Source organism: Meriones unguiculatus, chromosome 9 (genome assembly GCF_030254825.1).
Source record: "Meriones unguiculatus strain TT.TT164.6M chromosome 9, Bangor_MerUng_6.1, whole genome shotgun sequence".
Classification (NCBI taxonomy): domain Eukaryota; kingdom Metazoa; phylum Chordata; class Mammalia; order Rodentia; family Muridae; genus Meriones; species Meriones unguiculatus.
The window spans coordinates 53372640-53423291 of NC_083357.1; the positions used below are offsets into that span (position 1 = coordinate 53372640).

Sequence of the window (50652 nt, forward strand, 5' to 3'; positions counted from 1 at the left end):
CTACAGTTAGAATCACACATTGACGCTCACATAGTTAGAGTTGGTAATTTCAATACCTCCCTCTCACCAATAGACAGAATAGCCAGACAAAAACTAAACCTAGAAACGCTGGAATTACATGACATTCTAGATCAGGTGGACTAGTAGATATTTACAGAAAACTTCACCTAAACACAAAAGAACATACATTCTTAGTACCTCATGGAATATTCTTCATAAATGACCACATACTTGGATGTGCAAGTCTCAACAGATATAAAAACAATTAAAGTAACACCCTCAATTCTAACTGTCCACCATGGGTTAAAGCTGGATACCAGCAACAGAATGTTTACAAACTCATAGAAACGGAGCAACTCACTACTGAATGAAAAATGGGTCAAGGCAGAAATTAAAATCTTTTAGAATTGAATAAAAATAAAAGCACAAACCTATGGGACACAGTAAAAATGGTTCTATGAGGCAAGTTCATACCATTACAAATCTATATTAAAAATGATAATTGGGGAAATTTCATATTAGCAGTTTGTTGTCATACCTGAAATCCCTGGAACAAAAAGAAAAAATTACACCTGAAAAGAGTACTTGGCAAGAAATAATCAAAGTCAGTACTGAAGTCCATAAAATAGAAACAAAACAATAGAAAGAATTAACGAAGTGAAGAGTTAGGTTTTTGAGATTGATAGTCTTACCAAACAAACAAAAGACAGAGAAAATCGATCCAAATTAATAGTTTTAGAGGCAATTAAGAAGCATCATAACAGATACCAAGGAAATCCAAAGAAATATGATGACATACTTTAAAAATCTGTACTCCAAGAAGACAACTCAGCCACTCTTGATCAGACCTAATTGACTAGGATCAGAAGGAAGGAAAAGAAGTCCTCCCCTACCATTGGACTTGGGGAGGAGCATGCAGAGGGTGGAGGGAGAGAGGGATTGAGACGGAAGGAGGGAAAGACCCACATGGGGGATACAAAGTGAATAAAGTGTAGTTAATAAAGAAAAAAAAGCAGAAAAAATAAAATAAAATTTGGGGAAATTGTAAAAAAATTATGTACTCCACTAAACAAGAAAAATTAAATACATAAATACATTTCTTGATCTATATTAGATCTCAAAATCAAGATCAGGTAAACAATTTAAAAAGACCCAGAACCCTGGTTAGATAGAAGCAGTAATTAAAAGTCTCCCAAACAAAAAAAGGCCTATGCCAGATGGATTCAGGTCAGAAATCTACCAGAGTTTCAAAGAATAATTAAATCCAATATTCCCCCAAATATTCTGTATAATAGAAAATTTTCTTTAAAAGCCCATAATTACCCTGATACCTAAACCACCAAAAGGTCCAACAAAAGAAAATTACAAATCAATATCACTTATAAACATAGATGATAAAAAATTTCAATAACATATTTCCAAACCAAATTCAAAAACGCATCAAGAAGATTATCTACTGTGATGAAGTAGGCTTTATCCAACAGGTGCAGGGATAGCACAACATACATAAATCAATAAACATAAGCACATAAACATGGTGGAAGACAAAAACATATGATCATTTCATTAGATGCAGAAATGGCCTATGACAAAATTCAACACCCTTTCATGATAAAAGTCTTAAAGAACCTAGGGGTACAAGGAACATACCTCAACACAAAAAAAAGCAGTTTACAGCAAGCCCATAACCAATATCAAACCAAAGGACAGAAACTCAAAAGCATTTCCACTAAAACCTGAAGCAAGACAATGATGTTCACTCTCTTTGTATCTATTCAACATCATACTTGAATTCTTAGCTGGAGCAACAAGACAACTGAAGGAGGGCAAGGAGATAGAAATAGTATCAAAGAAGATTTCTACGTATCTTTATTGAGAGATTGAAGGGACTCCAGTCAGCCCAAGTATGGGAAACATGGCTCTGGCAGGCCTTGCCCTTCTCTCCTACTCACTCTGCCTTGCTAAAACCCATTAGATTCCATGGGATGGATCTTAGGATTGGGCCTGGCATTGGTTGGACAGTCCCTCAATCTCTGCTCTATCTGTGCTATCTTTGTGCTAGCTGGTCTTGGAGGTATGGTAAGTTTTGGATTGAGGCTTTTGCCAGTGGGTTGGTGATCTCCTCCATCCATTAGGAGACTTGTCTAGATAAAGGGTGTCTCTTCAGTCTTAGGCACTAGGAGTCTTGGCTAGAATACTCTCATATTCTCCCAGAGGCCTCTTCTGATTTAGGTCTGCAGCTTGTCACAGAGATGCCCCCACCTACCATTTTTTTTTCTCTGCAGGTCCTCTGCCCTCCTGCCCCTATTCTCTCCAGGTCTGATCTCTACCCTTATTTCTCTCTGTGCTACCTTTTCTACCTGTTCCACTCTTTAACCACTACTCCTTTCTATTTTATTTTCCTTTTCTGGGTAAGATTTATGCATCCTCCCTTTGGTCCTCCTTGATACTTGTCTCCTTGGGTCTTGTGCATTGTGAAATGTCTATCCTCTAATATAGGAATAAAAGCTGCTTATATGTATACATCTCAGTCATAGGCTTCTCCCTCCTCTCCTCCCAGTCCCACTCCCCTATCCCCCTATTCTTTAGAATAGGAGATCCCCCTACCATGTGTATATACAATGTGTGTCTCTCTGGGTCTGCGTTACCTCACTCAGGATGATCTTTTCTAGTTCCATCCATCTGTACTCAAATTTCATGATTTCCTTATTTTTAATGGTTGAGTAATATTCCATTGTATAAATGTACCACAGTTTCTTTAACCATTCTTTGGTTGAGGGACATCTACGTTGTTTCCAGTTTCTGGCTATTACAAATAAAGCTGTCATGAACATGGCTGAGCAAATGTCTTTGTTATATCTTTCGGATATATGCCCAGGAATGGTTAGTTAGGTCTTGAGATATGGCTATTCCCAGTTTTCTGAGAAAGCACCAGATTGATTTCCAAAGTGGTTATACAAGTTTGCACTCCCACAAGCAATGGAGGAGTGTTCTCCCTTTTCCACATCCTTGTCAGCATGTGAAGCCAACGTCTATTACTATTAACGATACTCTGGTATGCCTGCAGACAGGAGCCTACCAGAGTTGTCTTCTTAGAGCCTCCAACCAGCAATGACTCAAAACAGATACTGAGACTCAGAACCAAACATTGGGCAAAGCATGGGAAGTCTACTGGAAAAGAGAGGCGGGGGAGGGTGGGAGGAGAGATGGTCCTACAGGTGACAAAAGCTCCACAAGAATATCATCAGAGCCAATCAACAGGACCCAGAGGAGCCCATGGAGTCTGAAGCACTAACCAAGGACAGTGCATGGGATGGTCCTAGGTCTTCTATATATAAGCAGCTGATGGGCATCTTAGGCTTCATGTGAACCCACTAGTTAGGAGAGTGGGGAGTATCTCTGACATAGACTATGTTGCCTGATTTTTGATCACTTTCCCCTGATGAGAACACCCTACCAGGCCACAGGGGAGGAAGCTAAACTTAGTCCTCAGGTGAAGAGATGAGCTGGGGTGTCTGGGTAGGGGGAATCTCCTATTCTAAGGAATAGGGGAGGGGGAATATGAGAAGGAGGGTGGGGCTAGAAGGAGAGGAGGTAGGAGCCTATGACTGAGATGTAAGTTGAATTAATTAATAAAAATGAAAAAAGAGCCATTAGATTACTTTCCTAAAGTTAACCACGAAGGTCCATTCCCTTATTTGGCCACTTTCTGCTCCTGAGGCTGATTACCAAGATCCAGCTATTAATGTATTGAAGTCCATCAGTCAAAAGCCTCCTTTGACTCACCTAATTAACATGCCTAATTAAAATGAAACACATCATCCTAACATGGAGTTTTCTCTTTATAAACTGTCATTTGCCTATTGGCCAATTCTATTCTCTCTATCTAGAGACAGTCCTTTGTCCCCTCCCCCACAATCCCTCATCTGTCCTTTCTTTATCTCTTAATCCCTGATCTTTGTCCCTCTGGTGTAAATAAATCTTCTTTGTGTTCTGAACTTAGTCTTGGGGGTCCTTACAGAGATAATATAATTTTATACATAAAAGACCCTAAGAACTCCACAAACAACAACAACAAAAACTTCTACAGGTGATAAACACAAATGGTGCTGGCCAAATGAACGGCTGCATGTAGAAGAATGCAAATAGATCCATACCCATCACCCTGCACAAAACTCAACTCCACATGGATCAAGAACCTCAGAACCAACATAAAACTGCATATGCTGAACATGATAGAAGAGAAAGTCGGAATAGTCTTGAACTCCGTAGCACAGGAAAAAGACTTTCTGAAGAGGGCATTGATAGCACAGGCACTGAGACCAACCATGTTAATAATACATAAATAATATAAAAAATGGGACCTCATGAAACTGAAAAGCTTCTTAGCAGCAAACATCTTAGAAATTCAGACAAAGGAGAGTGCCACAGAATGGGAAAATATCTTTACCAATTACACATATGACAGAGACTTAGTATCTAAAATATATAAAGAACTAAAAAGACTGAACATGGAAGAAAACAAATAATTAAATAAAAAAGCTACAGAACTAAACAGAGTTATCAAGAGATCCTTAAAGAAATGTTCAATAACCTTACCAATCATGGAAATGTAAATTAGAAAAATACTTTGAGGTTTCAACTTAGAACAGTTAGAATGGTCAAGGTCAATAAAACAAATGATAGCAAATGTTGTCAAGCAAACGGGGTATGGGGAACAATCATCCATTGGCGGGGGAGTGCAAACCTTTATGTCTACTACAGAGTCAGTATATTGCTTCCTCTAAAAGCTGGAAACAGATCTTCCTCAAGATCCAGTTATACCACTCTTGATCATATACCCATAGGAATCTACAACTTACTACAGAAACACCTGCTCACCCATGCTCAAGGCTGCTCTATTAGTAATATTCAGAAACTGGAAACAGACTAGATATCCATCAACAGATGTATGGATAATGAAATGTGTTACATTTACACAATGGAATATTCAGCTGTTAACAAAGAACAATGAAATCATAAAATTTGTAAGTAAATGGATGTAGCTAGAAAAATCATCCTGAGTGAGGTAACCTAAATCCTAAATGATAAATGCATGCCTTCTCTTCTATGAGGATGTTAGTTCTTAAGCCTTTGATAGGCATGCTACAATCCACATGACCTCAGCGGTTAGGTACAGGATAAGGGACTAGCAGATAGGGAAAGGTCTGCCAATGAGGAGGAAATAGAATATATAGTTATGGAATATGGGGGTATTGTGGACTAGAGTGGAAGAACTAAATGGGAGGGAGATGAAAGAGAAGGAGAAGGGAGGGAATACAGGTTGGGACAACTAATACTAAGTGTAATTTGAAGAGTTCTATGAAAACCTACTATTGTAAGAGCTTCTTAAAATACATGCTATACAAAAGAAATTGAAATGGAGTCACCAAAAAGGGAGGAGACAAAGCTCCAACTGATGGTTCTTTTTTTCCCTTTAACTAAAACCTCTAATGCTAGGAATGGGTTACATCTAGCTGAACTGTTAAATAAAGAGGCCCCTTGTAAACTCCCAAATACCTCTGACTATTGCCAAGGCAATTGGTTGCTCCACACAAACTGATAGTAAGGTCCTATTGCCAAAGACAACTATCTAAATATCTCATTGAACATGGAAAAAGGCGAGCTGGTGCCTAACTAGAGCTTTCACCTCCGTGGACTATCATTCAGAATACTGGAAGATACATTGGATACTACCAGAAGAAAAGATAGGCCCTATCAAGCAATAAACCCTCTAATCTTCAGTGCCTGCATAATATACTGCCATAATAGTTGCACAAAAATTGTGGAAGTAACCAACTACACTCTGGAATTAAATCCCACTCCATGAGATGGAACTCATGCCTGACACTGCTCGGTCAGTGAACCTTAGTTTGGATAGACCATGGGCCCAGGGGAAAACCAAATACTATTGTTCTGTTAATGGAACATAACAACAAAATGACTCTTAATGACACTTTGCTGTTCTCCTAGATCGGTATCTCACTCAGCTATCACCACAGAAACTTCCTCTTAGAGTAGATAGAAAATAATACGGAAATCCACAACTGAAAAATATATGAGACTGAAAGGTTTTTGGAAGACTTAATCTTAAATGGACCATCTTCATCGAATCGCTCCAGCCAGTTCACAGGGAACCCTGTACAAGAGGAAATGGATAGAGCATAAGAGCCATAGCAGATGGATGACAACAGGGCTTGTTCATGTATGAACTCGGGAGACTGCGGCAGCATGTGCAGGGTCTGCACAGGTTCAGGGCTGAGAGTGGGACGTGGACAAAGGCTGCCATCCCTAACCAAGAAGATACCTCGAATTGACATGTGCTTGCAAAGGAAAAATTAAATTTCTCCAACAGAGTCTCACTGGGTACACAAACCACACTTGGTAATACGCTACACTCCTAGCCAACCCAAAACTAACTCAGTGGTAGTTTTGCAGATTTTTTTTTGTCTCAGATTGCTTTGTTTGGGCATTTAAAAAATATTTTTTGTTCTTTGCTTATATATTACAGTTTCCAAATTTGTGTTTTTATGGTTTTTGTTTTTATTTGTGTTTGTGTGTTTCTCCTTTCTTCTAAAATTTTTATTTTCCTGTTTGTCATCTAAAGACAGAGAGAGATAGCAAGTGTAGTATTTCTTGTGTGGGGAGGTGGGAAGGATCTGGAAGAAAATGGGGGAAGGAAAAACCATAATCAGAAGATTGTATATGAAATGTTTTCAATTAAATTTAAGTGAAAAATATTTCAGCCACACCAGTATGTGTATCACACATTCTCAGAATAATAAAGTATTTCCCCTATAAGTCAAACTCTCCTACTGTGGCTCTTAATTCCCATTGTATATGGGGGACAAGGAGAATAATCGGAATTTCTCCACCTTATGTTTGTTCTGCATTTTAGCTCAGACCTTGCTGTGGCCCAGTATGTTTGTGTGCAGGCTGCAGGTGCCCGGGGAGCACTGTGTGCTCACTGCACAGAGGTAGACAGCAGAGTCACTGGGCTGGGAGTCTCTGATGTGCAGAGAAACATGCAGACTGGCTCTATTGAGGTGAGCTGTGAATCTGCCTTCTTCCTTGTCACCATTGGAGAAGATGGACATCACCGCCTGGGGGCCTTTCCCGGAATGTTGTCTGTACCACCAGAAGGTCTGAGAAGCACTATCACTGAAAGTGCAGTTGAGAGAGGCCATGGCTCCCTCTGGGACACTGAGGAATTCTGGGTTCTGCTGCACCTTCTGCTGGCCGCTCACCCCTGTGCAGAAAGACAAAGGTCAGACAAACAGGACTGGAGGCATAGGGATGCTAACACTCCAGAATGCCTTTCCCTAGGCCTCCTGCCTACTTTTGTTACAGTATGAGAACACCAATATTTCTACTCTCCAGCCTCAAATAGGCAACATCTTCATATATTATATTTTTATGTTCCCATAAGCATAGTCAAACTCACCACTCAGTTGAAGCCAGAGGACCACTAGTGAAACCCTTAAAGGGGACATTATTGTTTCTGCAGAAGATTCTTACTTCAAGCATCACAGAAAAAGTGGCATTCAGGCAGTTTAAATTCTTATGCTCAAAGATGCATAAAAAGAAAAACCTCAGATGGTTCATCCAATTAGAAAGAAGGAGGGCTACATCAAAAGTCCTCTTCCTCCCTCTGAGCCCCACCCAAGTTCCACCAACACCCAAAGAACCACATGACAAATCACCTCTGGGTCTTTGAGAGGAGACTGCCATCCTGTGGATTCACCTTAGTGTCAAAGAAATATTGTAAGCACAGACTCTTCTTACCATCTGAAACCGAGTTGATGGTAGAGGGGAAGAGAGGAAATATTTTCTAGTTTAATCTCTCTGAACACATTAGAATACACTTCAAGGATGGTTATTGAACAAACAGAAAGTTAGTTGCACCAGTCTGTACTTCTAACTACTGTGGTATATTTAGATAAAGATCTAGAAAAAGATCATCCTGAGTGAGGTATCCCAGAGGCAGAAACACACACATGGTATATACTCACTTATAGTGGATATTAGATATATAATATAGGATAAACTACTAAAATCTATACACTTAAAGAAGCTAAGCAAGAAGGAGGACCCTGGGTAAGATGACCAATCCTCCCTCAGAGAGGCAAATGGGATAGACTTCGGGAAAGGGAGAAAACAGGGAACAGGACAGGAGCCTACCACAGAGGGACTCTAAAAGACTCTACCCAAAAAGGTATCAAAGTAGATGCTGAGACTCATAGCCCAACTTTGAGCAGAGTGCAGGGAATTTTATAAAAGAATGAGGAGATAGAAAGACCTGGAGAGGACAGGAGCTCCACAAGAAGAGCAACAGAACCAGGAAATCTGGGCCCAGGGGTCTTTTCTGAGACTTAATGTGTTGGTATAATGTTCTTTTAAAATGTATATACCTTACCCTTATTAATTCAAATGCTTATTTCCCCACCCCCAACTCTCTGGTTTCAATCTGGATATTGCATTGTGATACTCACTATAAGCATCCCGTCTCAACTCTTGTATAAACAGAACACAAATAAAGCAACTAGATACAATGTTGTGCGATGGGAGGAGCCAGAGGACAGGAAAGAGGGGAGGAGCTAGAGAGCAGGAAGGAGTGGGAGGAGGAGGAGTGAGAGAGGATCTTGAGGAGAGCAGAGCAGGAGGAGAGAGCTTCGAGGACTTGAAGCATGAACCAGACTCAAGATTTCACAAAAACCAAGTATAATGTGGGAAATCTAAATGTTAGGAAACTGAGGGCTTGGAGGTTTAGGAGGGAGTAAATATTGCCCAGCATTGTGTTCTAGGTTAACTAAAAACCCAGTCTCTGTGTGGTGATTTGGTTATACAGCTGCAGAGGATTAACAGCAGCATTACAAGAAGATAAAACAATAGAAATATTAATAGTCGCCTACAACACTTGTGCTCCAGCCAAGAACCATTCATGGAGATAACCTAAAACCCCTGCACAAATGTAGCTCAGAGCAGCTCAGTATCCAAGTGGGTACCCTATGAAGGGGAACAGGGACTGTCTCTGACATGAGCTCAGTGGCTGGCTCTTTGATCACCTCCCTCTGATGGGGGAGCAGCCTTACCAGGCCACAGAGGAAGACAATGCAGCCAGTCCTGATTAGATCTGATAGGCTAGGGTCAGAAGGAGGGGAGGAGAACCTCCCGTAGCAGTGGACTTGGAGAGAGGCATGGGAGGAGATGAGGAAGGGAGGGTAAGATTGGGAGGGATTCAGGGAGGGGACTACAGCTGGGATCCAGAGTGAATAAACTGTAGTTAATATAAAAATAAAAATTAAAAAGATAAAGATTGAACTTTGATAATACATGCATTTTTGTTCTTTAAGATGGTCCTCATAGTTGTTGTGGAAAGTAGACAAATAACTCTATTGATTTAAGCCAACAATATGTTGAACTTTGACCTTTTTCATACATCTTAAAATTTGCTTAGACCCTTGTAATTTGCTTACGATTTCCAGTTTCCTTTCTAGTCATTTCTGTTCCATCTTATTTTGTAAAATAACAGTAATAAATGAACAGTCAACAGGCCTAGCTGTGATGATCTTTTCAGGGTAGGCACAGCTGATGTCCAAGTCATTTGGCCTGGAAGATAGTACTATTAACATCAGCTTTATAAGAGATGGTTTAATCTAAACATAATACAACCTGTGTAGATCCTGTCATAGTATGTGGTTTGAGAAGTTCCAAGGTTAACCTTATAGAAAACACAGGACAGGACAGACCACAGTATGCGGAACAATCTACTGTATCAGTGCTTTTGATTTTGAATGTGCAGATAGAAATAGAGCTTTATACCATGAAATCAATAACACTCACAATGCCTATACCCTTCGACTGGTTTGTTGTTGTTGTCCTATTTTCTCCATGTTAGAGAGTTGGAAAACAAGTCTCATTCAGGAAAGAGAGCTTGAGATAACATTTTGAGATAAATATGCTTGTATCTGAAGTGGGAGGGCCAATTTCCATCTTCAGAGCCTACTTCTCAATGAGCTCAAACAGCACAGGACAATTTAATGTCCATGTATAAGGCATCTGTTTCTCTCCAAACTGAACCCAGCAGTTTCTTGTCAAGTATTGAGTTGAGCACTGGGAATAGGAATTGGCAAGTGCAGAAGGTTCTGGGTAGGTGAAAGTGAACACCTGTGACTTTGGAGGATCAAGCCAACAGAAATCTTGCGCGCTCTCTCTCTCTCTCTAACTGATGTCTATTCTTGGATCTTCCCTACCTAGGCTTGTAATGATCAAGTGGGAAGACTGTAATCAATTTGTGCCGCCAAAAGGGGCAGAAAATGTGAAAATCTTAAAATTCTCTGTTTTTCTTTAGGGTAGGCTAATGAAAAGGCTCAAGAACATAGGTGGGTCCGAACTCTTCTTCCCTCTCCTGCATGAAAAGCATCCCAGAGGATATTATGACCATACCCTTTGGCAAAAGAAAATCAGCCACAGATGCCAAGAAAGGCATCACAAGCCCCATTTACTGAGTTTACTGCACCCAGAAAAATGCTTATAGTGATTAGTAACTTATCCATGTTCACAGAGATGATGAGAGAGCCAGATGGAGAATGGAAGCTGGTAGGCTTCAGTCTATTAGCCACCCCCCTTCGCAAATGATTTGAATTAACTCATTATCAGACACAGTTTTGCTCTCTTTAACAATTCACTGATATTATGTGAATATGTTTTTGTTTTACCCCCAAGTGTGGGATATGGGGCTGCTTTCAGTTTGTTCATGCCTGTTAACTATGATTGCCTCTTATGGGCTCAGAGAGGGGGGTGTTCTTTGCCAGCTACAGAGAATTTAATTGTGAAAACTCTGAGAGGGTATAAATGCTAGAGCACTGAGAGAAAATGGAGTCCAAGGAGGAAAAAGGCTGCTGCTGCGTTTGCTGTTTGCTGGCTTGCCAGTTTGCTGAACTGCTGTATACCCTGGCTACGAAGATTGGAGTTGCCATAGGAATTAAGTGTGAAGAGGTCTACATTCCTTTCCCTGCTCATTCTCTCCTACTTAGGGTTGGGGATTGGAAGGAAGGTAGAGGCTTAAGGAACGCAAATAAAATAGTTTAAAAAATAGCACCTACACTGATGGGCAGGGTTGGCCTTCCCTCACAGGTTTGCTTCTGATGCCTAAAATGTTCCCAGCTGGTTCCCAGACGAGTGTTTAAGGGATACAAACTTCACAACTGTGACTTGCTTCTGGGTCTACACTCATCCAACTGAAACAGGTCACAGGACACTTAGATGTTCAGACTCACTCAACAAGGTTCCAGATGCTCTCTAGGCCTGCATTCATACCATTGCTATTTTCTCAGTATTTGCACATTTTTCAGCAAGAACTAGACATTAATATCTACTTTCTTAACTACATCTACAAAGCTGTCTCAGAAAGACTGAATCCTCAATAGGGAGAAACCTGAAGTTACCCCTGGTAAGACAGGGGGGTTCAAATTGAGAATAAAAGGTGCTCATTATCCCAGGATAGAGGGTCCACAGTGGGTCCAGTGGACATCTACAACAATATTCTTGGCTACTAGAATAATAATATCCTCCTGAGATCCCTTAGCCATTGTGATCAGAAGAGGCAGGCTAAGGATGTGCTATCTGACGTGGGAATAGTAGCACTGTGAAGGGTAGGCAGTGACACTAGAAACTGGACCACCTTCTTACCCTTAGAAAATGAAAACCATGCATGGAGAGGACCTAGACCCCCTGCTCAGACGTAGCCCATGGGCAGCTCAGACTCCATGTGTGATTCCCTAGTAAGGGGAAGAGGGGCAGTCTCTGGCATGAACTCTTTGCCTGCTCTTTGATCACCTCTCTCTGGCTAGGTGGCCTTACTAGGCCACAGAGAAAGAGGATCCAAGCAGTCCTGATGAGACCTGATAGGCTAGAGTCAGAGAGTAGGGAACGAGAACCTCCCCTATCAGTGAACCAGGGAAGGGACACAGGGGGGAGAGAACAGGGAGGTAGGAATGGGAGGAAATGTTTGAGGAGGCTACAGGTGGGATACAAAGTGAATAAACCGTAATAATATTTTTTTAAAAAGATTTATCCATCAAAAAGCCAGGCTACTCAAATCTCAACTAAAGCAATGTCTGCTCATAGATGCAGAGACTTTCTACATTCTTGCTTTCTGTATACTCTGATGGGAATCTCCAAGCAGAGTCCACATTTTACCTTCTACTTTTTATTTAAGCAAAACCCAATGTGCAGAAAAATTTCTTGTAAAACATGCCCACTGGATCTGATTGAATTTAAGGAAGATAGAACCATACCTGTAACTCTCAATGAGGTCAAGAACATGTAACGAGGTAGGTCATAGTACCTGGAGAGAATCTAGTAGTATTGCTAAGTAAGTGGACTTGGCCTTTTTGAGGCTTAATGACATGTTGCTCTATCATGTCGGTACAAATCAGTACATCTCAGAACCTCATTAGAGAAGGTTCTCACAGTAGATAGCAATTAACATAGAGATCCACAAGTGGTCAATGTGCAGAAAATAAAAGACTTTGGGGTGCTCAGTCCCAAAAAGAACATCTATATCCTACAGTGTTCCATAAAGGCTCAGGGTTCTACACTGAGAAGGGAATGGAAGGATTGCCAGAGATGGTGTTTTCAGGAAACAGTGTTTTCTGAACAAAGTAAGGCTCATTTGAACTTACAGCAGTCGTGGTAGCATGCATAAAACCTGTGCCAGCTCAATACAGACAAAGATGAGAAGGGGCACTGATTACCATCCCTAGCTGAGAGAAACTAGCATGTCATAGCTGCTGGGAGAGGAGTTATTTTTCTTGACACACACTAAATATTCTAAATTCTATTGTTCCTCTCCTTCTATGAAAAAGCCCCAGTCTCTGAAAGTTATGAATGCATACATCTCCCCTTGAGCTTTTCTTCATGTCTCTAATTGTAACCTAACTGGCAAAGTATCAGAGGCTCATCTAAACCAAAAGCTTAAATGGGTATTCAGAGAACTACGCACAGGAAATTTGTGTTCTTCCTTTGTCCTACAACATACTTCACATCTTTGCACATACTGGTAGCTGAGAGCCAGCATTCTATCAGACCTTTCTACCCAAAAGACATGAAATCAGCATTCACTAAATATTATCTCATCAGACTCTTCCCTTGCCCACTGACAACTGCATAAGGAATAGAATGCATGGGAAAATGCAAACAGATAAATCATGATCTTCAAAGGTACAGTGCACTTGACACAGCATAACAGCTGTTTCTTAGTACATTTGAAAACCAGAGGAGGCATGGCAGGAGCACACGATGGCAGCAACACCTCCTTGGCAAATATTTGGCAGTGAAGAAGAAAGCTTAAAGCAGTATGCTGGCCCAAAGCATGGCTTTGTAGGGCATACTTTCCCAGGTGGGTCTAGAGTCCGCTGAATTGACAACTTTATACTAACCATCAAAGTGCTATTCCATTTCAGCCCAGAAGAACAAAGCAGCTTTTGTAGGGATTATCCTTAAGTAATGGGCACCCTTTTATCTCTTGAAATACCCTGTTTTATCCTTTAGAAAAAAGTTTAAAAATATAGAAACATTTATTGACACTTTCTGATTTGTCAGTGTTCATTCCTCTTCTAAAATTTTATTTTATCTGTTTTTTCATATATTCATAATATATTTAGATCATATCCACACCATGCTTCCTCCATCAAATTTTCTCAGATCTCACTTTTTGATGCTCTTCTGCACTTCTATTCTCTCCTTTTCGTTTTGTTCTTTCTAATACTCTGGAATCAATTATAGCTGCCCTTATATACATGAGTATAGGACCATTGACTGGAGGACAGACAACCTGCCAGGACACACATTCCTGGAGAAAACTGACTCTGTCTCTCCCTGCATTTATCAATGGTCTATATCTTCCAGCTACTATTGGGGTCATATCAGCAGCTCTTTCACCCATCCTACAATGCTTATTGCCTTGATCATGTGTGGGCAAATTTCATGATTTAATTTTTTACTTTAGAAACTATTGAGTGTGTATAGATATTTTGCCTGCATGTGTGTCTGTGGTTCACATCTGTTCAGTGCCCATGGAGGCCAGAGGAGAGCCTCAAATTCTTTAGAGGTGGACTTACAGACACCTTTTTAGCTGACTTTGCAAACAGAACTCCAAGTCATCTGCAAGAGAAGAAACTGTTCTTACCTGCCAAGCCACCACTCTAACCCCAATTTCGTTACTCTTTAGAGCAGAAAAAAATTGCATTATGTACTGTACCACACCATTATCCATTCATCAGTTGGTAATCGCCAAGACTGTTTCCATTTCCGAGTCATTATGATTGAAATGTCAGTGAACTGGAAGAGCAATTATCTCTAACAGGGTGGATATAGAGACTTTTGGGCAAATATCCCTGAGTTGTGTGTCTGTGTAATGTGTTGGATTCATTTTTTAGCTTTCTGGGGATCCTAGATTCTAATTTCTAGTGGCTTCATGTGCCAGTAGGGTTGTTTTGTTTTGTTAAGTCGAAACAAGTTAGAGTTATTTGGAAAGAGGAACCTTAATTTATAAAGTGTGCCCATCAGATTGACATGTCTACTTTCACAACATTGACATGATGATTGCATTACCGTGACTGTAGTATAGCTTAGTGTTAGATATGGTGATCCCTCTTGTCATTATTCTTTTGGTTCAGAACCATTTTGGGTATTGAAGTATGAGTTTCATCTTAAGGAGAAGGACTTAAATCAAGTAAGAAAGTGTCTCAATATGTTTGTGCTAACACTGACCCAGTGGACATCTCTTGCCAGGCCAGTCACTATTGTAGCTCCCAGGGTTGGGGTTGCAGTTAAGTAATATTGATGATTTCTTTTCCACTCCAGTAGGATTAATATCCCCTTCCAGCACTGTGAAAGCTAGCCAGTAGGGATGAAGTTTCCAGGTCAGTGCCATGTTGATTTCTCCATGTTCCATGACTCAAGTTTGGTGTGTTCAGCAGTAGAGATTGATTGCTAAGTTCTGGAGTGAAAACAAAAGCATTGGCAATTGTCTGTACTCTGTTGAGAGTCTTTGGGACCTCAGTGGACAAGAAGTCCAGGATAACTCATTCTTTTTTTAAATTTATTATTATTATTATCATTTATTACAATTTATTCATTTTAGGTTATATCCATACATGGTCCTTGGTTGAATGTCAGTCTCAGAAAAGACCCTGTGCCCAGATATATTTGGTCCTTGTGGAGCTCCTATCCTTTCCCATCAGACTAACTCCCCTTCTTTCTTATGATTCCCTGTACTCTGCCAAAGGTTTGGTCATGAGTCTTTGCTTTGAAAACACTGCTAGAACCTCCACTCAGATGTAGCCTGTGGTAGCTCAGTAACCAATTGGTTTCCCAAAGTGAGGGGAACAAGGACTATTTCTAACAGGAACTCAATGACTGGCTCTTGGGTCTCCCCACCCCCGAAGGGAGGAGCAGTCCTGTTAGGCCACAGAGGAGGGCTTTGGAACCAGTCCTGAAGATACCTGATAAAACAGGATCAGATGAATGGGGAGGAGGTCCCCCCATCAGTGGACTTGGAAAGGGGCACGGTGGAGATGAGGGAAGGAGGGAGGGACTGGGAGGGAATGTGGGATCGGGACACGGCTGGGATACAGAGTTAATAAAATGTAACTGATAAAAAAATAAAGTAATAAACAATTTATTCATTTTGTATCAGGGCTGTGTACCCCTCTTATCTCCTCCCAATCCTACCCTCCCTCCCTCTTCTCACCCTATGCCCTTCCCACAGTCCAGAGGTAGGGGAGGTCTTCCTCCCCTTCTGTTTGACCCTAGCCTATCAGGTCTCATCAGGACTGGTTGAATTGTCTTCCTCTGTGGCCTGGCAAGGCTGTGGGGAGGTGATCAGAGAGCCTGCACTGAGTTCATGCTAGAGAAAACCTCTACTCCCCTTATTAGTGACCCCACTTGGAGACTGAGCCTATGGGCTACTTCTGAGCCAGGATTTTAAGTCCTCTCCATGCATTGTCCTTTGTTGTGGTAACTAGAAAAGGTCATCTTGAGTGAGGGAACCCAGGAGCAGAAAGATACGAATGGTGTATACTGACTCATAAGTGGCTATTACCCATATAATATAGGATAAACATACTAAAATCTATATTCCTAAAGAAGCTAAACAACAAGGAAGACCCTAGGAAAGATGCTCAATCCTCATTCAAAAGGTTAATTGCGATAGACATTGGAAGCAGGAGAAGACAGAGAACAGGACAGGAACCTACCATAGACAACCTCTGAAAGACTCTACTGATTGAGGTGTCAAAGCAGAGGCTGAGACTCTTAGACAAACTTAAAAAGACCTGGAGGGGAAGGAGCTTCAAAAGGAAACCAAGCCCTGGGGACCCTGCAGAGACTGATACCCCAACCAAGGATAAACCATTTTTACCAAGGGTCTTTTAGTTTGTTAGCCTGCACTGCCTAGCAGGGGCATTTCCCCCACTTATATGGTAACTCCATCTTAACTCTTTTTTGGTGTGTGGGTATGCAGATTTTTGGGAAGCTTCTACAGTAGTATATTTCTATGTAACTTCTGGTGAAAAACATTAAAAATTAAACATTTTAAGTGTTACCTATGAATAAATACGCTGAATTTTTATGCAGTTTTTAAGCTTTTCACCTCTAGCTTCAATTCACTTTAAAAAATAGGTTCTTAATTGAAATAAAATTATACGACTTCACTCTCCTTTTCATCTCTCAAGCTTCTCAAATTTGAACTTTCTCAAACCTCTCCTGTGTCCTCCAACTCTCAAATTGACAGCATTTTCTTTTATTATTATTGTTACAAACATGTCGTGTGTGTGCTTTCTATGTGTGCATGTATAAACAAGCATATAGAAATAAAACATGCCAAGTCCATTTTGTTGTTTTTATGTGAGGAATGACCATCCTGCACTTGAAAACCAATAAAGGTTTTGTTCCTGGGAGTGGCTAATTCTCCTCTCCCAGCAATCATTAGTTGCTTGTTTTTCGTTTGAGGTGGGACCATGAGAAAATCTTCCCTGTCTTGAATAACACATCTTTGAGACTGGCATCAGTCAGGTGTTGTTTATGCAGCCATTTCTAGGCAAAACTGTTCCAGAGAAGACTTTCTGGTACTCTGCCTCTTGCAATCTTTCAGCCCCTCTTTGTTCATGTTCCCTAAACTATAGGGAACTGTGATGTAGGTGCATCTATTGGGACTGGACATGCCACAATCCTTTGATCATTGCTTTGTGTTCAGTTGTGGGTTTTGTTTGTTTGTTTGCAATGGTCTCCCTTTTCTGTAAAGAGAGGTTTCTTTGATGAAAAGAAGTAACTACACTTAGCTGTGCATATAAAGATAAGATTTAGATTGTAGTAAGAACTTATGCTCATCTGATAAAGCAGTGGTAGTAAACTATTTTCTAAGGTCTATGTTACCATCAGTCCCAGGAAGCTGGCTAGGTTTCCAGGACTAGGCATGATTTCCCTCAAGAGTGGACCTTAACTTCAAATTAGATAGCAACTGGTTGCCAGTCTCCTGTGAATGCCATTTATTTCATCTTTATGGTTATGTTGCCATACTGGTAATTGTCATGGTTCACAGGTCTTGCACTGGTTAATTAAGTAGGTTTGTCTCTTGCAAGCTTGCATTAGTATTTTCTGAAATCATAAGAGCTAGACCACAGGAAAGGGCTCTTCAGGTCAGATCCAGGAAGAATCTTTCAAGTCCCGAGTACAAAGTATGGGGTGTCTTTAACAATAGCTCATCCTCAACCCTGAGAGTCAACCAAGGCCTACATCAATAATCTATATTGTTTTGGAAGTCACATGAACAAACTCCCCTGGTTAGCCATTCAAACAGAGGCTTCTCATGCCTGATACTGTGGTTTTTGTTAGTCTATGGCTTTTGTGGGGAACACTGTCAACCCAAGTGGCTTAATGTCCTTTAAGATAAGGGTATATTTAGATATAAAGGAATATACATATTAATCCTTTATTGATAAGTATCATTGTATTAATATACATATTATATATTATCTTGTTAAGATATCTATATTATTAAAATAATAATACATATTATATCTTATTAAAATAATAATATATATTATATCTATATTATTAAAATAATAATATAGATATCTTAAGAAGATAACATATTAAGATATACGTATCTAAAATATATGTATATATTATAAATATATAATGCATGTGCATATATTATATATAATTATTTTAGGGAAATTATAATTCCTTGAGCCGTTATCAAACTGTTTTGGTGTTGACATTTCTTATTATTTATTGAGTTCAATTTTCACATCCTGACTATTCCACATTATTTCATTCAGCCACTTATTTGTGTTTTCTTGAATCAATCAAGATTTCATTTATGTCCACCATGAATTTTTTTAGTGTGTTTTTCAGGAATTTGTAGGTTCTTCTGTCATCTTCACAGTTAGTTTTTTATTCAGTGTCTCCAGTTTCACCTAAATTGCTCTGACTGGGGATGACGAGAACAAGTTGATGACTTGGGGAGGCAGCATACTGTGCTGGCTTTTATTACTATTGTGTTTTTCCTATGAGGCCTTCCATCTAGAGATAGGGTGATGGTTGTGTCTTTGATATGAGGTTTTAGCTCACTGAATGCTGTATCTTGAGTTGAAGCTACAAGGTGATGAATCGGAGGGTTCAGAAAGGGTGGAATCACATCAGAGCTGGCTCACTCTTACTGAGGAAGACCGTGGGGACTGATACCTTGAAGACAGAGTTTCTGGGCGGAAAGTGATGGACTTGTGTGGGGTCTGGCTCTCCTATCCCAATCCAATGGACTGGGACCCTGGCAGTAAAGGTCTTGAGATGTGAGCACAAAGCACTGGAAACATTGAACTGAAAGGGGTAAGGCTCTCAAGAGTGGTCTGCCTTGCATGTTCATGAAAGTTAGAAGATATATTCACTTATGGACATTGATTACCACTTCTGTTTACACACGTGAATAAACCTATGATTTACTTCAATAGTATGAACTCCTGTGAAATTAATTAGTCCTGCACATTCAGATGACTAGTGAGTGTAGAAAGAGCCTAATATTCACAGCAGAGACAGAGAGACAGAGAAAAAGAGAGAAGGAAAAGAAGATAGTTTTAATCAGCCCACCTGCCATAAGAGTAATCTTTAACCATATACTTTCAAAATCAAATCCCTTGAGTGAGATTTTCCTGTCATTTGTAAGAGACACAATTTCATATCAACTTTCCTGGTCCTCCAACATCTTTAGTCCTTACACTCCATCTTCCATGTTGTTTCCTGAGCCTTCAGTGAAGGAGTTATGTTGGAAATATATTGATGATGAATGGCCACCTCACTTGTTTTCTGAACCTAAAAAAGACCTGAAGAAGTGCAACACCAATAGACTAGCTAACATGGAAAGAGGAATTCTCACGAAGCCCCAACCATAAACAAACAACTCCAGGAAAGTAAGAAGTGCTGGGAGTAAGAAAAAATCCTCCATGGTATGGAGCCCCTAGTTGGTTACCATCAGCAAATAATCAGCCCTGAATTTATATACCTATACAAGTAACACTTAACAGAACGAGCAGATCTGTATTCATGTAGTTAGGCAAGTGTGTGTGGGTGTGTGGGTGTAATAATAACCTACAAAAAGAAACTATGATTTTGAGAGAGCAAGGGTACATTCACGGGAGGATTTGGAGGAAGGAAAAGGAGGAAGGAAGCAAGGGTACATTCAGGGAGGATTTGGAGGAAGGAAAAGGAAGAAGGAAGCAAGGGTATATTCATGGGAGGATTTGGAGGAAGGAAAAGGAAGAAGGAAGTGATTTAATTATATTCACTTCTTTTTTTTAACTTTTATTAATTACACTTTATTCATTTTGTATCCCTCCATAAGCCCCTCCCTCCTCCCCTCCCGGCCCCACCCCCCCCCCCTTTCTGCATGCATGCCCTTCCCCAAGTCCACCGATAGGGGAGTTCCTCCTCTCCTTCTTTCTGATCTTAGTCTATCAGTTCTCATCAGAAGTGGCTACTATGTCAGGGTTCTAGGTTATCTCCATGAATAGTCCTTGGTTGGAGTATGAGTCTCTGGGAAGTTCCCTGTGTTCAAATTTTCTTGTTCTGTTGCTCTCCTTGTGGAGTTCCTGTCCTCTCCAGCTCTTACTAGTTCCCACTTCTTACATAAAATTCCATTCACTCTGCCTGTCAGTTGGCCATCAGGCTCAGTATCTGCTTTCACAGTCTGCATGGCAGAGGCTTTCAGAGCCCTTCTGTGGCAGGTTCCTAGGTTGTTTCCTGTTTTCTTCTTCTGGCTTTCAGAAGCCCTCTGTAGCAGGTTCCTAGGTTGTTTCCTGTTTTCTTCTTCTTCAGATGTCCATCCTCTTTGCCTTTCAGGATGGGTATTGAACATTTTAGTTAGGGTCCTCTCTTTTGCTTAGTATGTTTAGATGTACAGATTTTAATGGGTTTATTCTATGTTGTATGTTTATATGAGTGAGTATATACCGTGTGTGTGTTTTTGCTTCTGGGACAACTCACTCAGGATGATCCTTTCCAGGTCCCACGATTTACCAGAAAATTTCATGATTTCCTTATTTTTCATTGCTGAGTAATACTCCATTATATAGATGGACCACAGTTTCTGCATCCATTCTTCATTTGAGGGGCATCTGGGTTGTTTCCAGCTTCTGGCTATTACAAATAAAGCTGCTACAAACATGGTTGAGCAAATGTCCTTTTTGTGTACTTAAGCCTCTTTTGGGTATATGCCTAGGAATGGTATGGCTGGATCTTGAGGAAGAACTATTCCTAGTTGTCTGAGAAAGCGCCAGATTGATTTCCAGAGTGGTTGTGCAAGTTTACACTCCCACCAACAGTGCAGAAGGGTTCCCCTTTCTCCACAACCTCTCCAGCATGTGTTGTCACTTGAGTTTTTGATCTTGGCCATTCTGATGGGTTTAAGGTGAAATCTCAGGGTTGTTTTGATTTGCATTTCCCTAATGGCTAATGAGGTTGAACATTTCTTTAAGAGCTTCTCTACCATTCGATATTCCTCTCCCGAGAATTCTCTGTTTAGCTCTTTTCCCCCTTTTTTAAGTGGATTACTTGGTTTGCTGCTTTTCAGCTTCTTTAGTTCTTTATATATACTAGATATAAGTCCTTTGTCAGATAAAGGGTTGGTGATGATTCTTTCCCAATCTATAGGCAGTGGCTTTGTTTTGATGACTGTGTCCTTTGCTTTACAGAAGCTTTTCAATTTCATGAGGTACCATTTATTGATTGTTGCTCTTAGAGCCTGTGCTGTTGGTGTTCTGTTCAGGAAGTTTTCTCCTGTACCAATGAGTTCTAGGGTATTCTCCACTTTTTTTTCTAGCTGGTTTAATGTCTCTGGTTTTATGTTGAGGTCTTTGATCCACTTGGACTTCAGTTTTGTGCAGGGTGATAAGTATGGGTCTATTTTCATTTTTCTACGTGTAGACATCCAGTTGGACCAGCACCATTTGTTGAAGATGCTATCTTTTTTCCATTGTATTGTTTTGGCATCATCGTCAAAAATCAGGTGTCCATAAGTGTGTGGGTTTATTTCTGGGTCTTCTGTTTGGTTCCATTGACCCACCATTCTGTTTCTATGCCAGTACCATGCAGTTTTTAAAACTGTTGCTCTATAGTACAGCTTAAGATCAGGGATGGAGATACCACCAGAAGATCTTTTATTGTAGAGGATTGTTTTAGCAATTCTTGGTTCCTTGTTATTCCATACGAAGTTGAGAATTTTCCTTTCCAGGTCTGTAAAGAATTGTGTTGGCAATTTGATGGGAATTGCATTAAATCTGTAGATTGCTTTTGGTAAGATGGCCATTTTTATTATATTTATCCTGCCAAGCCATGAGCATGGGAGATCTTTCCATCTTCTCATATCTTCTTCTAATTCTTTCTTCAGAGACTTGAATTTTTTTTCATACAAGTCTTTGACTTGTTTGGTTAGGGTTACACCAAGGTACTTTATGTCATTTGTGCCTATTGCGAAGGGTGTTGTTTCTCCAATTTCTTTCTCAGCCCTTTGTCTTTTGTATACAGGAGGGCTACTGATTTTTTTTTTTATTTAATTTTGTATCCAGGCACTTTGCTGAAGGTGTTTCTCAGCTGTAGGAGTTCCCTGGTAGAGTTTCTGGGGTCACTCATATATACTATCATATCATCTGCAAATATTGATAATTTGACTTCTTCCTTTATCCAATTGTATCCCCTCGATCTCCTTCAATTGTCTCATTGCTCTAGCAAGGACTTCGAGAACTATGTTGAAGAGATATGGGGAGAGTGGGCAGCCTTGTCTTGTCCCCGATTTCAGTGGGATTGCTATAAGTTTCTCTCTGTTCAGTTTGATGTTGGCTAGAGGCTTGCTGTATATCACCTATACTATGTTTAGTTATGTGCCTTGTATCCCTGATCTCTCCAAGACTTTAAACATGAATGGATATTGGATTTTGTCAAAGGCTTTTTCAGCATCTAGGGAGATTATCATGTGGTTTTTTTCTTTCAGTTTGTTAATATGGTGGATTACATTGATGGATTTCTGTATACTGAACCACCCCTGCATACCTGGGATGGAGCCTACTTGGTCATAGTGGATAATATCTTTGATGTGTTCTTGTATTCAGTTTGCGAGTATTTTGTTAAGTATTTTTGCATCAATGTTCATAGGGGAGATTGGCCTGAAATTCTCTTTCTTTGTTGAGTCTTTGTGAGGTTTAGGTACCAAGGTGACTGTGGCTTCATAGAATGAGTTTGGTAATGTTCCTTCTGTTTCTATTTTGTGGAATAGTTTGAAGAGAATTGGAGTTAGCTCTTCTTTGAAGGTCTGGTAGAATTCTGCACTGAAGCCATCTGGTCCTGGGCTTTTTTTGGATGGGAGACTTTTGATGACCGCTTCTATTTCTTTGGGGGATATAGGACTATTTAATTGATTTACCTGGTCCTGATTCAGCTTTGGTAAGTCAGATCGATCAATAAAATTGTCCATTTCACTTAGATTTTCAAATTTTGTGGCATATAGACTTTTGAAGTAAGTCCTAATGATTGTTTGGATTTCCTCAGTGTCTGTAGTTATGCCCCCCTTTTCATTTCTGATTTTGTTGATTTGGGTGGTGTCTCTCTGCCTTTTAGTTAGCTTGGCTAAGGGTTTGTCAATCTTGTTGATTTTCTCAAAGAACCAGCTCTTGGTTTCATTGATTCTTTGAATTGTTTTATTTGTTTCTAATTGATTGATTTTAGCCCTGAGTTTGATTATTTCCAGCCATCTACACTTTTTTACTGTGTCTGCTTTTTGGTTTTCTAGGGTTTTTTAAGTGGCCCATTAAGTTGCTTGAATGAGATGTCTCAAATTTCTTCTTGAAGGCACTTAGTGCTATGAACTTTCCTCTTAGCACTGCCTTCATTGTGTCCCACATGTTTGGGTATGTTGTGTCTTCATTTTCATTGAGTTCTAGAAAGACTTTAATTTCTTTCTTTATTTCTTCCCTGACTCAGCTGTCATTTAGTAGCAAGCTGTTCAGTTTCCAGGTATGTGTTGACTTTTTGCTATTTCTGTTGTTATTGAAGTTCAGCTTTATTCCATGGTGATCAGACAAGATACAAGGGCTTATTTCAATCTTCTTGTATCTGTTGAGGCTTGCTTTGTGACCCACTATATGGTCTATTTTGGAGAAGGTTCCATGAGGTGCTGAGAAGAAGGTAAATTCTTTTGTGTTTGGGTATAAGGTTCTGTAAATGTCTGTGAAGTTCATTTGATTCATGACCTCTGCCAGAGATAATGTTTCTTTGTTTAATTTCTGTTTTGTTGACCTGTCCTTTGTTGAGAGTGGGGTGTTGAAGTCTCCCACTATCAATGTGTGGGGATCTATATGTGGTTTAAATTTTATCAATGTTTCTTTTACAAATGTGGGTGCTCTTGTATTTGGGGCATAGATGTTCAGGATTGTGATGTCTTCCTGGTGGAATTTTCCCTTGATGAGTATGAAGTGTCCTTCCCCATCTCTTTTGATTAATTTTGGTTGAAAGTCTATTTTATCAGATATTAGAATGGCTACTCCTGCTTGTTTCTTGGGTCCATTTGCTTGGAAAGTCGTCTTCCAACCTTTTACCCTTAGGTAATGTCTATCTTTGTGCCTTAGGTGTGTTTCTTGTATGCAACAGTTTACTGGGTTTTGTTTACGTATGCATTCTTTTATCTGTGTCTTTTCACTGGAGAGTTGAGTCCATTGATGTTGAGAGAGATTAATGACCAGTGGCTGTTAGATCCTTTGATTTTGGTGTTGGCTGTGGTCATCAGGTTGTGTGCTTGGTTGTTTTTTGTTTTACTGTAGTAAGGTTAATTATTTCCTGTGTTTTCTTGAAAGTAGCTAATTTTCTTGGGTTGTATTTTCCCTTTCAGTGTCTTCTGTAATGCTGGATTTGTATGTAGGTATTTTTGAAATTTGTTTTTGTCACTGAATAACTTGTTTTCCCCATCTATGAGGACTGAGAGTTTTGCAGGTTATAGTAGCCTGGGCTGACATCTGTGTTCTCTTAGTGTCTGCATGATATCCAACCAGGCCCTTCTGGCTTTCATACTCTCTGTTGAAAAGTCAGGTGTGATTCTAATGGGTTTGCCATTATATGTTACTTGGCCTTTTTCCCTTGCAGCTTTTAGTATTTTTTCTTTGTTCTGTATACTTACTGTTTTGATTATTATGTGGTGGGAGGATTTTCTTTTCTGGTCAAATTTGTTGGGTGTTCTCTAGGCCTCGTGTATTCTTATTGGCTTCTCCTTTAACTTGGGGAAATTTTTTTCAATGATTTTGTTGAAAATATTTTCTGGGCCTTGGAGAAGGGAGTCTTCTTTTTCTTCTATACCTATTATTCTTAGGTTTTGTCTTTTCATACTGTCTTGGATTTCTTAGACGGTCTGTGTCAGGAATTTTTTGGATTTAACATTTTCTTTGACAGATACATCTATTTCTTCCATTGTATCTTCCACACCTGAGATTCTTTCTTCCATCTCTTGTAGTCTGTTGGTTATGCTTACCTCTGTAGTTCCTGTTTTCTTCCCTAAATTCTTCCTCTCCATTATTTCCTCCATTTGTGTTTTCTTTAATTTTTCCAGTTCTATCTTCAGGTCTTGAGTGTTTTGTTTACTTCCTTCACCTGTCTGATTGTATTTTCCTCTTTTTCTTTTAGTTCCTTCAACTCTGTTTCTTTTTCTTCTTTCAGTGATCTAATTATTTCTTCTCTGAAGGCCTCAAACTGTTTGGCTGCATCTTCCCATATTTCTTCACGGATGGCCATAATCTGCTTGTCTTTAATTTACTCCATTTCTTTACAGATAGCCATGATCTGTTTGTTTTTATCTTCCTCTAATTCTTTACGTACATTATTTGTTTCCTCTATTATCCTCTTCATCAGCATAGATGTTAGGTCATCTTCTTGATTTTCTATTATACTGTGTTGTCCAGGGCTGTTCACCCCTGGATGGCTGGGTTCTGGAGATGCCATATTGCTCTGTCTTTTGTTGGTTGAGCTTTTATGCTGACCTCTACCCATTGGGCTGTTTTAGGTGTTGGCTGTTAGTTTCTGTGCTTTCTGGAGTCCTGAGGTAGGGAGAAACCCCTTGGCCGAAAGATGATTTCTCCTTAAGTAGTCCTCCTCTGCTTTTTGGTTATGGTCACTGTATGGCCAGTGTTTCTCAGGAATTGCCACTGCTCACCTCAGGTGTATAGCCCTGAGTAGTAGCTGTGGTCTTTGTTAGGCAGGGAGGGCTCTCCTCTTACCCATAGAAGTTCTCAAGACAGCTTCCCCACTGCTGAGTTTCTCGTTATAAATTTAGTGAGCTACTGCTGTTGTTACAGTTTTCCAGGTACAGTCCTCTTGAAGAACCTGCTGATTCCCTAGCTGTGGGGTTTTCTCCCAACAGGGAAACTCAGTCTGTTATCCTGGGGCACACAGTTCTGTCCGGGAAAGTGAGAGGAGCACCCAGCAAGTCTCTGGGCCAGAGGCTCAGTGCTCTGCTCTGGGCCTGGAGAATGTGCACCTAGGTTGAGTTGGCGCCTGGGGGCACTGCTCTGGTCTGGAGGCTGGGTGCCTCAGTCTGGACAGGAAGTTGTGTGTCCCTGTCTGGGATGTCGACTGCAGGCACTGCTCTGGTCCAGATGCTGTGGGTGCAGCCCTCTTGAAGGAACAGAAATTCCCACAGTTTTGTCAGCCTAGCTAGGGGTAACTGGTTGATCCTTGGCACAGTATCTGAGGGCTGCTGTAATGGCTCTCTGGCTTTTGTAGGTCTGAGGATGCAGCTGTGTGCCCCAGTGCCCTAGAGGTACTCAATAATGGTGGATGAGCACAGCGCTCATGCCTGCATTAGAAAGCTAGAGCCTAGAGTCTGCGTGAATCCAAAAAGTCTTTTGGTGCTGGATGTCCTGAGCGTTAGACCTGATGATCCCCCCCCGCTGGGGGTTTCTTCCTGCCAGGGACACCCAGTCTTTGCTTTGGGGACCTCCGTTCTGTCTGGGGTGGCGGCGAGTAGAACCCACAGGCACAGACACCCGCCTGTGGCTCAGCCTCTCTGGCCCTTGGGATCCTGGGCGTCTCCCTAAACTGGGTAATTTTTCCGAGACCTTTTCGGGGTGGTGGTATCAGCTGAGTGCTCTGAGATCAGACCAGCCGTTTCCCTCTCTGTGGGTTTGCACCCAACGGTGAAACTGAGTCTCTGGTGCCCTGTGGCCCAAAGTTCTATCTGAGGTGGTGAATCAGGCCCGCAGGCAGGCCGGGCTCTGTGCAGGCCCCTGGGTCCCCAGCTCTGGCTCTGGACTGGCTCCTGGAGCGCCCGTGGAACCCAAGTCTTTTCCAGGGGATGTCTGGGTGACCTAAGGTCGGTCCCAATCATTTCCTGCTTTGTAGGGTTATCTCTCGACTGGAAAATCCAGTCTGTGATGTTGTGGGCCCACAGTTCAGTCTGGGACAGTGACCAGATCATGCTGTTGTGTAGCTCTGGGCTGTTGACCAAGAACCTGGCAGAACCAGGGTCTCTTCCATGGTTAGCCAGGTGAGTTAAAGCTGATTGAATCCCCCACCGTGGGGTATCCTCTCACCTGAGAAACACAATCACTTGTGTTTTATGGCTGTGAGTTCTGCTTGCTGGTCACTGTGCCTGTCCCACTCTGCTGCTGTTCAGAATGAGAGTCCTCCTGGCGCCAACATCTTGCCCCGCCCCTTATATTCACTTCTTAAAAAGAAAATGAACAGCTTTCCTCAGCTGCAGCTGAGATGCTCCATCTTTGAGAGAAAGTCAAGGCTACGTTGGGGTGAGGCCCTCACTTCATCTGGCAACTAGCACATGTCAATATTCCACAACATGGCATCCATCTCCAAGCTCACCTGCATCTACTCTGTCTACATCTTGAATGACAAAGAATTGATAGTCATGGAGGGTCAGATCAGTGCCCTCACTGAGGCAGGCGGTGTCAATGCTGAACCTCTCTGGCTTGGCTAGGCATGGCCAATGTCAACCCTGGAAGCCTCATCTGCAACCTGCAGACTAATGGGCCTGCTCCACCAGCTGGAGCTGCTCCAGCAGGTGTCCTGCCCCTCCACTGCTGCTGTCCCTGCTGAGGAAAAGAAAGTAGAAGCAAAGAAGGAAGAATCTGGAGAGTCTGATGATGACATGGGCTTTGGTCATTTTAAAAATTAATTAATTTATTTATTTATTACAATTTATTCACTTTGTGTATCCCACTGTAGCTCCCTCCCTCATCTTCTCCCAGTCCCACCCACCCTCTCTTCTCGCTCTATACCCTTTCCTTATTCCCCTAATCGGGGAGGACCTCCTCCCTTTCTCTCTGACACTAGCCTATTGGATTTCACAGCAAGGCTGGCTGCATCATCTTCCTCTGTGGCCTGGCAAGGCTGCACTGCCCAGGGGGAGGTAATCAAAGAGCTGGCCACTGAATTCATGTCAGAGAAAGCTCCTGTTCCCCTTACTAGGACACCCACTTGGAAAGCCTATGGGTTACCTCTGAGCAGGGGGTCTAGGTCCTCTCAATGCATGGTACTTGGTTAGAGTATCTGTCTCTGCAGGTCCCCTTGGACCCAGGTATTTTGGCTTTCCTGGTCTCCTTGTAAACTTCCTGTCCCCTCCATGTCTATCTCTTTCTTGTTTCATAAGGTTTCCTGCACTCTATCCAAAGTTTGGCTATGTGTGTCCATATCTCGTTTGATATCCTGATGAATTGAGTCTTTCAGAGGCCCCCTGTGGAAGGACCCTGTCCTGTTCCTTGTCTTCTTCTACTTCTGATGTCTATTCTGTTTGCCCTTCTGAGTGAGGTTTCAACCTCTTCCCTATGGTCCCGCTTATTGTTTAGCTTCTTTAGGACTGTAGATGTTAGTATGTTTATCCCTATTATTTGACTAATAACCACGTATAAGTGACTATATATCAGATATGTATTTCTGCTTCTGGGTTACCTCATTCAGGATGATCTTTTCTAGTTCCCACCATTTGCCTGCAAATTTTATGATTTCCTTATTTTTAACTGAGTAGTATTCCATTGTGTAAATGTACCACAATTTCTTATCCATTCTTCAGCTGAGGGACATCTAGGTTGTTTCCAGATTCTGGCTATTATGAATAAAGCTGCCTCGAACATGGTTGAGCAAATGTCCTTGTTGTGTGGTTTAGCATTTTTCAGATATATGCCCAGGAGTGGTATACCTGGATCTAGAGTTAGTACTATTCCTAATTTTTTGAGAAAGCGCCAGACTGATTTCAATTTGCTTGTACAAGGTTACATTCTTCACATCCTCTCCAGAATGTATTGTCACTTGAGTTTTTTATTAGCCATTCTGATTGGTCTGAATTGAAATCTCAGGGTTGTTTTGATTGGTATTTCACTGATGACTAAGTATGTTGAGCATTTCTTTAAATGTTTCTCTGCCATTTGATATTCCTCTGTTGAAAATTCTGTTTAGCTCTGTACCCATTTTTTAAATGGCTTACTTGATTTGTTGCTTTTTAACTTCTTGAATTCTTTTTATATTCTGGATATTAGACCTCTGTCAGACGTAGGGTTGGTGAAGATCTTTTCCCAGTCTGGAGGTTATCATTTTGTTTTGATGACAATGTCCTTTGCCTTATAGAAGCATTTAAGTTTCATGAGGTCCCATTTGTTGATTGCTGTTCTTAGAGCCTGTGCTGTTGGTATTTTGTTCAGGAAGTTGTCCCTGTGCCAATGAGGTCAAGACACTTCCACACTTTTTCTTCTAACAGATTTAGTGCATCTGTTTTTATGTTACAGTCTTTGATCCACTTGGACTTTAGTTTTATTCAGGGTGATAAATATGGGTCTATTTGCATTTTTCTACATGTAGACCAGCACCATTTGTTGAAGATGCTGTCTTTTTTCCATTGTATGGTTTTGGTTTCTTTGTCAAAATTAAGTTTCTGTGGGTGTGTGGGTTTATTTCTGGGTCTGCAATTCTATTCCATTGATCCACTAGTCTGTTTCTATGCCAGTACCATACCATTTTAATTACTCTTGCTCTCTAGTACAGCTTGAGATCAAGGGTGGAGATAACCTCCAGAAGATCTTTTATTGTACAGGATTGTTTTAGCAATTCTGGGGATTTTGTTTTTCCATATGAAATTGAGAATTGTTCTTTCAAGGTCTGTAAAATATGTTTGCCCTCCCCCAAGCACTGAAACTCTTCTGAGGCAAGCCAGAGAGCCAGCTTCCCCCTTTGCTGCCCAGAGTTCATCTTCCATTCCACCTATGTTCTCCTGTTCCAACTTTGCATCTCCTCTTGTGTTTGAGCCTCAGCCTGATCTTATTAACAACAGAAGAGTCCTTTCTTTATGCCCTGAAAGTCCCTTTCTTCTGTGTGCTTGTGTACTGGCCTAGCTCTGTCCTCTTTTCTTCTTTCCTTTCCTTCTCAATAGGAATCCCAAGACTGAGGACATTGGGTTCTCCTGTCACTTCTCCCTCCATAGTTTCAGAAGACATTATGTAGAAGCCTCTTTTCCTGGCACAAATAAAATACAGATAGTTCTACCAGAGAGCTGTGAAAGAACATGTGGACAGGCTTCCTTATTCACACAGCTTTGCTGTGAGGCTCCTTCTGCTCTGCATGAGGCACACGCTCTTGCATCAGATTTTGGGTTAGTCCCATTCTAGTCTTGAGTATGGAAGAGCCTACTTCTTGCTCTTCTGCTATGGCTATTCATATGATGTTTGTGCCACTCAGAGAAACATAGAGGCACACAGCACAGTGAGGAACCAAAGCAATTGGAGAGGCAGGAACTCAGCATTCAGCTGCTGAGTTTGTGCTCAGGTCCTGCTGCAGTGTCTGCCACTGTGTCACCCAGAGCACAGTAGTACACAGCCGAGTCTGACTCTTGCACCGAGGCTTTCTGCAAGTGGAAGGAGGTGGTTCCTCTATCATATGTGGCTTCAAACCCTCTGCTGCTTCCCTTGTCGTTGGCCTTTGAGGCTCTAAAGAGGAGCTGTGGACCTTCTCCAGGATACTGCACATACCAGAACAGGGCTAGGTAACCTGAGGCTGAATAGTTGCAGTGTATAGTAAGAAATTCGTCTTCTGAGAGGACCACTTGACCTTCTGTCTGAGTCACTGAGTCTCCGTGGGTCCTTGCTTGGAAAAAAAGGAAAAAGAAAAACAAAAAGAAAAACAAAAACAAAACAGATATATGGATATATTCAGGGCTCCAGATATTTTTTTCTGACATAAAAAAGGAAAAGGTTTAAGGTCACTTTACTTACTGAGCATGAGAAGTACCACAGTCACGAAGCCCGGGGAAGAATTCAACTTTAGTGCCATCTCGTCAATGTTCTCAATTTTTGAAAACATTGAGAAACAGTCTAAACTTAAGTTCACACAGGAAATGCTATAGCGTTAGGATGCTGCGCCCTCTGGTGGCCAGAGAGTAACCTAAGTTAAATGTAGCAAACTTTGCTTGAAGACACTGGAAACAATGAACAATTAGTTTGGGTTGAGGGATCTCTGGTACTTCAAAGGTCCTATTTTCTCTGTTCTAAGAGAACGACAAGTTAAAGATAATTTTTATTAATTTTTTTTCAGAAAATAAATCACACTCCATAAAAAATAGTCAATATTTCTAAATTTCACGAAAAGTGAAGAAGCACATAAGTCATTGAACTCTATGGAGTGACCTGAAATTTTGAAAAAGGTTCTGCTTCATGATTTCCTTGTTTTTAATAGCCGAGTAGTATTCCACTGTATAAATATGCCACAATTTCCGTATCCATTCATCCGTTGAGAGGCATCCAGATTCTGTGCATTATAAATACAGCTGCTACGTGCATAGTTGAGCAAAGGTCCTTGTTGAATGGTGGGGCATCTTTTGGGCATATGCCCAGGAGTGACATAGCTAGATCTTGAAGTACTTTGAACAGAGCATGGGGGGGGATGGATAGAAACACATGGAGAGGGCAGGAGCCCCACAAGGAAACCAAAAAGGATAAAAAAAAAAACTGAGCCCAGGGGAGACCTGCAGAGACTGATACACCAAGAACCATGCATGGCGAGGATCTTGACCCCCTGTTCAGATTGGCAGGTCAGCCTGCATGTGGGTTCCAGAGTAAGGAGAGCAGGGGTTGCCTCTGCCATGAACTCAGTTGCCTGCTCTTTGATCACTTGGCCCTGGTGATGCGGCCTTGCGAGGCAACACAGGAAGAGGATCTAGGCACTCCTGATGAGACTTGATAAGCTATGGGCAGAAGGCAGAGGAAGAGAACGATCCCTTTCAGTGGACTAGGGGAAGGGAATAGGAGGTAAGAGGAAGAGAGGGTAGGGCTGAGGAGTTAAGGGATGGGGCTTCAATCAGGATATATAATGAGTAAACTGTAAAAGTAAAAGTAAAAAAAAATTAAATAGTTCTGCTTCTCCTTTAGAACATTTTCTGCTCGCATAAACTGACTCTCTCTTTGAGCTAAGTGTACATAACAGACTTCACTTTTTGTCTTCACCCACACTAAGCTTCTCCCAGTGTTCAAGTTAAGCTCCATGTATTAAAATATAAATCTCTTTCCTTGCTACTACTAAGAACATTTTGGGATTCAATGCAATAACGATACACATTCTTCCAGTTTCTCATTACCATTTTTTATAATTGTTTGCATATGATTGTTTAGACATCATTTGTGGCCATTGTTTTAATTGTTCATATGGGTCATTTTATATCCTAAAACAGAACTAAATAACAAAATCTTTGTTACACATCACTTACATTTTCAACTTCTTCCTACATCACAGTGAGGTACACCAGGTAATGCCCATGCTCATTACAACCTCTCTGTTTTAATAGAGAAACGGATTTAAGAAGTAAGCCATGTTTCTCTCTCATGGCATTATCAGTTGTGTGGGGGGGGGGGGAATGGACCATTCATAATAGACTTGCTTTTCTAGGGCAGGAGTACACAGAACCCCAGGGGAATAGGAAAAATAATGCAGCTTGAGCTACCATCCCAGTCTTTCTAGTTCCGAATTTAGTTTGTTTGCTTATTGGTGTTTTGAGATTATTATGTAATCGCAATAGTTCTCCCTTTCCATTCTTCCCTCCAAACTCTCCCATGTGCCTACTCTTTCCACTCTCCTTCAAATGTATAGCCTCTTTTTTCATTTTTTAAACTAATTACTGTTTCATGCATATAAGGAACTATTCCTAAATACAATATATGTTTAGTCCATCTAATGTTACACGTATGTATGTTTTCAGAGGTGACCATTTGGCACTGGACAACCAATCAGTGTGGTCTTCCTTGGGTAAGACCATCTCTCTTGTTCTCAGCTTTCCTCAGTTACCTCTGCTTCTTTGTTTAGGGTTCAGTCCTCATGTGCTATTCTGTGTTGACTTTGGCATGTTCGTTAGTGTCACTCTTTTTCAGCTTGCATTTCAATGGCCATATTGATGAGATGTTGCATGTTTAACTTCTGATGTTAGTAGGGGACACAATTTTCAGCAAACTCCTGATTGTCATTTTTACAGTCATTTTATTTCCTTCTCTGCAACATTCTCTGAGGCTCAGGTGCAGAGGTGTTTTTAGATATATCCATTGGGACTGGGCTCCTCAACTCTTCATTTTCATTGGTGGTGGTATTCTTTAGCAGTTTCTATCTATGGCAAAGAGACACTTCCTTGATGAGGGGTGACGGCTACAGCTATTGGTGGGTATAGGATAATTCTTTATAGATTACTGTTAGTAATTATGCTGGTTTCATAAAACTGGTTGTAGATTCTCCACTACTAACCACGTCTTCACTCGCACTGAATAAGTTTCCAGTGCCAGATACGGCTTCCTTATGGTGGAGTGGGTCTGCAGTCCAATTAGAGAGCTGTTGGATCCTGCTAATGTGTGTGCCATTACAGCAGCTGTAAGATCATTGTGCCATGTAATTGCTGATGTGGCTCATAGGCATCATAGCTGAGTAGGACTCTTGGTTGCCTTTCTCCTCTGGAATCTTAAATGGAACTTTCTTGTACCAAGAAAAATAGCCCTCTGGAGAGGGCATTCAGGTCAGTTTTAACTTAGTTGTTTCTGGGGCCTGTGTCTGAAGTGACTGGTCTCTTCAGCAATAGGCACTCACCACCTTTGGGGGTAACTAAGGTCAACAGCAATGGGCTGTGTGTTTTGGGAGTCCCTTTCAAAACCCTGGGCATCAACTTAAAACAGGGTTCTTATGTATGGCATTGGAGTTTTTGTTAGGTGGTGTTTGGCTCTTGAAGGAGGCACCATCAAACTATGTGGAAACAATTATTAAAACCATGTATATGCATGTTTATGTATATATTTATATATAATTCATTTTATATATTTATAATATATAATTATACAATATATGGACATCATAATTATATATTAAGTATATAAACATGTATGTATGTATATATATAAATATATAATACATAAATAATTATATATATATATATATATATATATATATATATATATATATATTACAGGGGTTATCTTTTAGGCAAGTAGTTAATAACATCATTCCTTCTAGCATTTTCAGACAGTTTGCCTTTCTGGGTCTGAATTTCCTTAGTCAATATAATCTTTTTTTCTATTTACCTGCAAAGTTCCTGATTTCATTTTTTCTTTACAGGTGAAGAGTGTCCCATAGTACTTCCATATCACATGATCATTAACCATTCCTGTGTTGTACATTTAGATTGTTTTCATTTCCTACCTATTGTGAATAAAGCAACATTGAACATGACAGAATAAGTGTATGTGGAGTAGTACATGAAGTCCTTTGGGCACATGCTGAAGCCTAGCGTGGTCGGGTCATATGAGATATTAATTTTCAGCCTTTTGATAATCATATACACTGATTTTAATGGTGGATGCACCAATTTGCAATCCCATTCAGTGAACATGATTGCCTTTTTCCAGTATCCACTCCAGCACTTGTTTTCAGTGTTTCCATGGATATTTGTTGAAATCTCAAAATTGTTTGATTTGCCTTGCTGTAATTTCTAGGGACGATTAACATTTTTTCTGGATATTTTTATTAATTTTTTGTTGTTTCTTTTTAGAAGTCCCTATTCAGGTTCCAGGTCCATTTTTCAAATGTGTCTTTTGGGGAGGTTCCTTTGTATATTCTGGATATACAGCCTGTCAAATGTATATCTGGCAAAGATTCATTCCCATTTTATGTGTTGCCTCTTGACCGTGTTGGTTGTTTCTTAACTGTGCAGAAGCTTCTTAGTTTCACAGATTCCCACTTTTCAATCACAGGCTTTAATTCTTGGACAACTGGCATCATATCAGAAAGTCCTTTGCCCTACATCATATAGGTACTGGCTATGTTTTCTTGTATTAGTTTCAATATTTTAGTTTTACCATTTATGTTTTTGATACATTTAAAACTATTGTGTGTGTGTGTGTGTGTGTGTGTGTGTTAGGTGGTTTCATCAGGTCTACTTTAGTTCTTCTGCATGTAGACATCCAATTTTACCAGCACCATTTGTTGAGGATGTCTCTCCCCCCCCCCCATCAAGTGTGTTTGGTATCTTTATCAAGTATCACGTGGGTGAAGTTACATATTCTCATGAAGGCCTTCAATTTTGTTCCATTGTTCTACATATCTGTTTTTATGATACTACCAAACTGTTTTTATTACTATCATTCTGAAATATATCTTAAGATCTGAAATTGTGTTATTCACCAGCATTTTTCTTTTTGCTCATGCTTGTTTTTTAATCAATTCTTTTATGATTCTATATGAATTTGAAGGTAGTTTTTTTTTTTTTACTTTTCTGTGCAGAGTGAGATGAGGATACTGATTGGGATTACCTTGAATGTCTAAATAGCTTTTGGTATAATAGTCACTATAACAATGTTAGTTTTACCAATCCAGAAGCATGGGTGTCTTTCCACTTTCTAATGATTTTTTTTCTTATCTTCTTTTCAGAGCTTTAAAATTTCCTTTGTAGAGTTCATTCACTTTCTTGGTGAGGTTTATTCATAGACACTTTATTTCTTTAAAGTTATTGTGAATGGGAGTATGTCCATGACCTTCTTTGTAGGTTTGTGGGTGGGGTATAAAAATCTATTGATTTATGCAAATTGATGTTGGATTTCTTATAATTTCTAAAAGTTTTCTGGTAGAATTTTGTGATATCTAATATATAGTATCCTATCATTTGCAAATATACTTTGACTTCTTTCCATATTTGTATCTCTTTAATTTCCTTCTCTTGGCTTATTGCTTCAGCTAGTACTTTAAGCACAATGTTGAAGAAGAATAGGGCTAGTAGACATCCTTGACATTTCTGACATCAGTGGGATTAGTTCAAGGTTTTTTTCATTTAGGATAGTGGTTCTCAACTTTTCTAATACAGTGACCCTTTAACACAGATCCTCACATTGTGGTGAGCCATCCCCATCATAAAAATCAAAATTATAACTTCATAAATTGTAATTTTGCTACTGTTATGCAAATATAATGCAAATATCTGTGTTTTATTGGTCTTAGGCAAGACCAAGAGGTTAAGAGCCCATAGTTCAAGAGCTGCTAATTTAAGATGATGTTGGCTCTGGGTTTCTCCACAAGGAGAGCAACAGAACCAGAAAATTGCAACACAGGAGTCTTTCCAGAGACTCATACTCCAACCAAGTACGATGCATGGAGACAACCTAGAACCCCTGCACAGATGTAGCCCATGGTAGTTCAGTATCCAAGTGGGTTCCATAATAATGGGAATGCCTCTGATACAAACTGATCGGCCTGCTCTTTGATCACCTCCTTCTGATGAGGAGCAGCCTTACCAGGCCACAGAAGTGGTAATGCAGCCACTTCCTATGAGATATGATAGACTAAGATCAGAAGGAAGGAAAGCGGGACCTCCCCAATCAGTGGACTTGGGGAGGGGTATGGGTGAAGAAGGGGAAGGGAAGGTGGGATTAGGAGGGGAGGAGAGAGGGGCTTATGGGGGGATTCAAAGTGAATAAAGTATAATTAATAAAAGTTAAAAAAAACATGATGTTGGCTGTGGGTTTCTCCTATAAAGCTTTCATTATGTCGAAGTATGTTCCTTCTAGCCCTACATTCTCTACGACTTTCATCATGAAGTCATGTTGGATTTGGTCAAAGGCATTTTTCTGCATCTCTTGAGACGATCATGCAATTTTTGTTTTTTAGTCTATTTGTGTGTTGAATTAATTAACTTGTGTATTTTGAACCTTCCCTGCATTTCAAAGATAAAGGCAATGTGTTTGTGGTATATAATCTTTTTTATATGCATCTGTATTTTGTTTAAAATTTTTTTATTGAGTTTTTGAGTCTGTGTTCACCAGGGATATTGTCTTATAGTTTTATTTTTTGTTGTTGTGTCCTTCCCTGGTTTGGGCATTAGAATGATAGTGGCATAAGAAAAGTTTGGGAGTGCACCTTCTCTTTCTATTTTCTTTCATTATTTAAGAAAAACTAGCTTTAGATCTTTATATGTCTAATGAAATTCTGCTATCACTATATCTGGTCTTGGACTTGTTCCTAATCTTGAAGGCTTTTCATTAATATTTCAGATTCTTCATTCCTCTTTGGGTTTGTTTGGATTTTGTTTCTTCTTGGTTAATTTTGATGGTTTGGATGAATCTAGACATTCATGCATTTCTTTTATGTTTTCCAGCTTAACAGAGTAAATATTTAAAAATATTTCCTTAAACTACTGTGAATTTCTTTGGTGTATGTTGTAGTGTTTTCCTGTTCACTTCTGATCTTGATAATTTAGGTTATCTCTTTATTTCCTTTGCTAATTGGGCCAAAGATCTCAGAGAACCATGTTTTAGATTCATTGATTTTTTTAAAAAACTATTGTTTGCTTTGTTTCTATTTCAGTGATTTCTGGTCCTTTTTTGGTATTTCTTGCCATCAGTTGTTTTTAGATTTTGCTTGTGCTTACCATCTTTTTGAGTTCTATCAGTAAGCCATTTACTTGTGCTTAAAATTTTTTAATGTAGGCAATTAGGGCTATAAATTTACCTCATAGGACTGCTTTTAATGTGTCTCAAAAGGCTTTGTTGTACTGTGTTTTCATTTTAATTTAGTTCAAGAAATTCTTTTATTTGTTTCTTGATTCTCCCTGATCCCTTCATCATTTAGTGATGAACTGTTAATCTCCATGAGTTTGTGTATTAGTAGAGGTCCGTGTGTGTGTGTGTGTGTGTGTGTGTGTGTGTGTGTGTGCAGATTTTAGGATAGAAATGGCAGCTTACTTCCTTGTCCCATTTGACCTGAATAATTTTGTCCATTTACTCTACAATAGTGTCTAACTTTAAAACTAAGATGTTTCTTGTTGACAGGAGACAGATGGATTTTTGTCTCTTGATGCATTCAGTTACATTGTGTATTTTGGGTGAATAACTTAGCCCAGTTATATAATAATGAACTTGGGTGATGAAACACCAACAAACAAAGTAACCCAATTAAAAATGGGGCACAGAACTAAACGGAGAGTTATCAACAAAGGAATCTCCAGTGGTCAAGAAGCCCTTTAAGAAATGCTCAAATACCTTAGTCATGAGGTAAGTGTGAACCAGGAGGACTCTGACATTCCATCTCACACCAATCACAATAGCTGAGAACAAGATCTCGAGCAACAGTACATGTTGATGAGTGAAGAAAAGGAAACACTGTTCAATTACTGGTGGGATTGTAAACTTGTACAACCATTTGGGAAAACAATGTTTTTTTTTTTTTCTCAGAAAATTGAGTTTATTTTTATTTTTAAAAGAAATTTAAGGGGAAAAAAAAGAAAGAGAAAACTATCCTAAATTGTCTGAGGGAGTTGAAGCTAACTTTCTTATTTTGTGTTTTTAATGTCTACATTATACATGGCACTTGCAAGCTAGCAACTGGCAAATGCTGCCCTGGAAGGCCCGTTACACAGGATGCGGACACAGCCCCATGGTTTGAAGACAGGCTGCAGGTGCCAGTGGAGCAGTGTGTACTTGCAGCACAGAAGTACATAGCTGAGTCTCCAGGCTGAGTGTCTGTGATGTGCAGGGAGAAGTGTTTGGCTTTCTTATCCAGTAAAACTGTGAGTCTTTGGTTCTGCTTTCTGTCCACATTTCCACGAATGTCCATGATGTACTGAGGACCTTTCCCAGGTTCTTGTTTGTACCATGGGAAGTAGACTGAGGCACTGTCTGTGTAAGTACAGTTGATGACAGCTCTGGCTCCCTCCTGGACTCTCAGGATGGAAGGGTGCTGCTCCACCTGCTCTCCTTGGCTCATCCCTGTGCAGAAAGATGGAGAGAAAGGAGAAAGGTTGTCAGGTCATCACTTTCCAGGATTCTCTTTTTCTACAGTAACTAGAGAAAACTTAAATAAAACATAGATTCCCATAGATGACTCAGAAATGCCCACTGGTTATTCTGAGGCCCTAAAATATTAACTCACCATCCTTCTGCAGCCACAGAAACATGAATAAAGTAGGAACACAAGTCTTCATTGTTCTTTTCAATGAAATTGAAATCCAGTGTCAACCGTGATGGCCGGAAGGTCAGCTACAGCTGCCAGGGTGTTGTTCTTTCTCAGTAACAATTCTAGCTCTGGAGTCTTCCCCTCATCAATGAGAAAAAGGCTGTGCTTGTGTCTTAAGCCTACAGAGCCCACATACAAAGAAGTGAATTCTCTGCATCCTTCCCAGCATTTGTGACCTACTGCCACCTTGTGGTTGTATCTCTAACCAGTAAGGTCTCTGGTTAAGTGTTTTCTGACCCTATGAAGGATTCAGACACAGTGAACAGCATTATGCCATATCAAGTGGGTTCTAGTACTAAGAGATCTAGAATGGTATTTGTACTCACTGGTTAAGCTGTTTCTTTTCTTTAAATGTAGTATAGGATATGTATAATGCTTCTTACATAAATGGATATGCATGATACACACACACACACACACACACACACACACACATATGTATACATGTGATGTGTTCCTACATAAGGCTGTGTGACAGAGGTGGCGGGGGAGAGAGACATTTATTATGTCCTCGAGAATTAGTTCACTCATAGAATGTTTTTTTTTCAGGTCTCTTGTGGGCTTTCAGTTACAAGGGGACAATGTTCTTTGGTTTCAGTGAGTTCTTGTTGACAATACAGATATGCTGTTTCCATGCTTGCATCTTTCCTTCCAAACAAGTCAGCCTGGAATCACAAATACATTCAGCTACTCTTTGAAAAGTTCTCAGAAGTCATTTGGTCTTGAGGATGGCAACATCTATGTGGCTTACTCTCACAGCATCCAGTGTTGTAGACTGAATTACTGATAGAAAAGTAGTGTGGATCCTGGAGAATTGGCCAAGCCTTGAAAAAAAAAGACACCTCACGTTTCCTCCTTCCTGTGTACCCTCCCAGCATACCCCAAGGCCTTTCTAAGAGATTTCCTTCTCTTTGTGTCAACTGTGAGTTGATACCCTCTGAGAACCCTGTGTCCACACAGGTTTAGAAGCCTGTAGGCTACCCTCACTGTCTCTCTTGTCCATCATTTAGGTTTCTCTATTACCATCCACATCTCCTTAACAGAAGAGTTGAGGGGCCTACCCTCTTATTCCTCTTCCATTTACTAGAAACTCTGTTGTACCTTGCTGCATTTTCTTTTCATTCTCAACCACATTCCTTTGTGTCAAAAGCCAATAAAAACACACTCCACCTGGGAACCTGGTGGCCACACCCACGTGGAAAGAAAATGGTCCATTTTCACTTACCTCCATGTCCTACAGGGCAGTTTCCCCGGTTTCACTGTAAACCCTGCAGCAGACGACCTCAGGGACCTGTCGTTCCTCTTTGCTTCCATCACATGGGGTCTCCACCAAGCCTTGCAGAGAACCAAGCTTCCCTAGTTCCTGTATAACCTAACTTCACCCTCTCTAGCACATAAAATTTCCATCCTGTCACTTTTCAATGTAGAAAAACACTTTCTGCCCATACTGGCAGGGACACAAGCAGGTTACTCACATTGTCCTTCCTGCTCTCTGTCACATTCTCTCTATTCTGACTGGAAGCCTGATAATAACCTGCTTAGAGGGGAAAAGTTTCCCCTGGTTCCACCATCCTCCCTGTCTTTTTAACTATCTATTCTATTTTCCCCCATTCAGGAAACCCTTCCCTTTCATCTAGCTGCCTACTCTGTATCTATCTTCTGTAGGTATACAGATTGTGGCAAGCCTATAGAAGGCTTAAAACCTAACATCCAAAGGTAAGAGAAAACACACCATATTTGTCTTTGTGAGTTTAGTTTTTACCAACAGAGTCTCACTTAGAGAAGGCCTCATTCTCAGTAGTAGACGGCCAACTCAACGGTGTATTTCAGGATTTTTATTTTTTGTATCATAATGCTTTGTCTGGACATGGTTTGCCATATCAGCCATTTACCTACAGATTATGTTTTCCAATTTCGTTTTCTTATGGATTTTCTGTGTGCACATGTCTCTGCGTGTGTATGTGCTTCACATTTTATTTGTTATGTTTTGTTTTTCTATTTGCTATGTTTGGTTTGCTTATTTGCCTGTTTTTTTTTTCTAGGAGAGAGAGAGAGAAGGAGAGAGAGAGAGCGAGCGAGAGAGAGAGAGAAACTAAAGAATGAAATTGGATGTGTGGAGATGGGGAGGATCTGGAAGGAGATGAGGGAGGGGATACAGAGAGTAGAATATATTGTGTGGAGAAAATCCATTTTCAATTTAAAACCAAAAGGGAACCGCAGTGCTGCAGCCTGATTAGTTCTTGCTCAAAGTGCCAGTGCTTACACAGATTGGAGCTGTTGATTTTTGTTATTACACAGACTGGCCCATGTCCTTTACAGACCCCACATGCTGAGCTACAGGGTTGATTTTCCTTGAGGTGATTGTTCCTGCCTGAATGAGGTGGAGACACAATGCAAAGGGAGATATCTGGAAACAGAGTTTCTACCTAGTCATGTTCATTTATCACCTAATCATTTTATAATGGCAGCTTGCACATACTTTCTGCTTTGTAATGATGTTGTATGAGGGACATGCATAAATTCTTCTGGCATTGAATTTTTTTGCTACTTACTGAACACAGAAAATATCTGTGAGCAGTGTTGGGCAAAATGAGACTGGGAAAAATTGTTTTCAGCCTATGAAAACCTAAGACCATTCATATTCTCAGGCATCTAACATGCCTGCCATTTCGCTGACAGATCCTAGGGCTCTGGAGAAATTAGATAGGATCTTATCAGTTTTTCCATACATCCCATAACACAATGAATTGGTAGTGGATCATGGTGAAGATTAAACTTGAAGTCAAATAACATAAAATTGGACTTTGCTCAATATAGTGATCATTTGTGGTGTGATATGGTTGTGTACTGGATAGCCTAGGCAGAGATAGGCAGGATGCTCCTTTATGAGGCTCTGTTTTAATCATTAAATATAGCACTCCTTTCTTGTAAGAAATATATGTACCCTGCAACTTGGAGAAACTGAAAATGGCCAGTGGTTTATTAATATATGAAGCAAAAGTCACATTGACAGCTTCATCTTGATGGATTTCTGGAGTTAAGAGATACTCTCAGGGGTAACTAGAAAACTCAAATTCTCAACAGAGGTTGTGATACATTTTGTGATACCTGACATAAAAAAGAAAATCGTTTCTCTACCCAGATGTAAAAAACAGTGCCCTCGATGACTTGAAAACACAACAGAGTTTGCACTGTTGTGATTTATATAAAAATATCAGGACACAGAGTGGTGTCACCTAGAAGTTACCATTATTGGGTTTGTTCAGGAAGAGCTGGTGGGAGCCTGCATTTGTGAGGATGGTTGTAGGAGAGAGAGGCTGGGCCAGGGATGGACAGGTCGGCGGTTGCTGCAGATGAGCAATTGCCACTGCTTGCAAGGCTTAGGAGGTATAAGACAGTGAAAGAATTTAAGAAGCCACCTGAAGTAAACTGGACAGAATTAATCAAAGTTGATCCAGGTGACCTGCCACTTCAAGAAGAGTTGGCAGATCATTTATGGATTTCCTCATCAAAGGTGGAAATAAGTGAAGTAAAAGGTGAACATGAAGAAAGTGTGGTAAATTTATTCAGAGTTTCACAAATGTTGAAGAAGGTAACAGCTGAAGAAGTAGGCCTGGCTTTGGAAGAAATTGAAAAAGCTGGAGAAGGGCAAGCAAAATGTGAAAATCAACTAAGAACAAAAGTAAAGAAACGGGAAGATGAACTGGTGATGGTTCAGCAGTCTGCAGGTGGACGGGATACTCATTATATGCTACAAAATTCACCAGCTTGAAAACCAATTGGAACAAAAAATCATAAAGAATTAGAGAATGTGGATGGCATTTGGATAAAGAGAAGAAAGTTAATAAAAAAAAATTGGCTCTTTGAATGAGGAAGCAGAACATTAAAACAGCAAAATAAGAAGAGAATGAACAGCTTTGTCAGGATATTACTGATAGCCAGAAACAAATAGATTCACAAAAGTAACCACTTTGATTACGATGAGGAAACAGTGGCAACTGATCACATCTGTCTTAAAAGAACTGTGAACTTGTTCAATATCTGGATGAAATTCAGACTTTAACATAAGCTAATAAAAACACTGAAGTTTAGAATCAAAAAATGAGGGAAAAAAATCTCCAGAAGAGTCTTACAGGAAATGGAGCAGAAGCCTGATGACTGTAACAGGATGAAGTGTATTGTCCATCACACAGATACTATTGTGGACCAGACCTAAAGAGAATGAGCATTGTCACCCTCAAGTGTGACAGCTCACAGACCTTGTGAGGGTATGGGGTGAAGATGATCCAGCCATGATGCCTGTCAGTGCGAATGGAAAAGAATGTAAGGTGCTTTCCTCAATCGATACAACTTTTATCCTTTTGCATTTTGAGTTAACTTTAATTGTGATTTTGATTTTAAGGATTTAGATCAAACAATATTGTTGATACTGCTTTTTTTTATTGTCTGTTTTAGCTAGAAAACTTCTGAAACTGCTTGCTAACTGTAGTCCTCAAGCTCATTTGTTTTTTTAAACAAGTGCATTCAAGTCCAGATTAATCAGGATTGGGGTTAGAAGAAAGATCTATCAAGATTGGTTACAAAGCCTTTTCGGAGTAACCTCTGTCTGTATCTAATTGCCATGTTCCATTCTCACCTAATTCCATAGCCCCACCCTAATGAGAAGCTAGAATTAGGATGGTTGCCATTTGTGAACCCTCTGAGATGAATTAATTCTTCCTGTAAATGCTCTCACTTGAGTGACACCACTTCTAGACATGCTGAAGTAAATCTTCCTGGCAATTGGGAAATATTATCTGGGAAGCTGGGCAATCTATGCTGTAAGCAAGCGTAGGTGCAAAGGGGATGAATCACAAGATGGTCAGTTAATTTTGTGAAGCTTAGAAAGAAAATGTTTTAGCCTGTCCAGTGGCTGCTGTAACCACTCAGCTGCTGTATCAAAATGTCAATGGACAGACATTACATGGATGAATGACGTGGCTACTTTCTAGTTCTATGCAGAAACAAGTGACAGGCCACAGTTTTCCAGCTGTGGAATATAATCTGTCCACTCTTGGAGAAAAAGAGTTGTTTGGTTCACATTTAAATATAAATAATATAAATGTAAACATATATAAAATGAGTTAGTCCCCTATTGTATGGTAGTTAGGAAGTTTTCAGTTTTGTGGGATTTTTTTTTCTTTTTGAAAACAGTGTTTTAATGAGAAATTTTGTCTCTATACCTTGCAGATATATAAATATATCAGAAGAAACAACTGCTGTAATATTGTTTGACAGACTACAAAACTATCTATTCAGTCATTTATCTTTTGGCTTTTATAGTTTTTGATGTGAAATATTGGTTTCACATTTCATAATTAAATGTATAACACTTTTAAAAATATCAAGATATTGTTGAAATGATGTCTGGATTTAATAATGAGATTTGTTTGTCTTGAGTTTCTTCAACTTAATTTATTAGGTTTTCGAAATTTATCCTTTCTTTAACTTCATATTTAGCCAATTAGCTAAAAGTGTGGTCAGGTGCTCTCTGAACAAAGGATGAAAACAGTTGCTCTCAGTTTCCGATTTTGAGAAATGGTCCAAACAATTCTGGATTGTGTAAGAGGGGTTTTATTTTATGGCATTAGCATAAGCATTTGATAAATTAAATGTGTATTTTAATATTGTGATCTGATATTTCTTAGCATTTAACATTCTAGAAGTCAGTGTCAGGTCAGTCTGAATTTAAGTGTGAACTTCTTGAGGTATTTTTATGTCTCCTCACACTTCCTTTGTAATTGGTGGAGATCTGATAAAGCCACAGCTGTGCAAAGCCTCCTGCAGTCTCCTTGTGTCAGGGGCTGGAGCTGCACACCCCGCTGCAGTTTGGGGCCAGGCTGCAAGCTTGCTGGGAGCACTGTGCCTCAGCAGCACAGAGGTAGGTGCCTGAGTCCTCCAGTTGGGTGTCCCTGATGTGCAGGGCGCTGTAGCTCTCCTTAGAATGAAATGTTGACTTTAACCTCCCATTCTCCTTTGTTCCTGCAGCCACGTAAAGCAGACTGATGAGGCTGCCCTGGGGATTCTGTCTGAACCACTGCACACCCCTCATGGTGGTGGAAAAGTTGCATCTCAGAGCAGAACTGGTTCCCTCCTGGAGACTCAGGACTGAAGGACTCTGCTCCACCTCAGCTCCTCTCACACCTGCTTGGAAATAGAAAAACAAATGAGAATCAGACAAAGGTTTTCACCCACACCTGTCAGATATCCCAGGAGACTCCCATGAGGATGAATGCACAGGAGCTGTGTGTTGGCTTTCTCCCACTCCACCATTTCTGGAGAATGCCTAAAGCAACTTAGCTGAGCCCAACTCACAGCAAATCTGCACCCACAGAATCCCCAGCACAGCTCCCAGGTTCCTCTACATGGCCCCTGTCCAGTTGCTGGGATTCTTCTCTCCAGGTCTGATGGGGTCGAGTCTTATGCACAGACACACTATGCTTACAGAGGATAGGTTCTCAGAATCATTGAGCTTCCTCCTTCATCTGAACAGGAAACCCCGCCCACCTCTGTGTCATGATATTGCACTCCAACCACCTCCATGTCCTGATTGCGAACTGTACTTGCTTTAGGACTGTGCAGGAAATACCAGTCACAGTAGGGTCCAGGACACTGTATTTTCTTTGTAGCCCATCACGTAAGGGAGTCTGGGGAAATGTGTGAAGAAGTGGGGGTGGGGTGCATGAATGCAGAATGAGGGGGGAAAACTAGTGACTCCCATAGGATAAGCTGAGCCTTGCAGAACCTTTGCACGGCTTTTTGTTGTTCTTTAAATAGATCTATAGACAATTGGGATCCACTGACCAGGTTCTAGATATTTGTGCTTTTCCGTAAGAACAACTGGGAGCTAAAGATCCACATGAACTCCACACCATCACTCCTGCTCTTTGCGTTGCGGATGTTATGCCCTGATGTCCTCTCAGCTCTTCAACCTTCTAGAAAACTTAAGAAAAGCCTATTTCCAGGACACCTGCAGGGCCGCCTAGTGTACTGACACCACAGACAACAAGAGTGACTTCAGGCCATCTCCACAAGCCTCATTAAACCAGCCTTATTCATTCCATCAGTTCTAGTGATCAATTCCTATAAATTACAAAGAAATGCAGATGGTCAGAAAACATTAGTGCCTAGATAGAGTTCTTAGAAGAAAAATAAAATGGCTGAAAAAAACTCAAAATTGTTATTAATCATCACAAGAAAATTAGACAAGTTACAGATTTTTTCTCACCTGTGTCTAAAACTCAATAAAACAACTGACCACAAATGCTGTGCGTGTGTGTGTGTGTGTGTGTGTGTGTAACCTGCATTCACTATAGGGAGGAATGAAGAATGGCATCGCAAACTTTTCAGGTAGATGGGTGGAACTGGAAAAGACTGCTTTGAATGAGTTGACTGAGAGACAGAAAGACAGATGGCACATGTTCTGCTGCTGGACTCCTAATTCCAACGGAAAGTGTACAGCCTCCTAAATAAAAATCTTCAGATGGACATGAATAACCTGGAGTAACCACACCTTTCTGTAGGTGTGTTACACCTTTCTGGAGGACAGAAAGGTACAAAAGGGAACATGAGGTTGGGGAGAAGCACTAAAGAAGGAAATAGCAAAGGAAGCATAATTTAATATAAAAAATAGGAAAAATGAAGGGAGGGTAGTTGGGATGGGAAAAGAGCTCAACACAGAAGGAAGGAGAGGGGGGAGGGTGAAATAAAGTGACCATGGCTAAAAAAGTTATAAGGAATCATATTAGTATCTATTTACCTAAAATAGTGTAGAATACATAAGAATAAAAATATGTATATACATATACACACATAGTTTAAATTAAACTATTTGGGCTGACAATGCTTCCCCAAGAGCTGCACACAGCTAACAAAATCCTCAATACCAGTCATGGAAATCCCTCATTTAAGCTGTTAGTGGGGAAATTTAAAAAAGACTCCTAAAATATTATAGACTCTTATCTTTAAATATTGTTCTTCACCACAAGTTCTCAGTGAGTACCTATTGCTGATGACACAATGCATTTTGACCAAATGATACAGAGGAAGCCAGCTTGACCTGAATTGAAGTCTTCTCCTTGATGAAAGGAGACAAGCAGACAATTATCCTTCCCTGCTATGATGCCTATAAACTACAGTGGCCAATATTGTACTAAAATTTAAGGTTGCAATAGTGGTACTCATATTTTGGTGGCAACCAATAGCTCTCAAATTGGACACAAGAAATAACTCAACAAGAGGAAAATCTTGCCTGGTTCTGGAAACCTAGCCAAAGTATGCAGGACTAGTGAGTTTATAGATCTTTGAGGTGAACCTATAACTACTGTCTTACACAGCACAATCCCTAATTACATTCTAAATATCAATCATTGTTCCCAGGGATAAGTATATTTTTCTGTCCTCATCAAACACTTTCTTCTTTTCAAAAGACAGAGAACCATTCAGAAAACTACAACTAATCAAAATGCAGAGAACAAGTGATCATGCAGTGTTCTGCCTGAACTGATCCATGCGCCTACAGCTCAGGGAGCACTGGGGAAGAGGGCACAGAAAATGTCTAAGCTCCAGAGGAACAGGAAGGTTTCTGTGAGATTGCATCTCTTAAACATGGCACAGAATACATACCTAAGAATTCTCAAGGTCATGGTTGCTTAAACAAGACCTGAACATTTATGCACCAGTAGAATACTATCCTGGAAAAAGGAAATCTGATAGAGCTTCAAATCTAGACAGAGAAGTACAGGCACCTGAGAAATACCAACAAGAGAAGCAGTCTTACCAAAGGAACAGCACTCCAATCTGATATTGAACACCATGGGGCAAGTCCTGAAATCATGCACATACAAGGTACACCATATGGTCTGAGCAGGTTGTATCTATGTAACAACAATTAAAGCAAAAGCAGGCAGAGGCAATGAATTTTGGTGAGAAATGTTTGCTATGTAGAAGAGGATGAGATAAGAAAATGAAAATGGGTAAATTAAGTAATTATATTTTAATTAAAACTATTTTTAAGAAAGAGCAGTAAATGGTACAAGACACAAGTTTCCAATCTGTAGAAGACATAAATACACATATATACAATATAATCAAAGAATAATACCTTGTGAGCTGGATGGTCTCGGGAAAGTAAAAGACTGACACATGGGGACTTTGGATAAAACTTCATAAAGAAGGTAGAGATGGGTCTGGAGGTAGAAGGAGAGAATAAATATCTCTCGCCTGCAAATCTCATGTGTCACCTGAGTTTACATAGGGTATGGGGAGACATATAGGGACACCATTTATATTATTTTATTTAAAAGTTGCATATTTTCTTTTATCCCCTTTTCATTATGAAAAGTGAAAAGATGGGGAACACTTCATTGCCTGTTCAAACTTATTAGTCTTAATCATTGGATAAATTCATGAACATATGAATTATTTGAAAATTAATGGAACATAATATTCAGGGTAAAAATCCCATATGCCTGAACATCCTGATTCATTCTGGGGATTCCATCACTCATCATCCTAAACTCCTCCTTCAGCTGCCATATTGGAGCTGATCCTGCATAGTGTTTTGTTGAAGAATCATAATCATATATTAAATATGTGGAGCAACAGGAAATATACAGCATTTCATGTCTTGTTTTCTGTTTGAAACAAAATGTCATGTATTGTGAACACCTTTTTGTAATTTTCTTTACAATCTCAAAATATTAACTGGGGGTGGTGAGATGTGCCTGGGATCCCAGCGACTAGGAGGTCGAGGATAGAGCATAGGAAGCTCAGCATTATTCTCTGCTAAGTGGTGTCTTTGTCTGAAGTCAGCCTGAACCCCATGAAACTCCACAACAAACAGTCCAACAAACAAAGAAAGCTGTCTTAGCAGCAGCAGCAGCCTCTACTGATGTCCTGCACTGTATTATGAACACATCTCAGGTTATACATCCCGTCCTCAGATAATTTAAGGTTTAGAGAAACATCTTATTTATGTATAACAACATATGCGCATTTGTAGTTTCAATTGTGGTCCTCACAGTAAGAATTGAAATACAGCTCTGTATTCTGAATGTTGTTATGTTCTGTATGTTGTTAAGGAGGGCAATGAAAGGCTTTACCAAAACAACAGATGCCAACAGAAGTAAGAAAAACTTCAAGATTACCGAACGTTAATATATTAAAATCAGGACAAGGCTGGGATATAGAGGTAATAAAATGTAACTGATAAAAAAAAATAAAATAAAAAAAGAAAAAAAATATTTTACTAAAAACAAAACAAAAAATGTATAATTGTAAAATTTAAAAGTTAGAAAATTATATATATATATGTATAAATTACATATATATGTATACAGACATATGCACATAATCTTCTGGAAGAACAAAACTTTAATCCTTGGTACATAATTGGAAAAATCTAAAGGAAAGGCAAGAATGCTGAAGACAGCATAGTGTAGGGTGTGTCCTGCTGCCCTTGTGTAAGGATTGAAGCCTCCTCTCTCACCCAGGAACCATCACACCTACATAGCCTTCTCTAAAGCATGGCTATTCTGCCCCCAGTGGAGAGAGGAGTGTGTGAGGAGAGTGACAAGCTTGTCAGGTGACTCAGCTCAGGTGACACAGAAACAGAGAGAGGGTACAAGTGAAGGGTGACTTAACATTTAGACGGAAAGGGGAATGGGAAATGGGCAGAAGGAAAACAGCAAGAATAAATGAAGCAGAAAAGAATGAAGCTAAAACAGAGTACTGAGATTGTGAAGTACAACATAGACAGTTCTGGATAACACCCTTTCAGCTTCAGTTACTGTCACTGGTCCCTTTGCTTCCATTCCTTCATAATGAGCTGGTTTTATGAATGGTTTATTATTTTTTCCAGTTCTTCTGGAAACATGAAAGTGATGGCAGGGAAAGGCGATAATCTAACTTACATGTGATCCTCACTGTACTCACTTTTGACAGGAACACACACTCACACTTACACACATACACACTAATACACACATAAACACACTTGTACATACATGCATACATACACATATTAGAATCACATATAAAAGGCAACTGTTCTGCTGAACCATCATTTTAAATTTTGCAACACACTACTTTAGAAAATATAAAAATAAACAACCCATGAGGTAGTAGTGCCCTACACTGTAATCCCTGCACCTGGGAGGCAGGGACAGGCAAATCTCTAACTTTGAGGCTAGCCTAGTCTAGCAGAACAGCCAGAGATACACAGAGAAACCCTGTATCAAAACACAAACAAGCAAGAAAACAAACAAAAAAGGAAGGAAGGGAGGGGAGAGAAGAGAAGGAAAGGAAAGAAAGAAAGAAAGAAAGAAAGAAAGAAAGAGAAAGAAAGGAAGGAAGGAAGAGAGAGAGAGAGAAAGGAAGGAAGGAAGAAAGAAAGAAAAAGTAACCACCATACTATTGAACATATATAATAGAATTCTTTTTTGGTGTGAGTGTGTGTGTGTGTGTGTGTGTGTGCATGTGCACAGCAGAAATCCATAGAATACTGGATTATGGAGA

The 50652-nt window shown here is 40.1% G+C and overlaps 1 pseudogene and 3 gene segments (V, D, J or C); 1 reads left to right on the forward strand and 3 right to left on the reverse strand.

Moving 5' to 3' along the window:
* Positions 1-6938: 6938 nt before the first annotated feature.
* Positions 6939-7588, reverse strand: LOC132656227 (T-cell receptor alpha chain V region 2B4-like). The segment is given in 2 exon segments: positions 6939-7288; positions 7484-7588. Coding segments are annotated over 2 exon segments (399 nt in total).
* Positions 7589-27427: 19839 nt separating this feature from the next.
* On the forward strand, positions 27428-27763 carry LOC132656228 (large ribosomal subunit protein P1-like; annotated as a pseudogene).
* Positions 27764-30376: 2613 nt separating this feature from the next.
* Positions 30377-30903, reverse strand: LOC132656229 (T cell receptor alpha variable 9-2-like). The segment is given in 2 exon segments: positions 30377-30717; positions 30846-30903. Coding segments are annotated over 2 exon segments (399 nt in total).
* A 7530-nt stretch (positions 30904-38433) lies between these two features.
* LOC132656230 (T cell receptor alpha variable 13-1-like) lies at positions 38434-38847 on the reverse strand. The segment is given in 1 exon segment: positions 38434-38847. A coding segment is annotated over 1 exon segment (414 nt).
* Between the last annotated feature and the right edge of the window lie 11805 nt (positions 38848-50652).